Below are 59394 nucleotides of genomic sequence, written 5' to 3'. Positions count from 1 at the left end.
GGATCAAAAGATGTATCGGTCTATGATTGGAAGCCTACTCTATGTAACCGCATCAAGACCGGATATGATGTTTAGTGTATGCATGTGTGCTAGATTTCAAGCCTCACCAAGAGAAAGTCATTTGAAGGCAACTAAAAGGATATTGAGGTACTTGAAGCATACACAAAATATTGGGTTGTGGTATCCCAAAGGAGCAAGGTTTGAGTTAATTGGATATTTGGACTCCAATTATGCGGGATGCAAAGTTGAGAGAAAGAGCACATCGGGCACATGTCAACTATTAGGAAGATCACTTGTATCTTGGTCTTCAAAGAAGCAAAATAGTGTAGCACTTTCAACCGCCGAAGCGGAATACATTTTGGTCGGTAGCTGTTATGCTCAATTACTTTGGATGAAGGCTACTTTGAGTGATTTTGGAATTAGGATCAAACAAGTGCTATTGCTATGTGACAATGAGAGTGCCATCAAACTCACAAACAACCTGGTTCAACACTCAAGAACAAAGCATATTGATGTCCGCCATCATTTTATAAGAGATCACCAACAAAAAGGGGACATTTGCATAGAGAGTGTGGGCACCGATGATCAACTTGCCGACATATTCACCAAGCCACTTGATGAGAAGAGGTTTTGCAAGTTAAGGAATGAATTGAACATACTTGACTTCACCAATATGTGTTGATGCAACCCCATTATATGACATGCCTCTCCTTCGACCAATAAAAGGTATAAATTGATTGGCATGACATACATCCTTGCTAAGGACATGATTAGTGCATCTAGACATATTTCACATTTGAATAGGATCATTCATGAAAATCAAATGAATTTGATGCTGGTATGTTACCACTATTGCTTATATGTTTAAAATGATCTAGTGGTAGCATATAACATGTTTGTGGGCTTGTAAACCTAGTGTTTGATCTATAAAATGAGCTATAAGTGTTTAACTCAACATGGTACAAGATAACCCTTATTTGGAGGTGTGAAGAAGCTTGTTCTTGGATCAAACCGAGTTAAATATCTTTTGCAAGTAAACTAGATTGAACCAAATTGAAAAATGATCCTCATTTCACATGGTTTCACCCCAACCTATCTATAATTTGAACCTATCTATACTTTAGGAGAGAAACAAAGATAAGTGATAGGGGGAGAAATAGTGTAGAGAGATAAGATATGACAAAGGAAGGGGATCAATTAAAATTTTGAGCACACAAGTAGGGGGAGCAAGCTCATGAACTTGTATGGTGCATTTGAATGTGCATTTCATGTGTTTGCTTGCATGGCACAAGTTCTAAATTTCAACATCCATGCTTGTGTGGTGTATGCTAATTGTAAATTTGCATGATGAAATGAAAATATAGTATGCATAGGACATCTAATGATTTCATTCCCATGTATTTACAAGTGGTATCTAGCTATCAAATGGTATCTAGCTAAAGTAACTAGACTTATGTTCATCATATGGAAACTAGACCCTTACTTATAATATTGATCTTATGGGGTATTCTAGTTTTTATGTATATCTAGTTACGATTGGTGCTAAGGATGGTATAATGGCGCATTCCGATTGGTATCACACTTTAAAGGTCCATCTCTTATACCTTAGCATCATTTGGTAGAAATTGTCTCCTACATATCCTATCTAAGCATATGTGCAAAGCTACAATCCAAACTCTTAGCACATATGTAGGGGGAGCAATTGCTACCATAGGGAGTTCATGAAACTTGTCCATATCCTTTATACATGGTAAATATGCTTGGGTAAGCAACATGAATTCAATTGAATCTTATTTCATATCTTTGTGAAAGGGTTGTCATCAATTACCAAAAAGGGGGAGATTGAAAGCTCTAGTTTGGTTTTGATTAATTGATGAAACCCTAAGTGCTAACCTAGTTTATCAAAGTAATCATGAGATAGGTAGCACTATTCTAAGTGTCGAAGCAATGACGAAGATCATGACAATGGTGATGGCATGGTTATGATCAAAGGCTTGAACTTAGAAAAGAAGAAAGAGAAAAACAAAAGGCTCAAGGCAAAGGTATAAAATGTATGAGCCATTTTGTTTTAGTGATCAAGACACTTAGTGAGTGTGATCACATTTAGGATAGATAGCCGTACTATTAAGAGGAGTGAAACTCGTATCGAAATGCGGTTATCAAAGTGCCACTAGATGCTCTAATTCATTGCATATGCATTTAGGATCTAGTGGAGTACTAACACCCTTGAAAATGTTTGTGAAAATATGCTAACACATGTGCACAAGGTGATACACTTGGTGGTTGGCACACTTGAGCAAGGGTAAAGAAGTTAGAGGTGAAATGGAGTTGGTCGCAAAGATGCTGGCGTTGGTCAACTGATCGAACGCTGGGTCACTCAACGACCAAACGTTGATGGGCTACGTCCGGTCGTATTGTCGGTCAGCACAGTAAGAAGTCACAAGTGTGACCAGACGCTGGCAGGGTCTGGTCGAGCATGACCGGATGTGTCCGGTCGGCAAAAGTTGGTTTTGGAACCTTACTGTAAACGACCGGACGCTAGTGTTTAGCGTCTGGTCAACTCAAGCACAGTGTCCAGTCAAGACTGATGACCGTTGAAGTTAGGACACGTGGCTGACTGCGAGCGACTGGACACTGGGGGCTCAGTGTCCGATCAACTAACCGGAGCGTCCGATCAGCCTGCGTTGTGCCCAGTGAAGGGGTACAACGGCTCTATTTTGTGGGGGCGTCTATTTGAGCCCTATGGCCGGTTGAAGCTCACACTATTGCACATTTTCATTGACATAGCAATCTTGTGAGCTTAGCCAAAGCACTCCCACTCATCTCCATCATTGATCCATCATCTTTGTGAGATTGGGAGAGAATCCAAGTGCATTGCTTGAGTGATTGCATCTAGAGGCACTTGGTATTTGTGTTGCGCTATGGATTTCGCTTGTTACTCTTGGTGGTTGCCACCACCTAGATGGCTTGGTGCAGCAGTGGAGGAACGGCACGAGTTGGTGATTGTTCATGGCCACCTTCGGTGATTGTGAGGGGAGTTGTACCTTCCCCGGCAAAGTGCCGAAAGGTAACTCTAGTAAATTGCTCATGTCATTGAGTTATCTCACTTGTGGGGAGGTTCTTGCGGTGTCCAATCATGTGGACGAGGTTTGTGAAACACCTCTTAGCCGCCGAACCACCAAGTGTTGGTCGACACAACATGGACGTAGCGTGTTGGCAAGCACATGAACCTCAGGAGAAAATCGGTTGTCTCTTGTCATTTGCATTCTCCCGGTGATTGGCTTAATCTTCATCTTATGATTGGTTCATTCCTCTACACGGTGGTATAATCATCCTACTCACTCATTTATATTTTTGCAAACTAGTTGTGACAAGCTCTTTAGTGTAATTAGAATTGATAGCTTGCTTTGTTGTTTTAAGTTCATCTAGTGGAGCTCTTTAGAGTAGTAAGTTTGAGAGCTCTTAGTGAGTAGTAACTTTGCAATTTGTGTGCCTAGTAATCATTGCAACTAGAATTGTTGGATAGGTGGCTAGCAACCCTTGTAGAACTAGAGCAAGTTTGCATTTCGCCTCTTGTCATACTAATCAAATTGCTCTAGTTGATTTGTAGATTTTTTAAATAGGCTATTCACCCCTCCTCTAGCCATACTAGGACCTTTCACCAAGTCATGAAGGAGTCAAGCTACCACGACGCCAAGATGGCCACATACTGCCTAGAAGTCCACCGGTTGGAGGACAAGTTCGATGGCCTCGAGCTCAATCACAGCCTAAGGCGCCTCAACGAGGCTGCTGACGCGCTTGCGAAAGCAGCATCCAGCTGAGAGACGGTACCAATGGGCATCTTCGCCAGCAACCAGCACAAGCCCTCGGTTTGTTCTGAGGGATTGGAACAAGGCAGTGATAGTCCATCCAATCTAGACCCGGGGGTTGACCAATTGTCGGCTCCATCCGGCCCTAAAGTTATGGAGCCCGAAGAGGACCCAGCGATAGAGCCCGACCCTCTGGTTGACTAGAGGACGCTCTACCTCGACTACCGCCTCCATGATACGCTACCGATGGACAAGATGGAGGCTCAACGGCTCACACGTCGCACCAAGTCCTTTGTTCTTGTGGAGGGCGAACTCTACAAGCAAAGCCACACTAGGATCCTACAGCGCTGCATCCCCATCGAACAGGGGAAGCATTTGCTGAGCGATATCTACGGTGGGGTCTACGTCACCATGCCGTGCCTAGAACCATGGTCAGAAATGTGTTCCGATAGGGCTTCTACTGGCCCACCGCTATAGCTGATGCCGAGTAGATCGTGCGCACCTACGAAGGGTGTTAGTACTACGCTTGGCGGATTCACCTACCGGCCCAAGCACTCCAGACGATTCCTATCACATGGCCATTCGTGGTCTAGGGGCTTGATTTGGTTGGACCTCTCAAGAGGGCACCTAGAGTCTATACCCACTTGCTTATCACCATAGACAAGTTCACAAAAGTGGATAGAAAGCTCGGTCGATCTCCACGATCAAATCCAAACAAGCCATGTTGTTCTTCCTCGACATCGTCCATCACTTCGAAGTCCCAAACTCCATCATCATGGACAACAACACATAGTTCACTAGGAAGAAGTTCCTCCAATTTTGCGATGAACATCACATCGCGTCGACTAGGCCTCCATAGCGCACCCCCAAATGAATGGGCAGGTAGAACGCACAAACGGCATGGTCCTACAGGACCTCAAACCTAGGATCTTCAACCGGTTGAACAAGTTTGGCTCTGGAATCTGAGGATGACCCCTAGTCAGGCCATCGACTACACACCATTCTTCATGGTCTATGGTTCCGAAGCCGTCCTCCCAACCGACCTCGACTATGGAGCACCAAGGGTCAGGGCGTACGACGAACAAGGAGCCACGACATCCCTCAAGGACACCATGGACCAACTAGACGAAGCATGTGACATTGCCCTCCTCTGCTCGGCCAAGTACCAGTAGGCATTAAAATGATACCACATCCATCAAGTACGGGGTCAGGCCTTCAACGTCAGAGATCTGGTTCTCCATCTCGTCTAGAGAAACAAGGATCGCCACAAGCTCTCCCCACCATGGGAGGGACTGTACGTCGTCGCGGAGGTGCTCTAGCTAGGCGCCTACAAGCTGAAGACCATCGATGGCAAGGTCTTCACCAATGCCTAGAACATCAAGCCGCTATGTCGCTTTTACCCTTAATAAACACACACTTTCTCTTTATCAGTTTTGTTATCCAACTCCTTGATTTATAGTGACATCCGACCCCAGCAACGGCAAGGGGTCGGATCTCACTCAGGGGCTAATATGAGCATATCTATCTGGCAAACATTTTTGGTGCCTTTCCCCCTTTTTATGTTAGGACCAAGGAGCTAGGTTTACAGGAACAAGCTCTGAGTATAACTGGTCGGACTACGGGATACCTATGCCCTAGTGGCTACAGTGTCTTTGCTCACCAGCGTAATTAGAATTGGCCCTCCCGCACTCCAAGCTTTTATGACCTTAACAACGAAAAGGGTCAGAATGCATTAACTCTTTATGCAAAAAGGGGAGAAGAGGTAAGAGACCGTTTGCTACACCAAAATTCAAGAGCTTGTCCATTTATAACAAGTTTTCTCTACTTGGCTTATCTGCCTAGCTAAATTCTTGCGCATGATGTTCTCGTTCTCTATTTCCACAGGAAAAACTTGTCTCAATAGGTAAACACGAGTCGATTGGATGGCTTTACCACTAACAAGAAACAAGTAAGGAGCAGACAGGATCATGCTCATATCCACTGGAAGCATTCCGAACCCATCACTCTTACAATTGAGGTAAAACTAGTGCCTAGGTCGATCGAATGGCTCATAACCGCCACCGAGAGACGAGCACCCTTACTTACTTACTTTACGTATTAATTTCGATACCAAGCCTTCGACCCTAGCAATGGTAGGGGATCGAACATCGCTTGGGGGGCTGGCGAGAGTGTCCATTCGCTAGACATTTCTCTTTGCTCGACCTCTCCTTACGTTTAAAAACTGGAGGCACGGTGTACGGGCGCAAAAACTTTGAGTAAACCTGGTCGGACCGCTAGGCCCCTATGCCCCAGCGGCTACGATATTTTTTCCCACTAGCGCGATCAGAGTCTTTGTCTCTGCACTCTAAACCTAAACCTCGACCTTCCCAGGAAGGGTATGTAGGGGCCTACCTACAGAATCTCCATCAACGAGAGGCTGTCAGGTCGCCCAAATCGATCAAATAGCTCAGGCCGCTATCGAATGATAGATACAGAAGAATGGGAGGCTCGTGTAGGTTACATAGGGCCCCGTCATGAACATCGGACCCAAACCCCGCACGGACATATCCGGTAAGAACTCCCAGAACCCGTCACTCGTGCCATCAAGGTAACATTACCGACCCTCGCTATTTCTTTATATGATCATTCATTCAATCATTCATCTCATACATCCAAGCATCGCATATGCGATTGCTGCATCACAACGCTTCACGTCGCATCACGAAGTGGTAGTCGTCTCATTTGATATGAGCGGTAACCGACCAAGGTTCGAAGGTCGGCCCATGAAGGGCTTGAGGCCACCTCATATCAAATAGAGCCAGGGGAGAAGAACCGAGATGAGCCCCAGCAGCCTTGCCTGACCCCGCTCAGAAGCAGACAGGGACATCTCTACCTTTCTCGTTTGATTCTAACCTCAAGCCAAGCCCACAGAATCTCCATCGAGGAGAGGCCAACGGGCCACCCAAACCTATCGAACGACTCGGGCATCTACTGGGAGGTGGGTTATGAAGTAGTGGAATGCCACATGAGGGCTCTATCAACCCCGTCAGCGGATGATAGACCCAGATTCCACTCGAACATGCCCGTTAGTGAGCTCACTGAGCGTGACACTCGAGCCATCGAGGCAAGTGTCGTTAGCTCAGCCCCTCTGGTTGCGGAAATCGAGGATAGGGTGATGCATGAAATACGGCCAACACCTATCAAACCCCACGGGCTCAGGGGCTTGAGCCGCATGATCCTAGATTGAGAGACCAAGGTTTGAAGGCTGGCTCGTGAAGGGCCTGAGGCCGCCTCGTGTCGAACAAAAGCCAGGGGGAAAATGCAGATGAGCCCCAATGGCCTTCGCCCATCCCGCCTAGAAGCGGACAAGATCATCTCAACCTTCTCATTTGATCCAAACCTCTAGCCGAGCCCATAGACTCCCCATTGAGGGGGAATCTATTAGAAGGCGGGTTAAGGAGCAATGGAATGACCTCCGAGGGCTTTACTGACCGCGTCATAAGCGACGGAACCGGATTCTGTTCGAACATGCCCGTCAGCAACCTCAATGAGCATGTCACTCGAGCCATTGAGGCAAGTGACATTAACTCAACCCCTCCGATTGTGGAAACTATGGACGGGGTGACAGTCACAAAAAATGAACCGACCCTCGACCGAATCCCCGCTATGCGTGGGGCCTTAAGGAAAGTTGGACTTGCGAGGAGACCGAACGCTTGGGCGTAGAACAATAGCTAAGATCCTAGGGAGGGGGTACGTGCGAATACAAGAGATTCTTTTTCTTACTAAGTTTTGCTATCCTCTCCTTGTTTTTTAGTGACATCCAACCCCAGCAACGACAAAGGGTCAGATCTCACTTGGGGGCTGATAAAGGTATAAGTACACCTTTTCTGAATCAATCGCCACATCAGACCTCTTCCTCACGCTAAGCCTAGCGGCAAGGTTTGGGGAAACGAATAAATTGATCATCCCTGGTTAGACTGCAAAAGGCCTACGCCTTGGTGACTACGGTGTCTTTGCTCACCAGCGTGTTTAAAGTTCCACCCTTACACCTCGGGCCCTACAGTCTTAATGAACGGAAGGGTTGGAATACGTGAGCCCATTTTTCGCATATAAAAAGGGAAGAAAACAAGTTTAATCAGACAAAACAAAAAGACAAAATTGTTTTTAAGATACAAAAGGGTCGGGACTTGTCCATAGATTACAATAATGCTCATCCAACCTATTTGACTATATCCCCTCTAGGGGAGAACTATGTGTTCAACTTTGTCTGCCAGGTTCCGTGCGAGAGGCGCCATCGCTGTCTCTATCTCATCCAGCTCAGAGGCTTTGTAGCCAGGCACGAAGCCAAGGCTCATCGCCTCCAAGTCAATACTGCCTGCGTAATGAGAGCGGGCGATGGCGAAGGCTTGGGCGATCCTAGAGCAAAGAGCTTCCCTCTCGAGCTGGCACACCCACGTCATGATATCTATGGCACGGGCCGCAAGCGAGCTGGTCCCCTTTGGCCGCACCACCTCTAGATCGTCATAGACCACTCCGAGGGTAGTGCTCAGGAGATCATGCTCGTCGCTCTCCGCCTAAAGGTTCCCCCGTGCCTCGGTGAGCTCCATGACCAGCCCGGCGGAGATGCTCTTGACCTCTAGCCTTCGGGTTGCCACAGTTCCAAACATGGCCTGGAGGGAGCCAAACCTCTACTGTGCCTCATCGCACTCTCAGACGTCCTGGTCGTGCTCCCCGCGGGCCTCGCCGCGCTTTGAGCAGAGCCTCTCCACGGTCTGGCGTAGCTTGTCTCGCTCCTTATGTAGCTGGGCAACCACCTCGGCATCTAGGTTCGCCCTCTGCTGTAGGGTCACAAATCTCTCCTCGGCTCCTAGCTTGAGCTCCCGCTCCTTCTCTACCTCGGCTAGGAGGTCGAGGATCTGCTGTCAGGTCTCGGCATCCCTCTAGAGCAACTCGTCCCGCTCCTTCTAGACTCTGGTGGCCTCCTCCTCATCTTGTCGCACCCTCGCCGATAGTTCCTCAAATGCCTTCTCGGCCTCCTTCGTGTCCCGATGGGCCCCGACCTCCCACAGCCGGAGACTGGCTGCCTCCTCGGCCAGGGGAGTCGGCTCGGCCATCCTCTGTTGGGTGGCAACAAGCTAAGTAGACACATGCCCACGCATCTGGGCCTCTTCGATGAGGCGGTCCTAGCTTTCCTTTCGCTCACGAAGGAACAGGGATTTCTCCCGACTGTGAGTGATAAGGGACTGAAGAAAAGAAGATGGTTAGAACACAAAAATACATAAAAGAAAGAAGAGGGCAAAAAGCAAGATTAAGTGAATACCTGGCCAGTGGGAATGATGATGTCGCGCAGGGTGCCCCTAGCCTGGTTTAGAGCTTCCAGCATGGCCGATATCCCCTCATTGAGACCCTCCCGCTCTATGCTCTCAGTAGCATCATCGAGCGAAAAGAGTGTTGACGTCGGGTCCCGCGGATCTATCCACTAGAGCATAGGCTCACCCCATGCGGGCGAGTGACTGCCTCCCAATGCTAGGGCCAAGGATGACTCCCCGCTGGTCCTCTCCACCACTGCCACGATGCTCGGGGACCCCTTGGCTGTGTCCCCTTCATTCGGCCCATGTCGAGAGCCATCATTTGGGCCGCTAGAGGTGCGGGTTGCGCCATTGCCTTAGGCACCGCCACAGTGGCATCTGGCTGTGACCCGCCTGTCATGGCCACCACCACCTCCACCTACCTTGGTGGGGCCTCGTCTGGCTACGTTGCGCTCGCCGAGGTCGGTGCCATGAGCGTAGTCAGAAGCTCCGACCAACCATTCGTCGGCAGCGGCACTGCCTCCATCACCGGTTCTTCAGCGACCTCTAAGGACGTCCTTCAAGCCCCCGTACCCGCTTGTCCCGCCGAGGGCACGGGTGACACCGTGGGCGGCGCCTGATCGCCCAATGAGGCAGTAACGCTGGCACCACTCCCGCCCAAAATGGGTGCGACGTCAACCGACGGCCGCCGCCTCGCCTGAATGGCGATGCTCTTCTTAGGCGCCAGCGCCAAAGAGTTGCCCCAACTTAGGACGCTGTAAGAAACAAAAGGCGTAAGTCACGTTAAAAATAGAGAAAAATAGAGAAAACAAAGGAGTCAATGACTTACATCGGCGCTGTTGGGCGGAGGATACGTTTGAGGGACGAACCCCTAGGTCCTTGCTCCACCTCATTGGGGTAGGGCCGTTTGGAGCCTGCCCCCTGCTCTTGGGCAAAGGGTCTCACCTCCCTTGCATCTTGGGGCATGGCGGCGGAGCCACTCCCCTCCATCAGCACCTCGGGCACGGCGGTAGATCCGCCCACCCCGGCTGGATCTTGGGGCACGGTAGCGAAGCCACCCCCTCCACTGGCACGTCGGGCATGGCGGAAGATCCACCCACCCCTGATGGCTCTTGAGGTGCAGCAGCAAGGCCACCCCCCCTCCGCTGGCACCATGGGCATGGCGGTGGATCCACCCACCCTTGCTAGTTCTAAGGATGGGCCGATGATTCGGCCCACCTCCTCCAGCCTCATAGATTCGCCTCCCCTGCATGGAATGAGAAGGGTCCCTGCAAGGACGAGTGGATATCTATCAGTGTATCCTTGCTCTCTAGGTCATCCCACTCAGTGTCAGCAACTACCTCGTCGTCATCATCGTCACTGTTCGTGTCCTCCCCTCGCTCCCATGCCCGTAGCTTCTGTTGCTTCTTCCTCCTCTCATCCTCCTTCGCCTTCCGCTGTCGCTCGGCCTCGACACGGTTGGCCGCCATCATGAATGGGTCCTTTGGCAATGGAGCTGGGTGATCTATAAGGACGAGTTTCTTTGGTTGATCCCCCTATCTCAATATCAGCATCATGAGGTCAGGAGTTCAATTAAAAAGGAGGCACGAGGAAAGAAAACTTACGAAGATGATGTACCCTGGTTCTGGTCGCATTGGGGGTGCCTCAGCACCGGATACACAAACTCGAGGACAGCGCCGACATTGTCCCATGAAGGCTACATCGCCTCCTTGATGTGCTGCGTTACTTCAGAGGGGGAGAGCGCTCCCTCGGCGAGTGCTGTCCCATCGAGTGATGCCTCGGGCACCATCATGTGTAGGGGAAGCGCGCGCCTCATCAGCGGCACCACCCTCCTCATATGGTAGGCGTCGATGATGCCAGACCCTTTCAGGCCCCTCTCCTTCAAGATTTGGAGGGCGGTGAGGTGGTCCCGGATCCTCTTCTTGTCCTTCTCCAGGACTCCCCACTTCCTCCACGAGTCTAGGACCTCTTCGATGAGATGCCTAGTGAACTCTGGTAGGGGGATGGCCACATCGTTCTTGATGTAGAACCAATACGAATGCCACCCCTTGTTGGAGGTCGACAGACGCATTGCCGGGTATTCGCCGACCCAGTTGTTGCGGAGTTGGATTCCAGCGCATCCCATTGACGTGCTCAGCTCCTGCTTCTTCTCCCACTTCTTCAGGAGGGTGACAGCGAAGAAGTACCACCACAGGTCAAAGTGGGGACTGATCCTCAAGAATCCCTCACACATGGCAACGAATGCCACAATGTGCTGGATTCCATTAGGATTGAGGTGCTGCAGCTCCACCTTGTTGTAGTGCAGTAGTCCCCGAATGAATTTGTGAGCGGTGGTGGCGAACCTTCGCTCATGAAAGTGAGCAAAGGACACAACATAACTGTCGGGCGGCGACGACACATCCTCGTCACCAGGCAGCCGCCACTCCTCGGCGGCGGTCCGCGTGCAGAGAAGACCATGGTAGATGAGGCCCTCTAGGCGCTGGAGGGTGATATCAGAGTGGCACCACGGCTCCATTGGAAAGATTGGGGTGGGTGGATATGAATTCAACGACGGCTGAGATGCGGATACAGGGAGCTTAGGCGATTGGCAGCAGAGGTTGCAGATGCAAAGGCAAGGAGGCAAAGTACGAAACCCTAGGGGCGAACCCTTTGGTTTTATAGGGGCAGCGGATACGAGGAAACCAACCATCCACCTAGATATCTACGCCTGCCATGATCCGTCACCATGTCACGTCGTGGGATATGCGCCCACAATCCCTATCCTTTCCCTCTGAAGACGCGCCGGACGTTTCGCCTCCTTGGGCGGACCAGGACTCTTTACCAGCAAAAGGAATACGGGTCGAAAAGCATTTCTCTGACCCGCCTAGGCCTAGGAGTTTGAGGGCTGGCCCATCAACAGTTTCGATGGCCGCCCCAAGGCACCCTTACAACAAGGGATGGGCCCGCAAGTGTCCAGAACTTAGGCACATGAGCGTCATGGGAGTCTCGGCCCTCAAACGAGTCTCAGCCAGTCTAACCCTGGCTGGACCCCCCACGAATGGGATACTGGGATCCCAGTTGAACTATCTAGCTAAACAACCACCAAATCTCATGACCATACCCACGAAGGGTCCAACCTCGGCGAAGAAGAAATCACCATCTTTAGGGCATGCCGTGGGCAACAATAGAGGGTCAGGGCTCTTAGAATCCTCTCTTTCAAAAAACCCTCCGAAGGAGTATCCTACTCCTCCGTAGGCTCAGGGGCAACACCCACCGGTGCGCTCACGCGCACCCGCAGGCAAGTCAAAAAATCCCCCAGGCAATTCTACTCGAATCGTCCGGGGGTTCAGGGGCTACTATCGGGGACCAATATTAGGGTACTCGAAGAGGAGGAGCTAATGACCGTCAAGATTTATTCATCCATGCGATCGAGAGCGCGACTACACCGCTTGTCGAGTCACTCCTCGTCCATCCACCGAGACCATTGGCCTCGCCTCAAGCTGACTCCCGAGGGCTGGCTCCACCTTACTCGATGTCTGAGGGCAGGCGCTGTCTCGTTCGATCCCTGGGGGCTGGCTCTGCCTCGCTCGATGTCCGAGGGCTGGCTCTGCCTCGCCCAACATCCGAGGGCAGACTCCGCCTCGCCCGATGTCCGAGGGCTAGCTCTATCTCGCTCGATGTCTGGGGGCTAGCTCCGCCTCGCCCGATGTCTGGGGGCTAGCTCTGCCTCTCCGCCTCGCCGTCCGAGGGATGGCTCCGCATCGCCTGATGTCTGCGTGCTGCTCCTTCATAACTACGTGCGCAGATAAGGCAGGGCACTCAAGTCAACCGCAATACTGAGGACCATACCCTGCATGCCTGTAGGAAAGTACCATCAAGATATGATAAGACGGGCGCTTTAAGCCCTTCTAGGCATGTCAGAGCTCAAATAGTGTTGTAGACGCCGACATTTGTCTTACAGTGTTGTGGGTGCCACCATTTACCCTCGGGCACGGGTCCTGACGGAAGCATACAACAACCACTATGGTCTAGGAGGAAACTCACATCATCTATAGTATGGGATGTGCGGTCACTGCGCCGTCTGCTCCCCATAGGGTCGTGGATCAACACCCTAGTCCATCGCGTCACCCGCTAGGGTGGGATGGGACGTGACCACTTGTTGACAAAGCCAAAACATGGCATCATCAGCGGACAGACACCTAGCGCGACCCTATCAGGATCAGCGGACATGCACCCAGCATGGAGCTATCCCTGGCACCGTCTGCCGTGTCAGCGGGGCTCGCTCAGAGGAAAAGGAAGACCCAGCACCTTTGATGGACCTCCTTTGCCTCTGGTTTTTCTTTTTTCTCCCATCTATAATCCCTGCTCTCTCTTGGCCTATAAAAGGGAGGACAGGGCACCCCACTATGGGGGACCGATTGATTTAAGATATCATGCATCACATCACACATAGCTGAGCATCAATCAAGCTCTCAGTGCCCATTCGACATTTCCATCAGAGACTTGGGACCTGTCCCTCTCTCGCCCGTTTGTAACCCCTACTATGAACTTTGCAGTGCTAATAACACAAGCAACAGCCACGAACTGGACGTGGGGGCATTCTGCCCAAACCAGTATAAACCTTGTGTCTTTTAGCACATCATCCGGGTCCAACGCGTAATAACACAAATTTACTCATTGATGTTTACTCGAAACACCGACACTTCTCCATATCCATAAAATTCATATTCAGAGCGGATCAGAGCAGAGAATTATCTATACCACTTGTGCTTTTGCATTGTAAGTAGTTGTAGGTCTGTGGATAATCATGCAGTGATTTTTGAAATCAAATGATTTTTGAAATCTAATTATAGTACCAACTTTTCATGGCTTTGGTACCTGATTTCACTGGTTCTGAAGGGCCTTTCTTTCTATTTTTGGGTGGGCGCCCTCACATTTTCTTCACTCTAGGAGGCAATGGCTTTGGATTTGGAGATACTGGACAGGCTTACTCCTGCTCTACGGGTTGCAGCACATGCTGATATGTCCAAAGACTTGCCAAAATCTGCAAGTGTGTTGTCTAGTCTCAAAGTGTGTTAACGGAGTGAGCTACTGTGGTAGACGACGTCAGACAGAGAACGAAATCAAACCAAAATTGAAAATTCAAGGACTAAACCGACCTTTTTGATAGTTGAGGGACGAACTTGACCTTTGGATGAAAGTTCAAGGACGGATATGACTATTTCGCCTTATTTTTATTTGACTTTACATTCCAGCAAAATGAATTCTTCAATTTTTTCCTATACCCCAACCAATTAACCTTTCACTTAATATTCCTATGTTTTACAATTCTTTATTTTACACATGCATCCCTGTACTATTCCTACCTTTTTCCCCTATTCCTATGTTCTTTTAATTCTTGTATTCCAAAGGAGCCATAAACTGTTAGAATAATAGGCAATTTCCATGTCATTTTAATTCCATAAATTAACAGCATGATGATGACATATAAAGAAATATTAATCATTGAAATCATGATATCGATTATATCCATGGTGAAAATACATGCTAGATCATGTATCATATGAAACATATGAAGATCAAAAACATATGAACTTGATTCATGAATCATAACAGAGAGAAACTGGCATGATATACATCTCATATTTGCAACAAGCATAAGGCTACATATGAAGCAACATGACTGTAAAAAGAAAACACATACGCAGAGCATATATTTGGCAGAAACAGACATACGACATCTTATAAAATGACAAGACTGGATATATGAAACAAACTGATGGCAACATATGGAACAACACATATGAATTGCTGAAACATGTAGAAAGTAAAATAGAGAGAAGATGAAACGATCATACCCTCCTGTCCGCAATTCCGAAGTTCTAGCATTCGACATGCTGTAGGAGAAGAAAATGTTTCCTCGAGGAAGGAGACGCCGGTGATCAGGAAGAAGACGACGTACGGAGATGGAGACTCTTGGGCAGTCGCGTAGACGCTCCCCAAAAAACTAATTGCCGATCCCCCGAGCAAGGTCCCGAACGACAAGGGCTTTGGGGGCACCTGCCCTCTCGCTTCTCCGTGCGCGCAGAGTTACGAGATGAGGAAAGCCATCGAGCAACTGAATTGTGTTTCCGGAATGTGTTCTCTCTTTTAACTGGAGTTGGAAGACTCGCAGGGGAAGCTGAGAGGCCTCGGAGGCATGCGCCAGGAAGACAGAAAGACCCCCCCGGGAGATCAGGAGTCAGGCCGACTTGGAGCTGAAAACTCCTGTGGTTAGTGGGTGCTCAAAAGTTAACACGCCACGCCACGCCCACCTGCCTGCCTGCCTGCCTGCCTCGCCTCGCCACGCCCTGGCCCGAGCCCGAGCCCGAGCCCGAGCCCGACCCAGCCGACGGCGGCAGCGGCGCGCATGCGCGCGTGTGGCACGCCTTTGTCCGTTTCTCAACTTCTCAAATTAGACGGATCAATTCCAATCATTTAAGTCGAGTCAACGTCCTTTTAACTTCCAATCCGGTACAAATAATAATACCCACAATTACAAGCCATAGAGTTATTGATTTATTAGATATATAAATGGGCCTAGCCCATAATAAATCCAACAATCCCCACCAAACTCTAGGGTTTGTAACTGTATAGTTATAGAATCACAATTCTTTGATATACCAGTGTTTCGATGGAGACTGTTAAGTTGAACATCTACCTAGAACAAGAGTTTCACTCAGTCACAACTAAACAATGGACTATGCCTTGAATTGACAGTTTTGTGTGAGGTGAGATTCACTCAAGTCCTTTGCTGGTACTAGGTTGCACCAAGCATCCCCGCTGTTTGAAGCATATAAGTCACACTTCTATGCCTTTCATGAGTGTTTAGGGATAACCTAGGTCCCATAGACTGTGACCAGTAGTCTGACTCATATAGGTGTACTTCTCAAAAGATGTTCTGTAGGACAACATCTCATCTTTATAAGACTCTCGGAATACATTAAGGTAAATACGATCCTGCCTTACAGAAGGAAAGATATGCATCAGAGATAGGTTCGTAGGGAACTTTCCTCTCAATCTACTCATAGCTTGTTTCACCACTCTACTTCACGGGATCTCCGATCACATAGAGCAGGTTTCCACTGCAGTAGATTTTCACGTGGGTCTCATACCCATCTCTCGATGCACTTTCTATCACATTTTGTGACAGTCCCTTAGTGAATTGATCTACCAGATTATTCGACGTGTGGACATAGTCCAACGTTATAACTCTGGAGGTTTTCAACTTTCTAACAGTCTTTAATCTTCTTTTAACATGCCTTGTGGACTTCATGTTATTCCTGGAACTGTTGACCTTTGTAATCACAGTCTGGTTGTCACAATTCATTGAGATAGCCGGTATCAGTTTTTCAACTACCGGTAAATCCAACAGGAAATCACGAAGCCACTCGGCCTCAGCTCCAGCAGTGTCCAATGCAGTGAGTTCTGCTTTCATTGTAGACTTCGTTAAGATAGTCTGCTTGCAAGACTTCCAGGAAACAGCGCCACCTCCAAGCAGAAACACATATCCGCTCATGGCATAAAGCTCATCAGCATCAGAAATCCAGTTGGCATCACAATAGCCTTCCAGCACTTTTGGATGTCCAGTATAATGAATACCATAAGTCATAGTACCTTTTAGATAACACAACACTCTCTCAAGAGCACGCCAGTGATCATCTCCCGGGTTTGACACAAACCGGCTTAGCTTGCTCACAGCATAAGAGATATCAGGCCTTGTCGCACTCGCAAGATACATGAGTGATCCAATGATCTGGGAGTATGTCAGTTGATCCCTTGCTATTCTTCGATTTTTCCTTAATAGCACGCTAGGATCATAAGGCGTGGGAGCAGGATCACAGTCACTAAAACCAAAGCGACTTAATACCTTTTCCACATAGTGGGATTGTAACAGAGTTACCCCACCATCACCTTCTCTAATAAGCTTGATATTTAAAATAACATTAGCTTCTCCCAAATCTTTCATTTCAAAATTGTTCGATAGAAGTTTCTTTACTTCCTTAATCACATTGAGATTTGATCCAAAGATCAGGATGTCATCAACATATAGGCACAACATAACAGCTTCACCCCCACCATATCGATAATACACACATGTGTCAGCTTTATTCACAGAGAAACCGTTAGATGTTAAAGTATCAAACCTTTCATGCCATTGCTTAGGTGCTTGTTTTAGGCCATATAATGATTTTAACAACCTGCACACCTTGTTCTCTTGACCATCCGCAATGAAACCTTCTGGCTGATCCATATAGATCTCCTCTTCTAACTCTCCATTCAGGAAAGCTATCTTAACATCCATCTGATGAATGGTAAGACCATAAGAGGCAGCCACGGTAATTAAGGTGCGAATTGTAGTCAATCGAGCAACTGGTGAATAGGTGTCAAAGAAATCTTCACCCTCTTTTTGGGTATATCCTTTGGCCACAAGCCTTGCCTTATACCTCTCAATTGTACCATCAGGCCTAAGCTTTTTCTTAAAAATCCATTTGCAACCTATAGGTTGACAACCATAAGGACAGTCAACGACCTCCCAAGTTCCATTAGATATAATAGAATCCATCTCACTCCTTACTACTTCCTTCCATAAGTCAGCATCAGGAGAAGAATATGCCTCTCTAATGGTGGTTGGTATGTCTTCCACAAGATACACTAAATAGTCATCACCAAAGGATTTTGCAACCCTCTGTCTCTTGCTCTTTCGAGTGACTATAGTGTCATCCTCCTCAGGGATGTGCACATGAGAATCTTCGGCATGATCTGTTGGAATAGACAGTTCGTGTTCATGGGGAATTATAGTCTCATGACTTGTTTCACTAGGTGTATTCTTCATTGGAAATTTATTCTCAAAGAATGTAGCGTCTCTAGATTCTATGATTGTATCAACATACATATCAGGAACTTCAGATTTTATAATTAAGAACCTATAACCAACGCTGTGAAATGCATAACCAAGGAAAATACAATCAACAGTTTTAGGCCCAAGTTTACGCTTTTTGTTGATTGGCACATTTACTTTAGCCAAGCAACCCCAAGTGCGCAAATATGAGAGATTTAATCTTCTCTTTTCCCATTCCTCAAATGGTGTGATCTCTTTATTCTTTGTTGGAACTCTGTTCAGGACATGACATACTATCAAAATCGCCTCACCCCACCATTCCTTGGATAATCCCGCTGTACTCAACATGGCATTCACTAACTCTGTTAGAGTGTGGTTTTTCCTTTTAGCAATCCCATTGGATTGTGGTGAGAATGGCGGTGTCCTCTCATGAACAATACCATGTTCCACACAAAACTCATCGAAGACATTAGAGAAATATTCTCCACCTCGATCGGACCTTAACCGCTTTATTTTCCTCTCAAGTTGGTTCTCAACTTCAGCTTTATAGGTCTTAAAATAATTAAACGCTTCATCTTTTGTTTTTAAGAGATACACATAGCAAAACCTGGTGGAGTCATCTATAAACGTGAGGAAGTATCTTTTACTGTCTTTAGTCAAAATTCCATTCATTTCGCATAAATCAGAATGGACAAGTTCTAGAGGTGCTAAATTCCTCGCCTCAGCAGCCTTGTGAGGCTTGCGGGGTTGTTTTGATTCAACACATACATGGCACTTAGACTTTTTGACCAAATTGAATTTAGGAATTAAATTTAGATTTGCTAACCGCATAAGACAGCCAAAACTTGCATGACAGAAACGTGAATGCCATAAATCCGACTCATCAGAAATATTAACATAATTCACCATTTTATTACACACATCATGCAGTGATAAGCGAAACAAGCCTCCGCAATCATATCCTTTACCAACAAAAGAACCATGTTTCGACACAACACATTTATTCGACTCTAGAATAATTTTGTAGCCATCTCGACATAGTATAGACGCACTAACAAGATTCTTCTTGATGGAGGGCACATGCTGCACGCTCTTCAATGGCACCGTCTTTCCCGAAGTAAACTTCAGAATGACCGTACCAACACCAAGAACATGAGCACGCGACCCATTTCCCATCAACAAGGCGCCAGACCTCTCGACCTGGTAGGAAGAAAACAGAGAAACATCAGCACACACATGAATGTTTGCACCACTATCCATCCACCACTCAGGTGAATTACATACTGAAAGAACAAATGGTAAAGAATTACCATACCCAGTTGCTCCTTCTCCAGTATCAGTAGTGACAACATTTGCTGATTTCTTTTCCTGCTTGAACTTGCGCTCAGGACACTCATTTGCCCAGTGCTGTTCACTGCCACAAATAAAGCAGCCTCCATCTCTCTTGTTGTTGTTCTTCTTTTTAAACTGTGCTGTTTGAACAGGCTTAGTTGTGTTCTCTTGCTTGTTCTGGTTTTTCTTCTTTTTATACTTGCGGAATCCAGAGTTTCTCTTCTGTACCACATTAGCAGTAGAGGTCTCAACACTCTTTCCATTGTCTTTTGCTCTCGCTCTCTCCTCAACATCAAGAGTACTAATGAGCTCTTCAACATTGAACTCCTGTCTCTTATGTTTGAGTGAGGTAGCAAAGTCTTTCCAAGAAGGTGGTAACTTGACGATTATACCGCCAGCCACAAACTTGTCAGGTAAGACATATGGAAAGAGCTCAAGTTCCTTAGCTAGTACCTGAATCTCATGAGCCTATTCCACTATAGATCGGTTCTCAAACATCTTGTAGTCATACAGCTGCTCCATGAGGTACAACTCGCTACCAGCATCGGTAACTCCAAACTTTCCCACAAGTGCATCCCACAGCTCTTTCCCTGTAGGAAGGATGATATAGCTTTTTTGGAATTTTGGATCAAGTGCGTTAATCACTGCACCTCGAAAGAGGTTGTCATCAGCCTTAAACTTAGCCTCATCCTCAGGAGGCAAGTTAGCAGGTTTGCCCTCAGAGACATGATAACATGACATTGCAGTGAGCCACAATTCCATCTTAGCTTTCCAGATCAAGAAGTTTTTACCATCAAAAGAATCAGGCTTTAACACAGCAGCAAAACCTCTGACAGAAAAATGCCTAAAATTAGGTTTTTGGATTGTTAGAATAATAGGCAATTTCCATGTTATTTTAATTCCATAAATTAACAGCATGATGATGACATATAAAGAAATATTAATCATTGAAATTATGATATCGATTATATCCATGGTGAAAATACATGCTAGATCATGTATCATGTGAAACATATGAAGATCAAAAACATGTGAACTTGATTCATGAATCATAACAGAGAGAAACTGACATGATATACATCTCATATTTGCAACAAGCATAAGGCTACATATGAAGCAACATGACTGTAAAAAGAAAACACATACGCAGAGCATATATTTGGCAGAAACAGACATACGACATCTTATAAAACGACAAGACTGGACGTATAAAACAAACTGATGGCAACATATGGAACAACACATATGAATTGCTGAAATATGTAGAAAGTAAAACAGAGAGAAGATGAAACGATCATACCCTCCCGACTCCCGTCCGCAATTCCGAAGTTCCAGCATTCGACATGCTGTAGGAGAAGAAAATATTTCCTCGAGGAAGGAGACGCTGGCGATCGGGAAGAAGACGACGTACAGAGACGGAGACTCTTGGGCAGTCACGTAGATGCTCCCCAAAAACCTAATTGCCGATCCCCCGAGCAAGGTCCCGAACGATAAGGGCATCGGAGGCACTGCCCTCTCGCTTCTCCGTGCGCGCAGAGTTACGAGATGAGGAAAGCCATCGAGCAACTGAATTGTGTTTCCGGAATGTGTTCTCTTTTAACTGGAGTTGGAAGACTCACAGGGGAAGCCGAGAGGCCTCGGAGGCATGCGCCGGGAAGACAGAAAGACCCCCCGGGAGACCAGGAGTCAGGCCGACTTGGAGTTGAAAACTCCCGTGGTTAGTGGGTGCTAAAAAGTTAACACGCCTGCCTCGCCCCGGCCCAGCCGGCGGCGGCGGCGGCGCGCGCGCGCGTGTTACGCCTTTATCCGTTTCTCAACTTCTCAAATTAGACGGATCAATTCCAATCATTTAAGTTGAGTCAACGTCCTTTTAACTTCCAATCCGGTACAAATAATAATACCCACAATTACAAGCCATAGAGTTATTGATTTATTAGATATATAAATGGGCCTAGCCCATAATAAATCCAACATAAACTACTTTAGCTCACTTGTGTGGTCTAGAGTTTTGTGAGATGGTCTAAATTTTAGAGAACATTTTAGATTTTCTATTTGTAGCGTCTAAAGTTAGTGACAATGAGATCAAAACATGATCCAAGTATCATTAGATTAATTATTGAATATATTTTTTATAATAAATTTATTTGGGAATATATATATATGTATATTGATAATATTTCTATAAATCTAGTTAATTTTAGGAAAATTTATACACACAAAATCTAACATTGGTCGAATTCGACTTCAGAAAATGAGACGTGCAATGAAGCGAGTGAGTACGCGACATTTTTGTTCAGTCTATCACAAAGAAATCCTAGTGAAACGATTTGAGGCATTAAAAAATGATTCAACATTTGAAGCTGCAGCTGCCGTACCACCACCATCCAGCCATCATCCACCGCTGCCCGCTGGTGCCGTGGTGGATGTCACGTCACGCACGGCGTCTTCTTTTGCCCGCAGATAAGAACGGGCCCACCAAAGTGACGTGGTCTCCCGTCCCGTCTCCCACGGTGCTCTGCTCTGCTCCCCACCAAATCCGCGTGCGCATCACGCAGCTTCGTCTCCGTCCTCTCCAGGTCGGCAAGCGCGGGCGCGCCACCGACTCCGTCGGGGAACCGTCCACCACCAACCGACCTGTGCCGCCTATAAATCCAACCCACCCCGGCGGACCTCTTCCTCTTCCGTGGATAGATAGATAGAATCGCATGGTTGGGTTCCCCTCTTCCTTCCCTGTTCGTTCCCTCGTCGGTGCCGTGGGGGTGGATGGGTAAGTGGCAGGTAAGGCGCAGTCGTCGGTTTCGATCTGACGCGTCTCTCTGTTTCTCGATTGGTTATTCCTAAGGCGTGACGGACTGGACTAGCCGGATGGATGGATTTCGTTTAGGTTGGATTGGATGGTTGGTTCTCCTCCCTTTGCTGCGTTTAGCTATTTTCTCTCGACCCCTCGTTGGGTCTCTGACTAATTACGATTTGCTGATTGATATGTATACTTAGGTTATTAATTAATTGTTATGCTGCTGTTGCGATCTGTTGATGTTTAGGGCTGCTCATTCTGGTGGAGGATAAGGCGACTCGATTGTGATCTGTATTTGTTGGGTCAGATCTATTTGGTATCTGTTGATGTCTAGGGTTGTGTGGTTATTTTGATTCGATTGCTGTTCATTCTGGTGGAGGATAAGGCGACTCGGTTGTGATCTGTTTGGGTTGGGTCAGATCTATTTGATTGGTTAGCGTGGATGTTTTTGATATGATCGGAACAAAAGATGGATTCAAGGGGATTTGGTTTTGATTCGTCGATGCTGTGTGATCTGTTCAGTCAAAGGTTGTTGCTTGGATGCTTCTATCTTCTTTAGGATTAGGATGCCGATTTTGTGGAGAAAACCAGTGCCTGTTGGTTATATGAAACTACTGGACTGCTCAGAATTCTGCACTGTTTGCTCCTGATTGTAGTCGGAAGAATTTTTAGGTCAATTCGGATATTTTACAGAGCTATGATATGATTTAGTATGTTGTATTTTGGGGCAAGTTATATTAATCAGATGAGTACTATCAGATTATTTGAAAGCCTTGCAACTAAAGGTCACATCATGAAGTTCTCGTGGGTTTAGTAGATAAGTTGCTTTCTTGGGAGCCAGAACAGTTCATTTAGAGTTGAGGGGCATGATCGTGGAGATGATTCTACAATTGTACTCTTCAGTGCCACTTTTTGATTAATTCAATTTGGTGGTTTCTTTTAAGAAGACATGAAGAGTTTGATTTCATATAAGGCTTACATCCTCAAGTTCATGTGGTTTTAAATAAGTTGCTTTCTTTGGGAGTGAACCATTTAGAGCTAATATAGACATGGTCATGGAGATGATTCTACAATTCTCTTCAATATCATTTTTGATCAATTCAATTTGGCGGTTCCTTTTAAGATTACTTGGATGCAGAGTTTGATTTGCTTCTCTAAGGTGTAATTTAATGCTAGGTTGAGGAACCAGGATTATAGAAGTGTGTCTGTTCGAAGCTTCATTTGAGTAAGATATATGGGGAATACTTCAGTTGTGGCTGCTTTGCTAAATTACTGTTGGCATTTGTTTCTCTGGTGGTATCATAAGGCCTTCTGTATAATTCCTGGACAAATGATTTACCATGGGTCTTTTATTACTCGGACATAGTTAGTATTGGACATGGCTTTTTGGCTTCTGTTACTGGATTATGCGTTCATTCAAGTGTTGTAGAGATCTTTAGTTTTGTACTTCTGTTGGTTCAATAGTACTGTAATATATGTTGTACACAGGATGTATGATGGTGAAAAGTATTTTTTTCCTGGAGCTGTAATTATTATATGATATGGATATTGGTATAGAACTTGGCACAATCCTACTTATTATAAATTGCTTGTGACATGACTCTTTTATTATGGATCTGCTGAACTTTACAGTAACCACATGTCTATTATTTCTTCTCATTCTAATCTCTTGCAGATCGTATTCTTGAATCCCATGCAAATACTACATTTATTTTGGTGCTGCACAAATTTTAATTTTATGTTTTATAGATCAGTGCAGTTTGTTTCCTATCCAAAAGGTTTTCTTCGAGTTATTCTAGACTGCTATGCTTTTTAATACTAATTTGGGATCTTGTGATCTTTGAAGTGTTCTTTATTAAGTTCAACTACAATAACTGGATTGTGTGCATCTGAAAAAATGCAGGGGGTCTCGGTGTAGGAAATCTGATTGGTTTAGATTTTACATGCATGCAGGATTTATCTGCATTTACTGAATTGAAGCAACTCATTATGTGATGTGTAGTAGTGCTATATAACACATAATTTAGTATTAACCTTGAAAGTGGGGTTAGACGGTGTTCAATCACTTTCAGTTTGGTCCATATTACTTGATCTTTTGTGACAATGATTTCTTAGGTCAATTCAGATTTTTTGCAGAGCTATTATGTAGTATTGTAGTGCTACTATACTTCTAGAGTGTTGATTAAAGGGCATGCTAGTTTTTAGCAAGTTATACTTCTAGTGTTTTAGACTAATGGTTTAGACTAGTGTTTTAGGTAAGTTGATTTATTTGGGATATTTAGACTTGAAATGCCTGAACCGTGACTTGGGGCTCTTGGTGGGTTTCAACTCTAGCCTACCCCAACTTGCTTGGGACTGAAAGGCTATGTTGTTGTTGTTGTTGTTGTAGACTTGATCATGGAGATGATTCTACAATTCTATTCTTCAGTACTATCTTTTTCATCAATCCAATTTGGTTGTGTCTTCTAAGGAAATATGGGCACAGAGTTTGATTTGATTTGTAGCAAGGGTCACCGGAAGTTTTGGTGATTTTAGATAACTTTCTTACTTTTGGGAGCCAGGTCAGTTGGCATATTTATGGAGAGAATTCTACAAATTTATTCTTCAGTATTATTTTTTGATTGATCAATTCAATTTATTGGGTCCTATAGTGGGTGCATATTTTGGTTTACTTTGAGGTGTAGTTTGATGCACAATATATGTATGATAAAAAAAATATTTGCCTGGAGCTGTAATTATTATATGATATAGATATCGGTATGGGGATTTGCACGATCCTACTTATTACAATTTACTTGTGACATGCCTTTTATGGATCAACCGGATTATAACAGCAACTGCATGTATATTGCTCAATCTAATCGCCTGCATGTCGTAATCTTGAATCCATGCAAATACTATGTTTATTTTGGTATCACACAGACATGCTGCTTGAATTTTATAGATCGGTGCAATTTATTCCATATTCTATCTGCAATGAACTGAATTTCTTCTTGTCACATGCACATTTGGACGTTCTGCCACATTGTTCATTGCTGGCTGAAAATGTCATCTGCAGACTTTTGGTTTTAATATCATTTGATTTTGAATTTGTACTATTCTTTAGTTACTCTCTTTCCTATATGTAAAGGTCATAAAGTTTTCAAGCCACGTCTCTAATAAGCCCCGCATAATATTATTGAACATGTTATGTTGGTACAGCTTCATAGTTTAAGTGAGTTCTCAGCCTGTCATGCTGACCTAGTTCCATATTTCTGTTCATTGAATTGAAGTAACGTGAAGAGAGGCAGAGGAAGACCGAAGTTGACTTGGGTAGAGGCAATAAAAGGAGACTTGAAAGGATGGAATATACCGAAAGACTTAGCCTTAGATAGGAGTGCTTGGAAAACAGCTATTCACGTGCCTGAACCTTGATTGCTTCTGCTGGGTTTCAACTCTAGCCTACCCCAACTTGTTTGGGACTTAAAGGCTTTGTTGTTGTTGTTGTTGTTGTGAATTGAAGTAATGTGATCCCTCTTTTTTCCATATGTACAGAAAGTAGAGACCTAGTTCCATAATCTTTCTGTTCATTTAACTGAAGTAACGTGATCCTTCTTTTCTTCGTATCTAAATGCTGTAGAGACCTAGTTTCGTATTCTTTTTTCCATATCTACATGTTGTAGAGCTTTGTGTTTTATTTCAGTGCATCCTTGACTGATGCAATGTGGTTTTATTCTTGTTAGAGTTGGAATTTTTCTTTCCTATTTGAGTAATAAAACTGATGGATCTAGTATTTGTCCTTTTTGTCTTTAGTCCTGACTTAAGTGTGCTATAAGGTTTTCAGTTAGCTCATTATTAGCTCATTATTTTCGTTTAGGTTGGATTTGGATGGTTGGTTCTCCTCCTTTGCTGTGTTAGCTATTTTCTCTCGACCTGTCGTTTTGTGTCTGACTAATTACGATTTGCTGATTGATTTATACATCTAGGTTATTATTATGCTGTTGTTGATATGTGATCTATTGAAGGGCGGGCCTGGTGCAAGCGGTAGAGTCTTACCGCCTGTGACCGGAAGGTCCCGGGTTCGAGTCGCGGTCTCCTCGTATTGCACAGGCGAGGGTAAGGCTTGCCACTAACACCCTTCCCCAGACCCCGCACAGAGCGGGAGCTCTCTGCACTGGGTACGCCCCTTTTTTTTTATATGTGATCTGTTGATGTCTAGGTCTATGGCTCTATGCAGTTATTTTGATTCGATTGCTGTTCATTCTGGTGGAGGATAAGGCTATTCGGTTGCGATCTGTGTTGGTAGCATGCTGTGTTGGGTCAGATCTATTTGATTGGTTAGTGTGGATGTTTTTGACATGATCGGAATAAGATGAATTGAAGATTCGTCCATGCTGTGTGATCTATTCAGTCGAAGGTTGTTGATTGGCTGCTTGTATCTTATGATGCCGATTTTGTGGAGAAAACCAGTGCCTGTTGGTTGTTATAGGAAACTACTGGACTGCTCAGAATTATGCACGGTTTGCTCCTGATCGTGCATCCCTCATGATGTTGCCAGTCTAGTCAGAAGATTTCTTAGGTCAATTTAAATTTTTTTATAGAGCTATGATGTAGCATGTTATATTCTGGGGCAAGTTATATTAATCTGATTATTTGATTTGATTGAAAGCCTTGGTAAAGGTCACATCTGAAGTTCTGATGATTTTAGTAGATAAGTTGCTTTGTTTGGAAGCCAAGACAGTTTATTTAGAGCTAATAGACATGATCATGGAGATGATTCTACAATTATATTCTTCAGTACCTCTTTTTGATCAATTCAGTTTGGTGGTTTCTTCTATGAAAACATGGAGAGCTTGATTTATACTATAAGGGTTACATTCTCAAGTTCTGGTGGTTTTAGATAAGTTGCTTCCGTTGGGAGTGAGAACAGTTCATTTGGAGCTAATATAGACATGGTCATGGAGATGATTCTACAATTCTCATCAATATCATTTTCGATCAATTCAATTCGGTGGTTCCTTTTAAGATTATCACATGGGTGCTGAATTTGATTTGCTTCTCTAAGGCGTGATTTAATGCTAGGATGTGGAACCGAGATTATAGAAGTGTGTCTGTTTGAAGCTTAATTTGAGTAAGCCATGGAAGAATACTTCAGTTGTGGCTGCTTTCCTAATTTGCTGTCGGTATTTGTTTCTCTGGTGGTATCAATTATCATAAGGCCTTTTATATGGTTGCGGGACATTGATTTACCTGGATCTTCTATTTCTCAGACATTGTCTTTAGTATTGGATTGGACATGACTTTTTGGCGTCTGGTGCTGGATTATATGGTCATTCAAATGTTGTAGTGATTTTTAATTTTGTTGGTTCAATAGTATTATGTATGATGTTAATATTATTTTCGTCTGGAGCTGTAATTATTATATGATATGGATATTGGTAATAGAAAATGGTACGACCCGGACCCTGCTTATTATAATTTGCTTGTGACATGATTCTCTTATGTATCTGCTAAACTACTAACAGTAACCGCATGTCTATTGTTTCTTATTCTAATCTCTTGCAATTGTATTCTTGAATCCCATGCGAATACTACACTTATTTTGGTGCTGCACTATTTTTAATTTTAATTTTAATTTTTATTATATAGATCAGTGCAGAAGGGCGGGCCTGGTGCAAGCGGTAGTCTTACCGCCTGTGACCGGAAGGTCCTGGGTTCGAGTCGCGGTCTCCTCGCATTGCACAGGCGAGGGTAAGGCTTGCCACTGACACCCTTCTCCAGACCCCGCACAGAGCAGGAGCTCTCTGCACTAGGTACGCCCTTTATAGATCAGTGCAGTTTGTTTGCTATTGAGGAGGTTTTCTTGGAGTAGGTAGATCAGAGTCATAGTCTGTAACAGACTAAATTTCTCCTTAAGGCAGTGGCACGAAGTCAAATAGTTTTCAGGCCTTATCTCTTAAACTGCATGCATAATATTTTTCCTAAACATTTTGTGTTGGTTCAGCTTCCTAGTTCAATTGTGAGTTAGTTATCTGCCTGCTATGTTGTCTTAGTTCCATCTTTCTGTTTATATATGAACTGGAGTAATGTGGACCCTCTTTTTTCTGTACCTACATACATGTTTTGGAGACCTAGTTACATCTTTTTTCTTTTCATTGAACTGAATTAGCATGAACCATCTTTTTCTTTATCTACATGTTGTAGAGTTTTCTGTGTTTTATTTGAGTGCATCTCTAGCTTAATGTTGGTTCTGTTTTCTGGCTAGGTCCGGTTCTGTTTTGTGGCTAGGTCTTGAGGTTGTTGGTTTTCTGCTATTGTCTTGCTTAGGATTCTAACATTTAACATAGCTGATACCTGACAAGTTATTGGATGATGTTGTTTTTTTTTTCGCGTCTAACATGTTCTTTTATTGGGGGCAAGTTCTTGTCATAAGGTGGATGTTTGCTCAAGTGTGTGGAGTTCAATCATTCTTCGATGCCAATTTGTTATTTACTTCTGCACGAGCTTTGATTTGGACCTCCTAAACTGCAAATTAATTTGGATTTCAACTTTGGCTTCATGGACCCCCATGGTTTGGCTTATGTTATCTATCTTCTCCTGGTATGTTCATTCCGATGTCACATGGGTATGTTCATTCCGATGTCAAATGAGTCTTTAACTTCTGTAGGGTCCTGTAATTTATGTGGCCAGCTAGTTCTGATTGTAAGCATTCAGGAGCTTTAGTTAATATGGATGTTGTGTAGAAGCATTATTTAGTTAATATGGATGTTGTGCAGAAACATTATTGCAACTTATATGACTGGATATAAAATTAGTCAGGTAAAAGATTAGATTAAAAACAGAAGTGCAACTAAGCATCCTTGGTTCTGCATCAAAGTAGACATCAAGTTTTTCTGGACTCCTATGCTTGTTAATCCTAATTTGGGATATCATGATCTTTATTGTGTTCTTTATTAAGTTCAGCTACAGTAATTAAAGTGTTGAAAATATCTGCCTGGAGCTGTAATTATTATATGATATGGATAGAAATTGGCATGATCCTGCTTATTACAATTTACTTGTGACGTGTTCTATGGATCAATCGAATTATAGCAGTAACTGCATATATATTGTTTTTTTCTCATTCTAATCGCTTGGATGTCGTAATCTTGAATCCATGCGAATACTAGGTTTATTTTGGTACCGCATAAACTTGCTGCTTCATTCTTATAGACTGGTGCAGTTTTATTTCAGATTCTAGTCTGCAACAGATTAAATTTTAAATGTGTTTGTACATTCTCCCACTGTTTTTGCTGTCAATGTCATCTGCAGGCTTTTGGTTTTAATACCGTCTGAATGTGTACTATTTTTTAGTTACTCTCTAGCCCATAAAGGTCATAGTTTTCAAGCCTTGTCTCTAACAAGCGCGCACAATGTTTATTGAACATGTTATGTTGGTACAGCTTCACAGTTGAAGTTTACTTTAGTTCTCAGCCTGTCATGCTGATCTAGTTCCATCTTTCTGTTCATTGAACTGAAGTTATGTGGTCCCTCTTTTTTCTGTATCTACATGCTGTAGAGACCTAGTTCCCTTGTCTTTCTGTTCATTTAACTGAATTAACGTGGTCCCTCTTTTTTCTGCATCTACATGCTGTAGAGACCTAGCTCCATATTCTTTGTGTTCGTTGAACGTAATATGAAGCCTTATATTTCAATATCTACATGGTGTGGAGCTTGTGTTTTATTATTTCAGTGCATCCTTGACTTAATGCAACGTGGTTTTGTTCTCCTTAGAGTTAGAATTCTTCTTTCGTTGCTTGGCTTATGTTATTACGCCACTTCTTTGTATGTTTATTCTAGTGCCAATGAGTCTTTGACTTTTGTACTGTGCTGTAATTTATGTTGCATACTAGTTATGATCGTAAATCATTCAGGAGCTGCTGGTAATGTGGAAGTTGTTGTAGAAGCATGTCCTTTGCTGTGTTCTCTCAATTCTATTGTCTTGCATGTTCAATTTTCATCCTCACTCGGGTACTAGGCTCTTCAGTCTTCTTTTTGAGTAAGCTAAACCAGGGCTAGATTTTGCCATATATATGTGTAGTTGCATCCTCTGTCTCCCTTTCTGACAGTACTGATCACATATGATTTATTTTGAAAACATACAACAAAGTAATCAACGTCTGTTTATTTTTTTTTGTTGACACATGAGTTTTGGAGTCTTAACTAAACTCTTATGGTACGTAGTATTACTTGTGGTTTCTGGTGTTTAGCTTGATGTGCCTAATCAACATTTGTGTTTAGCTCGATGTGCCTAATCAACATTTGTGTTCTGTCCTTTATTTTATTCTTTTAACCTTGAATAACAAGGTTAATCTAATATTTTGTGATAATCTAGGGTGCATGGTTTCTATTAGTTTGGTTTCTATGATTTCATTTTTAGAACTCATCTATGGTAGGCAATAAAATAGATAATATACTGTGATAGATAGCAATTAGGTTATTTTTCTATAGATGCTACTTCGAAAGCTTTGATAATCTAGTGTGCATGGTCTTGATAATTAAGTGAAGCCAAAACATCCTGCTATGTTACATGCTCATATGCTTTTGGTATTATTTCTAAACTTGTATAAAAAGTTCCCTCTGATTGGAAACTGCATGAATCCATGGAGCTTAGAAACCAGCAAGGGTATATGCTAATTTGTTCTTCCTACTATTATATAATATGTTAACTCTTTCCCTTCCAAGCTAAAGATAAAAGGTGGTCTTAACTGTACTTACGATAGGAATCAAGTTGGTGTCAGCGATTAGGGATGGTTTTGTTGCTTTGAAGTATATTTGTGATTGCTGCATTTCTATTTATGTACAAAGAATTGTTCTATCTGCAGAGTTTGTAACTTTTGAAAGGTTTTTGTCGTGTCTGCATAGACATCATTTAACTAGTGTGCTCATGGAGTGTCTCACGTAATATAGAACTGTGATGTCAATATGCTGTATTGCTGTTGGTTTTATTTTTGTAATGATGATTTTAATGAGTGCTTCCATACTTTGGTGTGGCGATGATCATATCGAGTCACCTGATGGCAAACTTGAGTACTGTTAAATGAATTTCACTTATTGTGCTTCTTTGGTTCCAGGCATATTATCCTGATGATGACTGCATTTGCTTCAGCTGTCTGTGGGCTTGGTAGCTGTTTGTATTTATTTTCTTGTTTACCATTGTGGGGGGGGGGGGGGGGGGGGGGGGGGGGGGGTGTTGCCTAACACTGCCAATGCCGGTCCCAAGCCCGGATAAAAGTGGAGGGGGCACGGTTGAATGGTTAACAGTGAAGTCTAAATAAAAGTTGAGTTGTCTAGTATATGGTTTGTACTAGGCTCTGGCATCAAGAGAATAAATGGTTTATTGGAAGGCTAATATGATCTAACTTAGAAGTTGTAACTGAGAGATGTAGAAGTGGGCACAATTGTCAAGAGTCTTGTCTAGTGTTAAAACGAATGTAATTTATTTAATGTTTGCAGCTTTTAAATTTGACAGCAGACACAGACCTGGAGTATATTCAAATGAAAAAGAGGATCTCTGTTGTAGAATGAAGATGTTCTGTGAAATTTCCTATGGGCCAATGGTCTGTGAAATGAGGTGGTCATCCTTCCATAACTTTTGTTTACTTCTTGTTTCTTAATCTTAGATCTTTAAGAGCCATTTAGACTGTATTGTAGTTGATTCATATTTTCCTTGGTCTTTGGCAGACCACTACCACAGCCTGTGCCAAGCGACCAAGAGCAGCGACATATATAACTGGTGGCAGGGGTGAAGTGGTGATCCACTGTCAGCGGCAAGTGAAGCCGAGAAGGCAACAGCGGTCACTGAACAAGACTGGACTGTGATCAACTGTCTATGTTCATTGAGATAGCAGCAAAGGAAGAGGGAACTTCCAAGTTCCAACTAGACCTCACATGGTCGTTGAGCAGGCTGTATGCAGCAATGGACGGGATGAGCACAAGCACATATAAAAGAGAACTGGGTAGCCGTCGCAGAGCTGTCGCGATCACCGAGGCTCCAAATGTGGCAAGCAATGCAAAGCAGAAGCAGCACTCGACTGATCGATCACCTGCCAAAACCGCCGGACTCCTAAAACAATGCTCCAGTCCAAGTCGATACAACATCCAGCCTGTCTCTCGCTGCTACTGCTACGGGGCTACCCGTCCAAGAACGCATTATGATCAATTAGTAAATCTCCATTCGTCACTGGAAGAATCGAATCATGAAGCTAGCTTGGCTTGGATTGTGTGTGATTTAGATGGATTCTCCTATACGTACGGATGCTAACGGGACGGGACGGGATGCCGATTCAACAGCAGGCCATGGGCTTCTGGTCTGGACTGGACAAGGCCACCAACAGCGAGCCCTTCCCTCCGAATCAATGAGATTGTAAATTGGGAATTTGATGACTAGGTAAAGTATTGAATCTGACGATGATAGAATCTACTGTATTTGTCAACTTCGAGATCCAATTTCTGTTAATTCCCTTCATATACATATATATATATATATATATATATATATATATATATATATATATATATATATATATATATATATAGAACTACTATGTAGCTACTTTGAGTTACGATAATTACTATGTTAATTTACGAGATTATAGTAACTCCTTACTAAGTGATTTACTATAACGTTACGGTAAATATCCCCATGTGTTATAGTGACCCAACTATCGTAAATATGTATTGATATTATCGTAAATTAGTATATAAAATTATCGTAAATAGAGGTGGCCACAGAATAACGATAGTATCAATACATATTTACCGTAATACATATTTACGATAATATCAATACATATTTACGATAGTTGGGTCACTATAACATATGGGGATATTTACCGTAACGTTATAGTAAATCACTTAGTAAGGAGTGACTATAATCTCGTAAATTAACATAGTAATTATCGTAACTTAAAGTAGCTACAGAATAAATTATTTTATAACTAGCTACGGGGTAGTAGTTCTATATAGAATATCATATTCTGTAGCCAGGCCGTCCGACCGCACCAGGCTCACACCCGAACCAGCGCTGGGGTTTCCCGTAATCACGTGATGCCAATTTCACGTGCGTGCCAGTCAAGGTCATAATGGAGCCAGCTAGCCAGATTCAATTGCATTGTTTATTAATGGTAACTGAAAAAAAGTAATCAGCGATGGTAGCCTTCGTGTTTCACGCTGGGACACCATGTGGATCTCGTAATTTCATTTTTCTAAGTAAGGTAACAGGGCGTACCTGCATGTGCTATTATGGTGATTAATTTCATATATGGATGGATATTTTTTAGAAGATTTATTACTAGAATATATGATGCCTCCTTTGATTAGTTACCATAATCTGTTTAATAGATTTGCTTTTTTTACTAGAATCTATGCCTTTCTGCCCCTAGTAGTTACGATATATTATTTACCAAACGTCACAGTATCATTTACCTTATATTTACCGCAATGGCATTTCCCATTTACTATAATATCTATGGTATATCCCATTTACTATAATATCTATGTCATATCCCATTTACTATAATATCTATCAAGAAATATTTAGTGTGGAGTAGATCTATGCGCCATCTTCAAAAATTATTGAAACAATAAGGAAAATACTGAGCAGGACACAGTCTGAATTACTTTGCTTGCACATTCTATGTTACAATGCTCCAACACAAACAATCTAGTTTTTACCAGCACATGCACATCACACAACCTGATGTTGTGCCGAACACCATAAGTTGCATGCTCGAAGTGGCTGCCTCCAACAGATTTAGATCAGAACCAACAGGGTTAGGCATGGTGGCAAGCAGGGGCACCCAAAAGATTACAGGTAGATACATACAGGTATGAGGGACAGAACACAATGGGGAGCTAGAGCGTCATCAGAACAAAGATTGGGTACAGTGCATGATCTGAGATGGATCTGTCATGCCATAAACGCATGGATGCTGCCTTATAATTTCCTAGGAAGTCTTATCACCTGAAACCACATGAAAATAAACAAACTAGTTTCTACAATGTAAAAATCGGTTTAGCATAAGAAAGTTACAATATTTTGAATGTTCTAAGACCATGATTAGGATGGGAAGTACCACAATTTGACATCAATCAATTTCAAATAACTAGTTACTATACTGTCGACACTTATTTACCACAATATGACACTTATTTACCAGAATAGATTAGCAATCTAACGAAGACAAACACATATAGAAAGACCTAATTTATACAGAAAAAAATGCAATACGACAGCCTCGCTTTTCATATGGTATACTGAAAGGTTGAAGGAATACAGGTTAAAAATAGAGCATGACTGACAAAAAAAAGCACCATTACAGTCATGACTGCCAAAGAAAAGCAGCATTCAAAATCGAGTCATGTTAGCTCCAAGTTTAGGTAAATCATGGTTCGCATTTTGCCAACAAGGTTTACAAAAATTTTGGCCTATATGAATAGAAGTATTTACTATAGCAGCGAGCCGGCCATCTTCCAATCAACAATTTAGTTAATCAGAGAAAGTTGCTATAAGGAAAATTGTTTCTGGATGATTGATCTATGTAATTTACGAGAATGAAGTTTGATAGTATTTGGTTAACCAAACGCAGTTACCATAAACAAAATTGGTTACTAATGATTTACGACCATCATTGAGTACATAAAGCAACAACATGAAGATGAAACCCCCAATGCATCATGCCATCATGGCTAATCAGATAAATAAATAAGCCTCTAGAAGAACATAGCTCAATATTTACGAGAATTATTTTATTATTCTACTCAGACCTAACTTACACTGATATTTACAAGATATGGGTACTATGAATGTAAATATTTCCAATAATACTATAATATTTTGCACTAGGAATAGTTACGAGATTTTTGTATTGTATTATTCCAAGGTAACTTAAACTGATATTTACGAGAAACATGTACTATGAATATAAGCATCTACAATAGTACTACAAATATTTGTACTAGGAACATTTACGAGAATTGGCACTGAGAATATTTACTAGAATTTTCTACAATAGTACTACAAATATTTGTACTACGACGCACCCACAGTGATGAGCCAACGAAAGGCACAACAGGTGACGGCGGCGAGGCTGGTGTCGCTCCTCTCCCGTGCACGAGCGCTCACGCGAGTGGGCTGCCGTCGCGCATGGCCGGAGGTGGCGTTCACATGCCAAACAGCAACAGGAGGTCCGCCTCGAACTAGATCAGGCAGCAGGCGGCCATCAGCCGGGCCGCCACACGCGGATCTGCCCCGCCGGTGATCTGCACCACCGCCAGCCATGGCGCCCAGCAATCAACGGGCTTTGACGGAAGTGTAGCCGATGTTGCCGCCGTTGGTTGTGGGGACGAAGACAGCCGCTGCCGCCGGGTGGGGAGGACAGCCGCTGCCGCTGGGTCCGGCGGAGGACAGCCGCTGCCGCCGCTCGGAAGGAAGAGGCCGTCGTGGCCGGTGGGGGCCGTAGGGCGCCGCCGAGATCCAGCGCCAAGGATGTAGCAACCGCCGCCGGGATCCGTCCGCACGGGACAGGACGAGCCACGCATCGGGGAGGGTGCGCCTGCACTGCCGCCGGTCGGTGAGGAGGCGCTGCGCAGCCCCGGATGCATGGATCCATGGGAACACCGGCGCACCGCGGATGGAGTGCGGGGGCGGCGGAAGAAGCAAGCGACGGGGATTAATGGGGCGCAATTTTGGGGCCGCGGGACTAGGGATGGTTACGCTCGGTCCGTCACCCTGCCTAATTCGGGTCACTGGTCATTAATGCTACTGATTGAGCAACACTGGTCCCTAAAACAATGGTGCCCGTCCATGGGTCGAATGGCCTCTTTGACTGAATCAGACACGCGCGTCGGGCCTGGCTACAGAATATGGTATTCTGTAGCCAGCTATAGCATAATACTTCTATATATATATTGATATGAGATTAATTTTGGCCCCTGGGTTTATTGGCTTATGTGTCCGTCCGGTCTGAATGTTATGTCAGCACCACAGTAACAGTCATGCTTACATGGAGCCATCGCATAGATTTGATGCACTCTAATTTCTTATCGACTCATTCTTGTGTGCCATTAGGACCAACTAGTATAATATAGGCAACTAGCCAAACCAGATAAGTTCACAAAGGCTCAATTCAGTAAAGTCTCACATTTTCCAGTTAATTTAATAAATAAATAATGCCTTGTGCTGGCTTATGTCTTCCAAATGAGAACACTGACTGAATAGCAAAAGACTTGCAGAAAGGCCGAAGGAAGCTATTCTTCTCAAGTCTCAACACCGACATACTTACACGCTTGTATCAAAACTAAGGTTGCTAAAAATAAACAAATCTCCAGTAGAAAAGATCGTCACTGAATCGAATGAACACTGAATATGTCGACTGAAGATCTATACAGATCTCATCTCTGTTCACACAAACTCCAGTGACCACAATCAATTTGTATGACCGTTGTAACACATGGACCATCACCTACCTAGTCAGTACAAAGATCATACATAATAACCTTGACAGGGTGAACCATCTTTATTTTAGCGATACGCATATATTAGTAAATTACTGACACCATCGACAACTAACAACTACAATTCCTTAAACAACCAAACCGATTCGAACACAAGACCCCTCTCATCTACACCTTTCCTTGAGAACGAGCTGATTCCAATGCAATCTTGAGCTCGGTGATTTCAGCTTTTAAGTCCGTAATGGTAGCTTGGAGCTCCCTGAGATGATTTTCCTGGGAATGCATCGTCTTCACGGCTTCTTCTTTGCCCAACTTGTCAATAACCCTTGTTCCCTCGTCGGTCGTGTTACCATGTCCTGCATGATTGTAAGAGAAGCCCTTGTTTAGTTGGAGAAATTTGGATTTTGGGGCTACTGTAGCACGTTCGTTTTTATTTGGCAAATAGTGTTCAAACATGGACTAATTAGACTCAAAACGTTCGTCTCGCAATTTCCCACCAAACTGTGCAATTAGTTTTTCTTTTCGTCTACATTTAATGCTCCATGCACGGGCCGCAAACATTCGATGTGACAGGTACTGTAGCAACTTTTTGGAAGTTGGGGTGGAACTAAACAAGGGCGAAGTTAAACATTGGCCACCGTTTTGTTTGAGTACACTATCGAGTCAATTTCGTCTTGGTCGTAATGTTTCTGCAACAGCTTAAGAGACCAGAGAGGTGAAATAAGAGAAGTTACTTGAATAGCAGACACTCTTGTATATCGTGCCTTGTCAAAGCATCAGCATAGCTTCCAAATACTAAAAAAAGAATATGCAGCAAGAAGATATCAGAGTACAACAATGGGGCTGATCTCTACTTCTCCCATATCAGCCACATTTCTCGTTCCAGTGGACATTTATTTTGCACATCTTGTTATAGCAGGCACAGGCCAGTTTTCAAATGGGCTAGCAACTCCAATCATGTTGGAACTTGTATCATGAATGAATTATGCCTGAAAATTAATAATAAACAAAGAGTAGGAAATGCAATGGGATTTCTAACAACAGGAGCCCGAGGTGGTTTAGGTGGCTGGTTGTCTGAGCAATTAAGAAGTAGTTGAGAGGTTAGAGTTAATGCAGGAATTAGAACCAAGGAGCCCGCCGACTCCTATATGTATCCAGGACTCATTTTAATCAAGAAGCAAGAACAATTACTTTCCTAATCTACCTCTTCTCTCTCAATCTCACCCCCTTCTTCTCTGGTCGACTAGGTAACAGCCCTGGCACCATTACCGGCCCCTGGCTATGAACTAAGGAGCCAGGGACCTCCAACCTTGGGTGCCAACGCCCTTGACAGACACGAAGAAGGGTATAGATGCCCCAAGAGGGTGCTACAGCCTTTGTTTTCAATCCGGGGAACAATCAACTTGACAATATATATCTGAGGTACATGTAAATTGTAGAATCAGAGGCTTGATGCAGCACTTTACAGGTTGCCTGAGTCATGTATGTCTTGAAAATTATTTCAAAGAAGAAAAGACAAATGCATCACCATATCCTTTACAAGAAATTGGCATGCAATTTATGCTACTTAATCCCAATGACCTTAGCATAGCATGCAACCTTCACAGTTCTGAAGCAACTTTTAGGAATATAGTATCTTATACTTCATGCACACAAAATAGAAAGAACGGTGAATCAAACTTAACATGTATAAAAAATACTACTACAGATTTAACATATGAGGAAGCAACACATAAAGCAAAGCATGGCCTCTAGTTGAAAATGACTACGCAAACTAATCAAAGAATAAGCTTAATGACCATAATTTATTTGGTGTTATGGTGCCAAATCCAAGAAGCTCTCGTCCATGATTCAAGCTTAAGACCTGAATCAATTTCTGTCCTTCAAATATCGAAATTTCTCTTCCTAAACCAACCAGTGGCATGACTTTGACAATTCAATTTTTTTTAGATTAGAACAAATTAAACAGCCTTGTGCCACAATGTAATCCACTTTCAACTACTGAATCTCATAAGGCAGAGAGAGGAAAAAGCAAGCCTCAGCACAATGAATTTTAGCAACCTGAAAGTCATTCAGTTACAGGTCTTATATTATTATAATTTGTGAACAGATGTTAAAGCGAACCAGACAATCTTTCTGGATCAATGGAACTTCACTTGTGTAGACAAGACAGAAGCAGTAAGTTAAAGGTTTTTTTTTTCCTGCAAATATTGGTCGCAAAATGAAATAAATGTTAATCACGAGGAGGCTTCTACAAAATATTGGATTAGGGAGTTCTCTGAGAAACAAAGTATTGACCAGAGTCCATAGAGTCCATGCTGTGACCGGGTACTTGTAGTCCTTGGATCCAAATTTTGCCACCAGATTGAGAGGTGACCCAGGTGAGGCGACCCAACGGTCGACTTGTGAGCTCTGACCCGGGACCTCCCTTCCTGTTGCCGGTGGCCAGCTTCAATATGAAGCCAGTGAGAACCAGAGGAGGCTTCCACTGCCTCTTTTCTAGATGGAGCAGCTCAGGAGCTGGTGGTATTCGCCTGCTTCACCTGAGGGCAGCAACTCCCAACATCAGACAAATGGGCTCCAGTTTGGATTGGCCCCAACTCCCAACTTTTTGCCACAGTGGCATGGGAGGAGCTCAGTGTCCATGCTGTTTCTGAATTCAGCATCAAAACAGCATCGGAGGAACAAACCTGCGGAGAATTCGGTTAAAATTGGAAATATGTTGCTGATTAACCATACTACAAGTACCAGACCATGTGTTGATTTTAGAATTACAGACCATGTATTGTGATTAACCATGCTACTAGTACCAGACCATGTATTCGGTTTGTTACAATTGGACTACTGAAGTGCATCTTAGTTCAAACTGTTTAACATGCAGCATTTTACATTTTTAAAGATTCAGCCTGATGAAAGCAAGAACACTAGGATACAGTAATAATGCTATGTCAACATAGACCCGGGCAGCCACATGCTACTTTCCGAAAAGCATCAAACTTCGACAGGACATCTTGTTACCATAGATGACTGAAAAAAAATGCTACTCACAAGAATAGAAGGAGTAGCAATGGGTGTGTGCTAGAAATATGTAGAGCCCCCTGCTGCATCCCCAATGTTAGGGGTTCATGTGTTTTGCAAGTGTGCAAATCCAAACTGCCTGTATGTGTTGCATACATATACAATTGTAAATTAGTAAACCAAAAGAGTTTTGGTAACTTACTGGATGGTGTGGATGAGCAAGCATCTGAAAGAGGCCTCTTAACTACATGGTCAGTAAAGTAGTGCAGGAGACAGATATTACATGTCACATGAAGATGTATGGGTACAGTTGAGGATACAAGGCATTTAACATAATGCTTATTTGTAGGCTTCCTTAGGAGAATGATACTGCAAAGGTGACCAGATTGCAGAGGGCAGGGAAAAAATTCTAACCTCATTTCCAAAGAACTGCAGAGATCTGCCTTATGCACAGTTGCATTCATTATCAACAATAAAGCAGGGCAGGTACTGTCAGTGGAAATACTAGGGGAGCCTCTTATAGGTAACCAATCAGAACAATAAAGCAATATAGGACTGTTGCTGTCAACATAAATTGTGTGAGGAAACATAAGCAGCATTTTCCACCGCTAACAGTGGGGGAAGATACACAAGCTTAAATTATAGGCATCGGATCAATGATCAAGAGGTACACATGATTTATTTATGGCTGGGAGTGCAGGGTTTATTAACAAATGATGCAATAAAAGGTAGAGTACAGCATTACTCATTAATTTGTAAACAGATTCCTGCTGTAAGGCTAAATAGGATTGTCCACAGGATTACTTTACCTGTTGATAAACTTGATGCTGAAGTGCACTAACAAGAGAGCATTTCCCTAGAGAATTTCATCATTCAAAGAATACCACAGAGGCACAGAGCATGGCCAAAAAAATAGAGCACAAGACAGAATAGTCAACCCAAAAAGTTTACATTGTCACGTAAAGATGACCAGTACAGTTGAAAAGTGAATTCATTTTTTTTTACAACACTCATTTGTTGGCAACATTGAGGAAATGATACTTTTCAGGCAGGGACTTTGCTTGGTGCTGATATTCCTCCCTCGAGAAAAGTGATATAAGCATGGAAGAAGTGGAAGCCTCAAGTGAGAAGTTCTTCTCATCAAGTTTGGAGAGGTAAAACCCAGCCCTGCTTATGTCACCTCTATTCAACAACCTCCTAACTAGAGCATTTAACATACGTGAGTTTGGAGCAGTACCACTCATTTCCATTGCTGAAAACTGACCATCGAACTCCTCTAGCGATCCTTCTTCTATGAGATTTTCCGCTATTAAGCTGTAGGTTACAACATTCGGAACCAGACCATTAGCAGAGATAGTAGCAAACAGATCCATGGCATCTTCCTTTTTGCCACCTTTGAGCAAAGCACCAATCATGATGTTGAAAGTAATAATGTCAAGTTGAAGATCCTTAGAACACAGGCTCTGAAACATTTTGAATGCTTCATCAACACAATTACTTTTGCAAAGACCATTTAGAATTATGTTGTATGTGTGAATGTCCCACTCTTTTCCACTTTTCATCATATTGAGATAGAGTTCTTTTGCTTCAGAAAATCTCCCATTTAGAAACAGACCATGTAGTATAGTATTGTAAGTCACAACTCCTGTTGTAATGCCGTTGCTCAACATTTCTCGGAAAACACTATATGCATCGTCTATCCTGTCAGCTTTACAGTAGCCATTAAGCAAAGTATTATAAGTAACTTCATTAGGTGACATGCCAGTTGAGACCATACCATCAATTACCTTCTTGGCTTCATCCATCCTTCCAACTAAGCAGTAACCATATATTAACGGATTATATGAGAAAGCAGTTGGCCTTACGCCTACATGTTCCATCAAGTCAATGAGCCTCTGGGCTTCCACAACCCGTCCTACATTGCATAAGTTACAAATTAATGTGTTGAAGAACACCACATTAGGATGGATTCCTTGATCCAACATTTCAAAAAATAATTCCTCAGCCTTCTCCCATTTGTTAACGGTGCACAGTCCATAAACTAGGGAGCTAAAAACAACGATGTTAGGAGTCACTCCTTCATTGATCATCTGATCGAATTTGACCTCAGCGTCATCCACCCTGCCTAACTTGCATAGTACATCTATTAGTGCTCCGTAGCTTACTGCATTAGGACTCAACCCATGCTGCCTCATTTTGTTATAAATATCCATTGCCTTATCTATCATACCACATTTAGCATATGCACAGAACACTATGTTGAAGATGTGATGATTAGGTGAAATACCATTCGCTACCATCAAATTTAGGACATCATGCATTTCAGAAAGAGCACCTTTGGTAGCATATCCATGAAGCATAATGCCATAGATAGTTAAATTAGGTTTTATGCCCTTCCTAATAATAGAATCAAAAAAAATTCTAGCTTCTCTGCATTTTCCATTCTTGCATAGATAGTCCAGCAGCAAACCATAAGTAGCACAATCAGGGTAAATACCATGTGCAGACATTTCTTTGAGCAGTCGAACCACCTCTTTCCAGTGTCCTATAGAGAGGTATCCATGGATCAGACAGTTATATGTGCCATTGTCTGGCTTAACACCTTTATCAATCATCTGCTGAAAGACACCTTCAGCCTTATCAACCACTTGGGCTTTGCACAGGCCATCAATTACTGTGTTGTATGTCACAACATTAGGTGGAATCCCCCGATCCATCATTTCAAGAAACAGGCAGTAAGCTCTGTCCACTTGAGCCCCAGTAAAGAGACCGTTGATCACAGTGCTGTAGGACACCACATTTGGCGGGCAGCTTCTACCTTGATCATTAGCCATCATACACAGCAGCTCAAGTGCCTCCTCAGCTTTCTTTTCATTGCAGAAACCCTTGAGGAGTATGTTGTATGAAACCACATTCGGCGTGCAACCATGCTCAGGCATTCGTTGGAGCAAAACATCCATGGCCTCACTCACCCTCTTTCCGTCACAGAGACCTTTGAGCAGTTGATTGATGACCATGCCATTCACCCTCCAGCCCGTCTTAAGGATGAGGCCAAAGGCTGCGAAGCCATGCTCCAGGTGGCCCATGCGGCAGAAACAGCCGATGAGGATGCTGTAGGTGCAAAGGTTGGGAGTCACCTTGGTGGAGCATTCACGGATCATCCGGTTGAAGAGAGAGACGACCAGCTCTAAGTCTGAGGTGGAGGAGGAGCGCCGGCCCGGGGCACGAGAGACAGCGGTGAGAATCTGGTTGAAGGTGGTAACCGAGGCGGGACTGGCGTGGGGCAGCAATTCATCGAACAGCTTGAGCGCGTCGTCGAGGCCAAGGCTTCCCGAGCGTGCACGGCCGGCGAGGACGCGCTCCAGCTCCAAGCACTGGTTGCGGGCGACGCTCACGCGGCGCGACATGCCGACGGTGCGCGGGTGGTGGGAATAGCGGCCCAGAAAGGAGAGGCACGGACGGGCGGGCGGCGCGCTGCGTCCGCCTCCGGGGTGAAGCAGAGCACTCTCGTGAGCTGGGCGGGTCCGCGTGTGCCGTGTCCTGAGGTGTGTGACGCACTGAAGGTAGGAGCTGGTGGGTCTGGTGGGTGGCGGCGCGGCGGCAGCAACGGCAGGCGGTGGGCGCGCTGGTGGTTGGGGCGGGCGGGGCGACTAGCGCAGGTGCTGCTCGGCGTTGAGCCCTGGACTGGACTGGTTGCGAGGCCTCCTCAAGCTTGGCTGTTTTTCCTTTTTTTTTTTTGATTCCATCACATAACGCAGAGTCTAATAAAATTCTGAACTTTAGTTTTCCTAAGGCTTTTTGCAGCTACTGTACGTTTTACATTGTTTCGGGTGTGATTGGTTGCATAGCTGTTCACTGGCTGTGCACAAGGAACGAAGGAACAAAACCAATTTGCAATATTTTACTACTGTAACTTATTTCCACATCATTCTCATGTGTCAATTTTATGCTAACAATTTAAATCTCACAAAACATACTTCCTCCATCCTGAAATATAGAGTATTTTTATTTATTCTAAATAAAACTACCACATGTTTAACTAAAATTATAGAGAAACATATTAACTTCTACCACATCAAAAAAGGTAAGCTATAAAAATGCATTCCATAATGTTTCTAATGGAGTTTATATGATGTCTATCATTGCACTTTTCTATAAATTTGGTCAAACGTAAGATGAATTGACTTTGGACAAATGGAAATACAATATATTTTTAGGATGGAGGGAGTAATTCATATTCTTGTTTCTACACAAGAAGCAAAATAACGTTATGTGCATAAAATGATGTTTTTTATGTGCTGATATCTGGCTAGTAAGGCCTATACGAGTTGGCAGAAATCAGATAGCTAGATTGTTCATTTTGTCCAAACTAGAAAAGGCAGCAGCCATATCCATCTTTTGGGCCAAGTTGTCACATGTGTACGTACTAAAGATCAAATATAAGGTAGTTACATGACACTTGTGTCATCGTCAAAATCACTTGAACTTCTACTTAGCATGGGTCATCATTAATGTAGACTAATTGTAACAGATAGCAAGAACATATCCTAGTAAATAAAGATCAAAATGAGACCATATATACCATTATAGTCTATGCATCATAATATAGAGCATGATTTTACAGAAAATCTGAAAGTGGTTTCACATTATTTTTCTGAGCTAAAAATCATTTTCCTGTGGATTTTCTAATATTTGGGATTTTTTTAAAAATGTTTTGTAATTTTTTCAGTATAGCATATTTGACCTCCTAAACTATCAAGATAGTCCGATTTACTTCTCTCGTGGCTGATGTCGCACCACGTTAGACTAAACCGCCTTGAAAACCACACAAAGAAGAAAAAACACCTGATTTTTTAGTTAATTAAGTAAACTGGATCATAACAATAGTAGTTGATAAAGGCTAGGAAGATTTTTTCTAGACTCAGTTTAACTGGCGACTAAGACAAGAAGTCCAGCATAAAAAATAACACCAAATAACCTGCCATCCCATCTTAACATGGCTGTTGATGCCTAGGCCATGGTTTAGTCCCAATTAAACCACAGTGGATCTGGTGCTCTATATTTGTATTTTCAAAGGTGGATCTCTCCTAAACAGGCCCTATAGAGGATACAAAACTAGGCAATCTGTGGGCAAATAGGAGAAGTTACTGTACAAACCTTTGATCACTTGATCTTGTAAGTCAGAATCAAATATGGCTGTTGGACACCCTTTACATTGTAGAGTTTTGTCAACGTTGATAGTTCAGTAATTCACAACTGCACACTACTCCAAACATCATGATAAGACCTTTGCCTATAGGGGGGGGGGGGGGGGGGGGGTGTGGACGATGGATCATTCGACTCCTGGAGCAACACTCCTCATCAACAAGATAGCTGCTTCTAATCACTTTGTCACAACTTTTGTTTACTTCTTGCTTCTCAATATTTGATCTTAAGAGCCATTTAAACCATAGCAGTGATATCTCCTCGGTCTTCGGCAGGCCACAGCCTCTCTGCCAAGCGAGCAGCAACACATGCATAACTGGTGGCAGGTGTCAAAGTGGTGATCCGCTGTCAGCGGCAAGTGAAGCTGAGAAGGCAGAAGTGATCACTGAACAAGTTGGTCTGGACTGTGATCAACCGTCGGGGTCACTGGGGCTATTTGCGTTGAGAGAGCAGCCAAAGAAGAGGGAACTTCCAAGTTCCAACTGGAGCTCACATTGTTCTTGAGCAAGTTGCATATAGCACTGGACCAGATTCGATGAGCACAAGCACATGATAGAAAGACAAGATCTGAACTTTGTAGCCGTCGCGGAGGTGCAGCTAGCACCGAGGCACCAACTGTCCATTTTGGCCGAACTCTCAGACAGTCAGACTAATGTGCACAAACCAAACTATCCAGATGAGCAGATCAAGCCGCCCAGGCTCCAAATGTGGCAAGCAGGCAAGCAGCAATGCAGAGCAGCCGCTACCCGTCGTGACAGAACGATGCTTCCAATGTCACTGCTTGCCAACACCATGAGCCATGACACCAGCAGGGTTGTCTGCCTCTGCCTCACTCTACATATATAATCCCAGCGTCCTGCTCCCTGGTTGCTCTCGAGCGTCGAGACTGTGAGTTCTGTGTAGTCTCGAGCCCAGCAGGAGCAGGATGGACCAGCCGTCTGCTTCCAAGGTGCTCGCCGCCCTCCTGCTGCTCGCGGCCTGCGTCGCCGCGCACCTCGGCGCCGCGAGAGCACAGTACGGCGGCAGCAGCAGCGGCGCGCCAGGGACGGGCCCGGCTGATGGCACGGGCTACCTCCTGGGCGTGGCCACCGCCGTGCTCGCCGTCGCGGCGTTCGTTTGGACCTGAGAACGAATGGTGAGCTCGAGTCCGCCTGTCCGGGATGGGAGCTAGTAATAAGCTGCATGGCGTGCGTTCTTGTCTGTTGTTCGTGCTGTGTGCGTGCTCTGTAAGATGTAATCCGTTCTGAATGAATGAACTAATAAGTTTGAGTGGGATTCGATCGTGGTATGTGTGAATGAAACACACACATTTCTGCCATATTTTTTACAATCTAATAAAAACATACGACGACGACGATGTCGACGAGATAGACTGATGCTTAGTTTTGGTGGGCATCGTCATCATCCCCTGTCCCTGTCCCAGGCCCAGCAAGAGGACGATGACGCGAGGTGCTGCCGGCGGCGCGGAAGCGGCGCACGGACGCGGTGAACGCGTGGACCGTGTCACGCGCCGCGTCGGCGTTGGCGGCCTGCCTGTGCACTTGTGCAGCGCGGCCACGAGCGCCTCCTCGCGGGGCCTGCTGGCCGCGAACTCCGCGGCGCCGCGCCTGAGCCTGGCGGCCATCCTAGCCATCCTCGCCTCCATCCGGAGGGCCTCGTCCTCCACCTGGGCGGTGGGCGGCCTCGGCCAGCTCCTCGGCCGTCGGGACGTAGCCGGCCTCCAGCGGCCGAGTCCGTGTGGCTCGCCACGTACCCCAGGAACGCCGGCATGTCGGGGTCCACGAGGCGGTAGTGCTCCTCGGCGTCGCCAGCCACCCTCCGGAGCTCCTTCTCCTGTAGGCGGCGCGCGGCGGAGCGCAGCGCCTCCGCGTCCGCGTGCCGGGCGTTCGACAAGGCGGCCTGCGCCCGTAGCGCCTCGACGAACGCCGCCGCGTCCTCGGCAGAGCCAGACCGCATAAGCGAGGACAGCGCCGACACGGCCCGCCGGATGTTCCGCTTCCTCCCGCATCGTCTCCACCGCCCGCCGCGCCAGGTCTTCTATGTTCTCCGCCCAGTCCCACAACTCGGAAGAGAGACGCTCGGCGTGCTGCAGCGCCGCCGCCGCCCTGAACCCCTCCTCCAGGCCTACATCGACCTCGGCGCCGCCGTCGTGCACCAGCTCCCTCAGTTCCATCAACTTCTCCTCGTCGACGTCGAGGCAGGACGCGCTCAACGGTGATCGAGTGGCGTGGAATAAAAAATATACGTTGGGCCCGAGCTGTGAGTCAGGTTATTGTGATTTGTGAATCATCCATGCTCTCCAGAAAATAAATGTGATTTTTGATGGAACCATCCCCTTGTCGTCCACGTAGTACCTTTTTCCCCACGGGTCTGTCCCACCTCGTCAATGAAATAGCTTCTTTTCAAAAATGGGTTTGAACCACTTCTCCAAAAGATGTCTAAACAAAATAACTTTCAAAACTCTCTAACTTTTATTTATAGCATGGTTTTTGAAAATATACTTTTAAAACCTATTTTAAGTAAGTCTTCAAACTTTTCAAACACATTTCAAAAGCTTTAATAAATAACTTTATTAAAAAAAACTTTTAAACTATATAGTTTATGATGATAGCTCTTTTGAAATATTTTTAAGACTTTATTTTGAAATAATCATTTTAAAAACATTTTCAATCTAATTTTAAAAGTAAAAGCAACTATACTTTTTAAAAAACCTTTTGAAACTAAAACTTGAAACGTTTCAAAAAAAACTTGAAACATGATTTTGAGCTTATTTTTGAAATTATCTTTAAACTATTCTGAAATAACTAAATCCCCTTTTCTAATCATACTCTAAAACACATTTCAAATACTTTTTTTAACTCGAATGTAAGCTTCGAGCAGGGAAGCAAAGCGGTGATGGGCGACGGTGGCCTTGTGGTGCTGGGCAGAAGGAAAGAAGAAGGGGCAAAGAGAAGGAAATTGAGCAACGGGGTGCCGACTGAGGCAACGGCGATGACACAAGGGGGCAGGTGGACGCAGGGAGTACTGAGTAATAGACTAACAGGGAGGAGGCAGGTCAGTTACAATAATTTTAAGGGTATTTAGGCAAGCAAGACAAAAAGGGCCCAATAGTCTAATTTTAATATAGTAATTAAAGTGTACCGTACTATTATTAAGAGTTAACTTGCAGCATATGTTTAGTTCATAAAAGATAACAATGGTACAACAAAAAATAATAAAAGAACAATAAAAGTAACTATTATCATTATCTAAAATAAAACTTTATCATCGTAATTGTAACGTGGAATGATGGAAATTCAGAATACGACTAACCAGATCAAAATAGAAGTTGTGAAGTGCCGATCAGACAATTAGAGTCATTTAGTCATACTTATTGACGTACTAGGCTGCTTGGCTGATGGTTTTTGCGGCTGATAATCCGGCTGAAGCTGATTTGTTGTGAGAGAAATGTTAGGTTGATCTTCTCCCGACTCGGTCCAACGACCGAGTCGGAGCCTTGATCCGCACCCTGATCGGGGGCGCCCAACCTAACCATGGTTGGTGGCCCCCCGTCGCATAGCGCCATATAAAAGGAGGTGGGGGGCCGGGGCACTCGGTACGAGGTTCACCATGCCGCCACAGACCCCACCGACACAACCCTAATCCGATCTAAAGAGGGGGCGCTGCATGCGACGGGAAGACTCACCGCCACCCCTGCACCACGCCCGTCGTCTACACCACCACCAGGACGCCACTGCCTCATCGCCACCTACACTGACGCCATGGCGAGCTCCTCCGCCAAGCCCACAGATGGTTTGTGCCTCTACCTATCTCCCCTTCTCTCTCTCTAGTTCTCTTTCTAGTCGATCTAGGTTGTTTTATTTCGAATAGAAGCATGTACAAAACTGATCTATACCTAGTCGATCCACTAAGTTTAACAATGGTATCGGTTAGCCTACACTAGTGTGTAGATCTCGTTTGGGGAAGAAATTAGAAGGAGCTGATTCAACTTTCGTTTTGGATTGAAAACCTAACCCTAACCCTAGAGGATAAGGACGGGACGGAGGAGGAACTTGCCTACCCTTCTTCATCGCAGTCGCCACCGCCGCCGTCCGTTGACGGCGCGTGGGAAGACCGGTCGAGCCGTGGTCCCACCGGCATTCTAACGCTCGTCTAAGAGCACCCCTGCAAAGGCTCGGGCAAAGGGCACCACCGCGGTGCCGCTCGACGGCGCCACGTGCGGCTCCAGCCGCACGCGTGCATCGGCGAGGGGTGCCACGGCAGCGCCGCCACCTCCTGTGTCACGCCCGCCCCGGAGTCGTCGGCTGCGGTGGCTGTGGCATGTTGCACGCAGGGAGAAGGGAGAAGTGAGCATGATCTAGGGTTACAGGGGAGGCGACCGGCGCCCGGTTTTGTTTCCCCGAGAACGACAGACAACCGTCGGATGCAGATCGACGGCCAGGCCATCTTTCGGCCCAGGCGGGAGGAGGAAATCCTGGCCTAGGCCCATGTTGCGGCTTGGGACGCGGGAGCACGCAGCACGCGAGAGGGCCTTGGGCCATTTCCGTCCCTGAGCCGCATGAATAGTATGCTTTAGGATTTAGTTTATTCTTTTCAGAATCATTTTTTGATGAATTTGACTCAGTTTTCATCTCTATTCAATTAGAACCAACGGGATAATTGGTTTAGAGAGTAGATAAGTACAAAGTGATGCTTCTGAATAAGTATTATTTTTTAAGAATATTTTTCATGTTTGCGTTGCTATGTTAATGTTTCATCCTCTAATTAAATTGGAACCAACAGGAAAATTTAATTAGATGAGTAGTCATATTTGTTTAAGTTAAATTATGGTATTGTTATTTTTCTGACCAACGTTGATGATAACAATACTATAAGTTTATTTATGAGTTTTATGCATTAGTTCTATTTTAGCCCAACGGTGATGTTGAATTAATGTAGAAGAATGTAGTAAATTATGATATTGTTATTTTCTGACCAAAGTTGATGATAGCAATATTATAATTTTTTATTCATAATGTTTTATGCATAAGTGGGACATTGAGAAGCTTATTGCCATGTGTATGCAAGAAGAGGAGAGGCTTAAGAGCTCACATGGTGACTCAGTCAACCATGTGAAGGAAAAAAAGAAGAACTTTAACAACAAAAATACTAAACCACAAGGGAAACATCAGTGGAACAATAGCTCCTCCTCTAAGCAACAAGGAAAGGCCCCTTAGAAAGATCACCATCAGAAATTCAACTATGTTCAAGTGGATAAGGACACCTGAAGGTGGTGCCACAAGACTGGACACTACCAGAAAGATTATCTAGAGTTCCTAAAGCACCTGATCGGAAAAGGTGAGAATATTATTACATTTGTAGATGAGTCCTTGTATTTAAGTTATACAAAATGTACTTGGTGGATTGATTCAGGTGCAACTATTCATGTTGCAAATTAATTACAGAGATTCCATGTGAGGAGGACCCTACAAAGAGGAGAAAGACACATTATGTAACAGAACCGACCAAATCATAAGAACGTAAGTACAAAAACAATCACCGAAGCGATCAAATTCCGGTACTTAAGCTCCCATAATCCCGGTAGTCCGGAAATCACGAAGGATTTCAATCAACTCTCGACATACAAACCAAGATCGTAGTGATTCAACACAACACATCATCTGTTACAACATTTCATAATAAGCATTTGGATACATCCATCAGAGTTTAAATAGAATATTACCAACCAAGTTTGAGTGTGCGGAAGCAACATAGTTTGGTACAAAACATCATAGTTTTCAATTACATTGCCAAGTCTGAGTCATGTCCCACAAAAGCATTATCAGGTACGAGAACTAGTAGAGACCACGCCCAACGGTCTAGTCTTCATCCCCAGCAGGGAGAAGGCAGTACTTGCAGCAACCAAAGTAGAACTGGTCATCTGCAATAGGTGGGAGATAAACCATGAGTACGAGAAGGTACTCAGCTAGACTTACCCGCCAAAACCAGAAATAAAAGACACCAAGGATCATGCAAGGCTTTTCAGGTGGGCTAGCTTGACACAGTTGCATAAAAGAGCTTATGATTATAGTAACCAATTTAAACTTAGCATCAAGCTTAACATCATTTACCTGTCCACTAGATTAGCACCTATACTAGAGCACTCACTTATTAGGAGCAAACAATATTAACCATAGCAGGTATAATAAGGCTGTCATCATCATATCATCATTTCCGAACCATTATGTTATTAAGTGTATCTACTTTGGAGATAAGCCCATCAAGTTCTCACTAACCGGGAGAGACGACGACTCGAATCGAATTACAACTCAGCTGAGGGGGTATTCCTAACTCTCACCCTGGCATACTTAGCAAGGGTAGCCGTGGGTCACCTTTGGAACATCTCAAGAACCAAATTCGCGGGTTCGATCAGCGCCAGCACTCTCAGGGATTACCCTTCTATCAGGACGATCAAGACTTTTAAATCACCTGCCCTTGGACTCACGCCTACGGCTCCCTTCCGAGGCACACTTTATACTTATCGACTCCCGGCCTGAGGTGAGCTACTTGGCTTCGCGGTCGGTCATCGGACACGGCCAACTAAGAGAGAGGCATGCGTTCAACATGAACAGGAAAGGCTCCAAGAATCAGTCCTTAAGCGACACAGACGGAGTCACTGTAAACCGGCAAGCCTCCGTCCGGTCTTCATTTCAAATTAAGACTGGTTCTTTTCCACGATAGCAAATATAGCCAACCGTGCCATATGTATATTCCTATATCTCGCAGGTGACAGGAAATCACCCGACTTCTACCGCGTTTAAGCAGGGCTAAGCACTACACGAGCCTGAGCTACATAGGATTCAGGGTAACAATATCTGGACAAGGATTGGGTAACCAATGCAGCAATTGTTTGCATCCAACACCTAAACTTAATGCAACAATATATATATGTAACAATAATACTGTAACTGCATTTCGGAAATTAGGATGCTTAATATGCTCCGGGGCTTGCCTTTCACAAAGTTGCAAGGACGGTGGTCCGGGCACTCAACGGCGACCTCGTCTGGCACTTCTCCTGAAGGCTGCACCTCCTGAACCTCCGGTGTCGGCTGCTGCTGCTCGCTCGGTTCCTCGAATTCCAGCAGTGTTACTCCCTTCGGTACACCTATTGCATGCCGATGCACGAGATAAATATCATGGATGCATAAGGAATGACATGATGCTCATGATGAATGAATCACAGTAAGTGTTTTACGAAAGCATCACTGGACACTCGTTTACCGAGTAAAATAGCTCTATTCAAATCACTTTAAGCATGTATCTAACTTAACTTAAAGAACAAGATCAACTTACCTAACTTGCATAACCTAAGATAAAGATGCTCATCTTCAGTTAAAGGCCTAACACCTAGGAACATTACCACAAACTTAGAAATAGTAAAGGTATACATAATTTAACATTTAAAGTTTCACATGCATACAAGTAGTCCCTTAATTCAATCACAACAAGAGTTATACAAATCCAAATGACTTGCATGAGGACATTCTGGAAAGCTTATGAAATTATCTACAAATCATTTGTAAACATTAAGGCATGATTCTTACGTTAATCAAATCGAATTCCAGTATACCTAGAATCTGTCCAAGAATGACAGGGTTACTAACTTAATTATTTAATGATGATGCAAAAGCCTAATTTGATCAAACCAAGTTTACCAACTTGTTTTTCATACCTAAGAAACATCAGAAAGTATAGTGCCAATTTCTAAATAAATTATTTAATATCCTTTTCAAATTTATTTAGTTAATTAAGTGATTAAAGCAATATATAGCAAAACTGTTCATAAAAATCTACAAAAATTACAGTAGCTATCTCATGCTCCACATAGACTACCATAAAAATTTCAAAGCCATTGAGCAAGCAGAACTTGCCGTATCCAAAATAACAGGTGGCATGCCTATTCTTTTGCATAATTAGGAAACCTTAATGAAAAGTGTCAAGCAACAGATTTCACATTTTTCCTAGCATCATTCTATCATAAGAACCTTACTCACCAAATTTTACCTATACTGGATCTATAGAAAAATTATGAAAATTCACACAAGATCCATCCATTGATAATAGGAAATTCTATAACTCAAAAACTATACATGCACTAGCTCTGAAATTTTAACCAGAGATTCTACTAAGCAATAATAGATTACCCACAAAATTTCATCATTTTTGGACCACAGAAACTCAAGATAAAATTCAAACAAGTTTGCATGTATCCAAAAACACATTTCAAAGTCCAATTTAATTTATCCAGAATTTCTAGAACATGTGTTCATATAATATTTTTATTAAATACTAGACATTACTAGGAACTCAACAAAATTGGAACCATAACATTTGGATCTACCAAACTGGAGTTACACATTTTTGAAATTGTACACAATTCTGTGAAATAATAAAACAAACAAAAACAAGAAAATCGATTCACTGCTGTTGGGCCGGCCCGATGAAACGGCGGCCCACGAACACGCACTGGCGCGGCCCAGACAACGGCGTGGGCCATGCTGGGCTCCCGCCTCAGCCTCGGCGGCTGACAGCCGGGACCCGCGTGACAGTGAGACAGGCAGGGGAGGAGAAGGAGACGGCGGCGTAGCTCGTCGACGGTGGTTCCTCCGGCGAGGTCAGCGGTGCTACGTCGGTCAACTCACTCATGCGCATCTATTGGTGCCCTCAATTGAAGCTATTGCCGCGGCTACAGGGGTTGGCGACGAGCACGGCGGAGCACGGCCGCGGCATGTCCGGCTCCGGTGAGGCTACGGCGCTACTGCCCTAACGGTTGACTCTACGAGCTTCAGTGGTGCTCCTATGACCTAGCGCGAGCCAGAGGAGGGGATGGGAGGGTCACGGTGGCGGTTGTCTGCATGGAGCAACAACACCGGCAAGAATAGCCATGGCGGCGGTGGGACGAAGTTGCGATTTTTCCCTTACCACGACGCAATCGGACCGACAGTGGGGTGGAGAAGGTAGAGGAGACCATGGCGAGGCTACTGATGGACTGGGCAACCTGTTTTTGCGGTGGCGAGCGTGCATGACGGCGGCGATGTGCGGTCGGCAATGGCGGACGGCTGCGGTGGCTTGGCGCTGCGCGCAGAGAAGGCGAGAGGGGGAAATGGAGCGGTGAGCACGTTCTGGAGCACGAATGCACGATGTGGTGACCTCAGCAGCGCATGAATGCCACGTGGCGAGCGTAGCCTGAGCCGGTCGGCCATCGTGCTCACTGACCGTTTTCTGAAAACGGCGATTCAGTGTACGATGCTAATGACTGTCAGCGATATTTCGACGTGTCAATCCGGCTAATCCATTGCTCCTTAGCAAAAACTACGTACATGAAATTTGTAGGTGTACCATCCATCTACAATTTCTTTTCAAGGACCATGACCTAATTCGCCATGGATTAGCAGTTACATGAAGCCCAAGTTGGCCTGATCCAACTGAAAATGCAGTTTTAAGACTTAGACAAATTTTTCAGTGAAATCAGCATGGACATCTGACTTGTGGGCCTTGTTTGAACATGTTCTAACCATTTTCATGAGATGGTCATATTGAGACTTTTGTTCCTTGATAAATTGGCTACAATTTTGGTAAAGAGTGCACAGCCATGCAAGATCTCTAAGTTGGTCTTTTGAATCAGTCAAACTATGAGACTCTGGAGTCAATTCAAGTCAAACCTCCACTTGAGGGCATTTTGGTCATTTTGATCTTCATGAACAATGCCCCAACAAGTAACCTAAGTGTAGTTAAGGTGTAATAGACCATGATCAACCACTTTACAAAATTGTTATACCACTTCTAAAGATCACATGTGATAAAGAAATTAAAACAAGCAATTCATTCATATGTTTCAATTCCATGTTTCACATGTTTCATGACCTTGTGGTTATTTTATACGTGTCACATTTCTACCATGTTGCCATGTTTCATGGTATAAGAAACTCAGGTTACATTCACATGTTACACCATTACTATTCACAACACTCAAGTATGAAACATACACAATTGGAAAATGTTGCATATGCATGTTTCAGTAACAAAGGCATGATGAGATAGATGATGCATATGTTTATGAAATGAAATGCAATTAGTGGAAGCCAAACACCTAGGGTGTTACACATTAAGGTGGCAAATGGAGTCAAAGCTAAAGTAGAAACCATTGGAGAACTCCCATTAGAATTAAATGATGCCTTTGTACTTAAGCTTTCAGATGTTCTTTATGTATCCTCTTTGTGTAGAAACTTAATAAGTGTCGCACGTTTAGACGATGATGGATATAATTGCCATTTTGGTAATGGCCAATGTAAGATTGTGTTTAATAATAAATGTGTTAGTCTTGCCTTCCGATAAGACAAGCTTTATTTGTTATCGCTTTCTGAGAATGTGAGTGTTATGAGCACTGAGAATAAGAATGCCTCCTCGTCTATGAATGTAAGTAAAAAGCGTGAGAGAATTCATGATGTATCATCAAAATTATGGCACTGTCGTTTAGGCCATATTTTAAGGGGAGGATAGAACAATTGATTAAGAAATCAATTCTTCCACCATTAGAATTTTTAGACTTAGAACAATGCATTGATTGCATTAAATGAAAGTATGTTAAAAAAATAAAGAAAGACGCTAAACGAAGCGTAGGAATTTTGGAAATAATTTACACAGATATCTATGGTCCTTTTCCTATGAAAAGTGTGGATGGTTATGATTCATTTATAACATTCACAAATAATTATTCTCGTTATTTCTATATTTATCTAATTAAGGAAAGATCAGAAGCAATGGATAAATTTAAGATATTTAAGGCTGAAGTAGAAAATCAACACAATTTAAAGATTAAGGTAGTAAGATTCGACCATGGAGGGGAGTACTACGGTCGACATACCCCATATGGCCAAGTTCCTAGACCTTTTGCAAAGTTCTTACATAGTTGTCCAGTACTCTACACCGGGCGAGCCTCAGCATAATGGAGTAGCTAAAAGGCGCAACCATACCTCAATGGATATGGTGAGAAGTATGATAAGTTACTCCACTTTACCAATAAGTTTGTGGATGGAGGCGTTAAAACCGCGATTCATATTCTCAATCGAGTACTAAGCAAGTTGGTGCCCAAAACACCATATGAGTTGTGGACGGGAAGTGAACCCTCACTTAACCACTTACGTGTGTGGGGCTGTCCAGCTGAGGCGAAAGTATTTAACTCAAACATAGGGAAGCTAGACTTCAAGACAGTCAGTTGCCATTTCATTGGATATCCAGATAAGCCAAAAGATTATCGTTTCTACTATCCTGACAAACATACGAAGTTTGTTGAAACAAGACACATTGTGTTCTTAGAGGATGATATGGTCAAGGGGAGCATGGTAGCGTGTGGGGGTATGGCCCCTGGTATCCACAAGACAAGACATGGGCCCCACCATCAGAGGTGGCCCAGCCCACAAGATCAAGGTGTGCACGGCGCTGCTCGGCGTGCACCGCAAGACATTGTATAGTACCAAATATGATACTTTACTTGTAACCCTGCCCTTCTAGACTATATAAGGAGAGGCAGGGGTCCCTTAGCGGACAAGATCTATCTACTACATCTCAATACAATACACCAAAGACACAGGATGTAGGGTATTACGTTGATTAGACGGCCCGAACCTGTCTAAATCGCTGTCTCTGCGCCTTGTGTCACCATCCGGTTCCTGATTACGCGCACCCCCACTGACAAATCTACCATCGCAGGATACCCCTCGGTGGACTGTCGATGATATTCTGTCGACAGTTGGCGCACCAGGTAGGGGTGTGCGCTTGATCCCATGGCGAGACAGATGGACCTCAAATCAACAACGCATTCTCGTTGTCAATCTTGTGGAGATCCATGTCGGTCCACGACGATGATTCATCGCTGGCTACACCAGCCCCCGCCATAGCAGATCCGATCTCAGAACCACCTCCGAGGTCGTATTCACCAACAACTCACCGCCCTCCAGGTGCTCACCATCAACGCCAACCAGATAACACTATACGCCACCGACCAGACTTTCTGTCTAAAGCTAAGTCACGCTTTAATATTCTTCTAAATATTCTCCAATCCCCGTATGTCGCCATAATGTTTCTCCGAACTGTTTTCTCCATATTTGCTCTTTTTCGAACCCTCAAACAGTCATGTTGATGCTTGGACGCCTCCAAAGACATCCCTATCTCTGGCTCCTCCCTACATGTGCATGAGCGTCTGCCCTCTGCGTTATGGGTGGTCGGCAGCGGCTCCTTAGCGACGCCTGTTCCTCCTACACGTGCATGGGCTCCACGCTCGACGTTATGGACTATGGGCTAGCTAGGGCTGAAGACTCAGCTACACACTAACTGGTCGGGCGGTTTATATTAAATATAAATACATCTTCACACCAACTAATCGCCGATCTATTTATGCTATTTCATCGCTATTGCTGATTTTTCTCTGAAGTTCATATATTTTTACATCATGTACTACCCATTCTACATGTTTGTATTGCAGGGTCATCGTCTAGGTGATTGGACCACCTGGTGCTCGGACTTCTCCACCGATCAACTAGTCAGACCGCTTGGTTCATGGACTCCGTCGTTGACCAGTTGATCGAACTGTTTGCCGGTCGCTTCTACTCAATGCTCACTTCGCCGCTGACCAGTTGACCAGACTGTTCGTTGCTCATGCTTCATCGCCAGCTACGCCGGTTACTCTTCGACGCACGGATACTTCGTGCTCGAGGACTAAGTGGGCACACTTCACCGCATGGGCGTCGTCAGCTACGTCGGTGCTCGGACCTCGCCGCCTATGCCGAGGACTCCTCAATCCTCGATGCTCGAACATCACTGGTGACGTCGGGGACTCCTCGCTCTTCGGTGCTCGGTCATCGCCAGTGACGCCGGGGACTCCTCGCTCCTCGGTGCTCGGTCATCGCCAGCGACGCCGGGAACTCCTCGCTTCTCGGTGCTCGGTCATCGCCAGCAACGTCGGGGACTCCTCGCTCCCCGGTGCTCGATCATCGCCAGCGATGCCAGGGACTCCTCGCTCCTCGGTGCTCGGTCAGCGCCAGTGACACCGGGGACTCCTCGCTCCTTGGTGCTCGGTCATCGCCAGCGACACCGAGGACTCCTCGCTCCTCGGTGCTCGGTCATCGCCAGCGACGCCGGAGACTCCTCGCTCCTCAGTGCTTGGACCTCGCCGTCTACGCCGATGACTCCTCGCTCGTCGGTGCTCAGACATCGCCAGCGACGTCGGGGACTCCTCGCTGCCCGGTGCTCGATCATCGCCAGTGATGCCAGGAACTCCTCGCACCTCGATGCTCGGTCATCACCAGCGACACTGGGGACTCCTCGCTCCTTGGTGCTCGGTCATCGCCAATGACGCTGGGGACTCCTCGCTCCTCGGTGCTCGGTCAGTGCCAGCGATGCCGGGGACTCCTCGCTCCTCGGTGCTTGGCCATCGCCAGCGACGCCGGGGACTCCTCGCTCCTTGGTGCTTAGTCATCGCCAGCGACACCGGGAACTCCTCGCTCCTCGGTGCTCGGTCATCGCCAGCGACGCTAGGAACTCCTCGTTCCTTGATGCTCGGTCATCGCCAGCGACGTTGGGGACTCCTCGCTCCTCGGTGCTCGTTCATCGCCAGCGACGCCGGGGACTCCTCGCTCCTTGGTGCTCGGTCATCGCTAGTGACGCCGGGGACTCCTCGCTCCTCGGTGCTTGGTCATCGCCAGCGACGCCGGGGACTCCTCACTCCTTGGTGCTCGGTCATCGCCAGTGACGCCGGGGACTCCTCGCTCCTCAGTGCTCGGTCATCGCCAGCGATGCCGGGGACTCCTCGCTCCTCGGTGCTCGGTCATTGCCAGCAACACCTGGGACTCCTTGCTCCTCAGTGCTTGGACATCACCAGCGACGCTGGGGACTCCTCGCTCCTCGGTGCTCGGTCATCGCCAGCGATGCTGGGGACTCCTCGCTCCTCGGTGCTCAGACATCGCCAGCGATGCCGGGGACTCCTCGCTCCTCGGTGCTCGGTCATCGCTAGCGATGCCAGGGACTCCTCGCTCCTCGGTGCTCGGTCATCGCTAGCTACGTTGGGAACTCCCTGGGTGGTCGGACATCGCTGGCTACGCCGGGGACTCCTCGGTGCTTGGATCTTGCTACGTCTCATCGGTGTGCTATCAAGCTGCTCCATGCTATTCGGATCAGGGTGCTGATCTTGGGCGGCGCGTCTGGGGTCTTGATACGCGCATGTCAAACGACGTCGGCAAGCCTTCTTTTCCTTTGACCGTGCTACAAGATTCATTCTTCATCTTCCAGCAGGCTCGGGGACTAAGTGGGCACACTTCACCTTGCGGTGAATGTGCTTTTTCTCATCTCGTGGCTACGCCCGGGGACTGGCTGCCTGCTCGGCTGGTCTTCTACTTTCTAACCCTGGCACCACGTGACTACATCACCTATTATTAGGCTCGGGGACTAGCTATGGGGGGTATGGCCCCCGGTATCCACAAGACAAGACATGGGCCGCACCATCAGAGGTGGCCCAGCCCACAAGATCAAGGCGTGCACGGCGCTGCTCGGCATGCACCACAAGACATTGTATAGTACCAA

General features: G+C 44.7%; 1 protein-coding gene, 2 long non-coding RNA genes and 1 pseudogene across 4 annotated transcripts; 2 read left to right on the top strand and 2 right to left on the bottom strand.

The window, feature by feature from the left end:
* Nucleotides 1–17217: 17217 nt before the first annotated feature.
* On the bottom strand, nucleotides 17218–20264 carry LOC136488018 (uncharacterized; annotated as a pseudogene).
* Nucleotides 20265–21756: 1492 nt separating this feature from the next.
* On the top strand, nucleotides 21757–23694 carry LOC136486255 (uncharacterized). The gene is made up of 2 exons (XR_010766736.1): nucleotides 21757–22186; nucleotides 22331–23694. It is a non-coding gene; the product is annotated as an uncharacterized lncRNA (long non-coding RNA).
* Nucleotides 23695–31317: 7623 nt separating this feature from the next.
* Nucleotides 31318–32545, top strand: LOC136486254 (uncharacterized). The gene is made up of 2 exons (XR_010766735.1): nucleotides 31318–31675; nucleotides 31786–32545. It is a non-coding gene; the product is annotated as an uncharacterized lncRNA (long non-coding RNA).
* Nucleotides 32546–34836: 2291 nt separating this feature from the next.
* On the bottom strand, nucleotides 34837–43852 carry LOC136486253 (protein Rf1, mitochondrial-like). Of its 2 annotated transcripts, none has more exons than XM_066483130.1 (2): nucleotides 39607–43852; nucleotides 34837–39248 (listed from the first exon to the last, which is right to left on the bottom strand). In XM_066483130.1, exon 1 carries the CDS (start codon nucleotides 42981–42983, stop codon nucleotides 40587–40589), a length of 2397 nt encoding a protein of 798 aa, XP_066339227.1. In that variant the 5' UTR covers nucleotides 42984–43852; the 3' UTR covers nucleotides 34837–39248; nucleotides 39607–40586. The 2 variants fall into 2 exon arrangements, with proteins under 2 accessions (XP_066339227.1, XP_066339228.1); XM_066483131.1 differs by having other exon boundaries at nucleotides 34837–40137; nucleotides 40386–43852.
* Between the last annotated feature and the right edge of the window lie 15542 nt (nucleotides 43853–59394).

The sequence above is a fragment of the Miscanthus floridulus genome, chromosome 10, assembly GCF_019320115.1.
Source record: "Miscanthus floridulus cultivar M001 chromosome 10, ASM1932011v1, whole genome shotgun sequence".
Classification (NCBI taxonomy): domain Eukaryota; kingdom Viridiplantae; phylum Streptophyta; class Magnoliopsida; order Poales; family Poaceae; genus Miscanthus; species Miscanthus floridulus.
Note: the sequence above shows the minus strand (reverse complement) of the source record. Positions and strands in the feature narration are given on the sequence as shown.

Excerpts from the sequence above, each read along its gene's own strand:
- LOC136486253 (XM_066483130.1), bottom strand. The coding sequence starts at position 42,983 with ATGTCGCGCCGCGTGAGCGTCGCCCGCAACCAGTGCTTGGAGCTGGAG.